This window comes from Cannabis sativa, chromosome 7 (assembly GCF_029168945.1).
Source record: "Cannabis sativa cultivar Pink pepper isolate KNU-18-1 chromosome 7, ASM2916894v1, whole genome shotgun sequence".
In the NCBI taxonomy this organism is placed as follows: domain Eukaryota; kingdom Viridiplantae; phylum Streptophyta; class Magnoliopsida; order Rosales; family Cannabaceae; genus Cannabis; species Cannabis sativa.
In genome coordinates, this window is record NC_083607.1 from 8,592,220 (window position 1) to 8,664,308 (window position 72,089).

At 31.0% G+C, this 72,089-nt stretch overlaps 3 protein-coding genes and 1 long non-coding RNA gene across 4 annotated transcripts; 2 read left to right on the top strand and 2 right to left on the bottom strand.

Annotated features, from left to right (window-relative positions):
- Positions 1-10,979: 10,979 nt before the first annotated feature.
- LOC115696346 (uncharacterized) lies at positions 10,980-11,537 on the top strand. Its single transcript, XM_030623250.1, has one exon. It carries the CDS (start codon positions 10,980-10,982, stop codon positions 11,535-11,537), a length of 558 nt encoding a protein of 185 aa, XP_030479110.1.
- An 18,009-nt stretch (positions 11,538-29,546) lies between these two features.
- LOC115697346 (serine/threonine-protein kinase BSK6) lies at positions 29,547-33,442 on the top strand. The gene is made up of 10 exons (XM_030624310.2): positions 29,547-30,076; positions 30,149-30,372; positions 30,468-30,603; positions 31,034-31,167; positions 31,260-31,365; positions 31,657-31,742; positions 31,845-32,033; positions 32,230-32,394; positions 32,678-32,791; positions 32,914-33,442. The coding sequence occupies exons 1-10, from the start codon at positions 29,995-29,997 to the stop codon at positions 33,154-33,156; spliced, it is 1,479 nt and encodes a 492-aa protein (XP_030480170.1). The 5' UTR covers positions 29,547-29,994; the 3' UTR covers positions 33,157-33,442.
- On the bottom strand, positions 31,924-32,306 carry LOC133029304 (uncharacterized). The gene is made up of 2 exons (XR_009683448.1): positions 32,199-32,306; positions 31,924-32,117 (listed from the first exon to the last, which is right to left on the bottom strand). It is a non-coding gene; the product is annotated as an uncharacterized LOC133029304 (long non-coding RNA).
- Positions 33,443-34,028: 586 nt separating the features above from the next.
- On the bottom strand, positions 34,029-36,251 carry LOC115697347 (uncharacterized). Its single transcript, XM_030624311.2, has 2 exons — positions 35,438-36,251; positions 34,029-34,478 (listed from the first exon to the last, which is right to left on the bottom strand). The coding sequence occupies exons 1-2, from the start codon at positions 35,869-35,871 to the stop codon at positions 34,247-34,249; spliced, it is 666 nt and encodes a 221-aa protein (XP_030480171.1). The 5' UTR covers positions 35,872-36,251; the 3' UTR covers positions 34,029-34,246.
- Between the last annotated feature and the right edge of the window lie 35,838 nt (positions 36,252-72,089).

Here is a 72,089-nt window from a genome sequence, read left to right on the forward strand (position 1 = left end):
GAATCAACTAAACAACAATTGATTAAAAAAATAATTAAAGCAAACATACTAATCAACATCAGATTTGTTTTTACTAAGGAAAACCCAAAAAATTTGGCAATTAATTAAGCGTTTATGGAGATTTGCCTCAATAGTGACCTTCTTGTCGACTTTTCATGGAGATCTCTATTGTTGGTCGTGTTGCCATGGCTGATCGGAAAAAGCTTCTTGCCGGAGTTCATGGTGATCGGTAAAAGCTTTCTTGTCGGCATTCATGGTGATCGGCAAAAATTTCTACATTGTTGGTGGTGTTGTTTGGAGAAGCTACATCGATTATGGAGTAGATCTTGGATTGTTTGGGTGAGCTCATGATGATTTTAGATCTGAAATATTTGAAAAAGTTATTTTAGGAAGGTCATTCTAGAGACCGTATTTTTGAAAAAAAAAACTTTGAGTTTTCCTTTTTTGTTTATTTTTTTATGTGAGAGTAAAAAAGTAAAGTTTTACCAAATTCTTTAAAAATATTTATATAATTTATAAAATCTGATTTTAAATATAAATTTTTTCTATGATTTATTTAAATAGAATTTTTAATTGAAAAAAAAAATAATAATTAAGACCATTTTCTTAGGAAAAATTAAATGTTTCTTTTAGAGTAAGGTATGTTACAAAAATAAATAAAAGATTACATAACATTTATTAGTAGACGGAGAGTGTCTTCCAACTAAATAAGATCTGTATCCACCTTAAGAGTGAACCTAACTAACAAGTGAACCTTGGTATTGGCAGATCTATATTAAAATGTGGAATCTGTGCTCGTGGAAAATTGGATACGAAATCCAAATCTAATAACCATCACAAACTTAAAGCCATAACCTTAGCCTGCATTTCATCATCTTTGTAATAATTATAACGGATTTTGAAAGTGTAGCAACCATGCCACCCGCAAAATTTCGAAGTATAGTGCCAATACCAACCGTTTTCGTAGCTACATTATAAGTTGCATCAGGAGTTTCAGACATCCTGTAGGAGGTTCCAACCATTTTGCTTAACTAGAACTTTGAGTTAAGAATCAACATCTCGAGGCTGCTGTTGTGCCTGTTGCTGCAACAAGGAAGGCTGATGCATGCAGGTGTTGCTGATCAAAAAATTGTTGATGCGACTGAGTTTGGAGCAAATGTAGTTGTTGATCCAAAACTTGCTGGTGTTGTTGTTGCTGCCCAGATCATACTTGAGCGAAATTTGCCAAATAAGAAGCATTAAATGCAATAATACATGTAGCAATTAACTTAGGTGTATGACCATGTATTCAGGTATTTTGTTCATCAGATCAAATGCACCAAAGTATACATAGAAAAGATTGAAATTCTGACTTGTTCAGCTTTTCAAAAGCACGAAAGATAAAATCCTTACATGTAGCTTGAGAAAAATTGTGATATAAACAAATCATCACCACTTAAAATCAAATACATAAAATCGTTATCATCACAACCAATGATTTTCTAAAGTCACCAAGCTGTTCTTTGAGCTCTAATGAATAAAATCCCAAAGAAAAAAATAATTACTTTTTTAATATCCAAAATGGTTTGTAAAACATCGTCCGGTGGTGGGGATTGGTGGTTGAACCTGGAAAGCATTTGAGAGAAGTAAAGGGATGCACCAAAGAAAGAACAAGATAAGAGGGAGAGAGGGAGAGAAGGCTTTAGGTTTTGAGTTTCGGGCTGTTGGAACATAGTCCCTGGGGGCGTAGCAACGATGTCGAGAGACCCTAGTTTCTTGGTTTTTTTTTTTATTTTTTTTATTTTTTTTTATATATATATAGATATATTTATTTATTGTTATTTTCTAATTTTTTTTTGTCGAGAATATCATATTATATTAAAAATGCAATGGAACATATTTTTTTTTGAATGCAAATTGGAATTTTCTTAATTTGTTAAATCAGCCAAAAGATAAGACTGTAATTCAGTAGGAACAATCCCTCTCACTGAGAACTCGATCTGGAAAAGAATTGTGCACAATCATATTAGCAGATCGTTTAACTAAAAACAAATAAACATTGTTTAAAATAGATAGAAGCTTTCGACAGTTCATCACCACTCCCTCAAGAGGCGAAACCATTGCAATGGAACATATTTAAATAAAGGAGGAGGAGTTTCTTCTAATAAAAATCATCTAATCAAAGGGCATGATTAGTCTAACCACTTGAGCCTAGCTTAAGTGGCCATAGCAGGGTGTGTTTGTTAGAGGTCTTGGGTTCGAGTTTCAAGTTATGCATGGTTGTAATATATAAACGCTTAAATAATAAAAAAAAGCATGATTAGTCAATTTATGAGCCAAAAAATTAAAATTGTGACTAACATGAGAAAGAGATACCTTCAAAATTTTAGACAACAAAACTTTAACGTTAGATTATATAACTCCTCACTTATACGATATACATTAGGGTTATTCAACGCTAAAATTTACAATAGAAAATTAGATCAAATAGCTTCAACATGCAAACTAATAGCGCCCAATAAAATCATTCAAAGATTCAAAGCATTGTTGGTTTTTAAGATTCATATCAGAGTCCCAATAAAGTGTAAATTGATTTTGATTTCATGTTTTTTAAAAAATATTTGTCGAATTCGATATAAATCTTAAACTCCAAATCTCAACACAATATTACATAATATAAATCTAACCAGTTAGATTAGAAATTTATCTCTTGTTGCCTATTATGATTTTCTTGTCTCTTTTCATATAATATTTTGATCATCAAATCCAGTAATGGGCTTGATGAAGAATCATACCATGTCTTCCAGACCAACCTTAACACTCACGATAAGAGTGGGCTTATAGATTTAACAGGATAAACAAATTTTCTGATCACAGTGTATTCTCAACTCGTGATACACTGTGATATTGAGATTGGAAAAAACCTCACCCCACTACTCAAGGTTGAGTGGCGTGTAGCAAGGGAAAAAAAGAGGGGGAGAGAGAGATGTGTAAGGTTTGAGAGAGAGAGAGAGAGAGAGAGAGAGAGAGAGAGAGAGAGAGAGAGAGAGAGAGAGAGAGAGAGAGAGAGAGAGAGAGAGAGAGAGAGAAATATATTTTCTTTGATATATATCATATATATACTAGCAAAAACCTACGTGCAAGGCACATATACTAAATTTTATGCTAGTTTTTTCTATGTTAGTTGAAATTGATACAATTAAAAATTAAAGAAAAAAATATTATTAGTTATAAAGTGAGATTATTATTATGTGCATCTAAATATTATAGTTTATAATGTTGTCAATTAAAAGTGAATACCGAATACAATATATTAATGTTTAAGAAAGCTTGATGATTTAAATATGTTCTTAAGTTAATCCAAAAATAAATTAAAAGTTGATGTTCTAATACTTAAAGAAACATTACTTAAATGGGTGTAAGATAAAAAGAAAATTAAAAATCAATCTCTAAATTATTGAGAATTGAAGATAGCATTTGTCTAAAAATTGTAGATAAGAAAACTAATGATAGTCATTGGTGGATTTTAATATTCATTTGCTTCGATAGAGACAATAGTGTAATTTTTGTATTTTGCACTTTTCATTCTAGTCGGGTCCGCATATATCTGGATTGTCTATTTTTCGTTGATAAATTGAATATGGTAGTGTCGGCAAAGCGGCGGTCTGCAAACCGTGATGTATTTTCTTTTAAAATGATTAGACATGGTGTGCATAGCTTATTTAATTAAAAAAAATCAACTTATGAAAGGCATGTAAAACTATTTTATTTTTTAAAATTACACATTTGCAGTATATTTCATTAGTTGGGCAACAGTATACGAAAATATTTTTTACACAATATCTGCGAACATGACACCAGATAGGCTCTTTGTATTGTCATCAAGTTCAACATATGCTATATCACTGTAAAATGCATAATAAGATTGTTAGTATCTTTTTTTTTTATTATTATTTTAACTTAATTTCAATAACATCGTATATTTTTTGTAATATACCGTGGTGTAGAAAATCCTTCCTGACCGCATGTTGACTTGTCACATATAATTTTTTCATTGCGATTGTATAAATCTATTTTTTCTTTTAATGAGTGTTTTTATAGAAAAATGGTAATTCTAGAGGAGAAGAAGAGAAAAATCGTAGATGTACAACAGTAAAAATCCAATCGTTTTTTTTTTTGATTTAATGCGATTTATTTTATTATATATAAATAAAAAGACTCATGAATTTCTCAAAAATTATTTTATTTTTAATATAAATAAAAAGTCATGAATTTCTTATAAACCAATAATTCGGTTATATAGCCACACTTTATAAAGAATAGATATATATATATATATATATTAGTTAGTTATTATATAATAATAAATTAAAATCTTTTTAATCCTATAAAATAAAAAGGATAATATTATTTTAATTTGAAATTCAAAATAAATATTATATAACTGAATAACTGTATTCGGTTATATCCTTTATTATTTTATAGTATATTTTAATTTAAATACATTATCCTATAATATATTTAATTCGAACAAGATTTATTATTTATTTTGTAACAGATAATGATTGACTAATTCTAATTAATTTCTTATTTCATTAGAATTAAAATAAATATTATTTTCACCAAAATAATATGTTTCTCTCTTTAATATTATTTAATAATAATATTTTATTTAACTAATTGATATAGTTTCATCATATTAAACTAAATAGTTAAATACTAGTTTAATTATTCAATTCATAATTGATATAATTATTAAAAACAATAATTTATTCAAAATTACTATTTTTTTTATGAATCAAGAAATTGTATTAGCTCAAAAACATTTATATACATCCTAATAGCACCCCAACTAGGGCCTAAAATAATCATCTATACACTTAATGCAATTTTGTACAATTTAATATTCTTTTAAAACCTTGTGCTTTTCTATTTCATGTTGTGTTACAAAGCATGAAACCAATCTTTATCTTCATCATTGATCTTCTTTGGCTAGAATAATTTGATTCTTTGAACAACACCAGATTTTAGCTCTCTAATCATCTTGACAGGATCCTAGTTGTCCTTTTCTCAAAAACAAGTGTTTCCAATCTTCCACAGGTTATAGTCCAGGCTAGCAATTGCAGCTGCTAGCACTAGCTTCCTGAAATCGTTGAGTTTAACTCTTCCAATCCATCTAAATAGGTTAGGGAGAGATATGGTTGCTGCATTCCAGTCCAGCCATGTTTTGAGCTCCTGCAGACAATACACAAACATTGGACACACAAAGAACAAATGGGCTACTGTTTCATTCTGAGAGTTACAAAGTAGACAATTATGTTCATCTATAATCCCCATCCTTTGTAGCCTGTCTTCAGTTATAAGCTTTTGTTGAACAGCCAGCTAAACCACAAAGTTATGCTTTGGAGTGTTTAGTTTTCCCCAAGCTTGCTTACTCCATTGTACTTTGGTTTGAATTGGACAGAAGAGATTGTATTTATTAGATACACTGTAATTTTGCTACAACATCACTTGTCCATTCATTAATTCCTTGAACTGATCCTTTAGAGATACTAAGCACCTCCAATACCAACTTCCCTGAACTGGTGCTTTGTAACTCCACCAGTCTGCACCTTGGAGATACACACTGTTGATCCATCTTAACCATAAGATGTCTTCTTTGTTTGCCACTGCCCTCACATATTTTCCCATTGCAGCCTTGTTCCATTATGCAACTTTTTTGAACCCTATGCCTCCTATTGTTTTGGATTGGCAAATAGAGTCTTAGGTAACAACACTTGGACCCTAAAATATTGTCTGTCCTTTCTACAAGTAGCTTCTACGAATAGCCTCAATGTCCCTAATAACTTTCTTGGGTAGAATCATTACCTAGCACCAGTATGCATGTATGGCCATCAATATAGAGTTGATTAGAACAACTCTACCTGCAAATGACAGATTTTTGGAGCTCCAAATTTGAATTCTTGCTGTCATTTTCTCAGCCAAAATAGCACACTCATTCCCTGAAATCTTCTTTGCACATATAGGCACCCCCAAATAGGTAAATGGCATATCCTACAGTGTAATTAAAACTAGAGGCATCTAGTTTTCTTTTCACAATCATCCTTCGGCATATTGCTGCAATAAATTGCAGATTTGGATGGGTAAGGTTACAGGCCAGAAGTCAAGGAGAATAACTTGAGGACCTGTAGTAGATAATATACACTTCTGAAATCCCCTTTGCAGAAAAAAGTACATCATCAGCAAAGGCCAAATGATTAAATTTGATATCTACACACCTGTCATGGTAAAGAAAATCCTTCTTGGTTCCAATTTTCCCCATTATTCTTGATAGGTACTCCATACCTAGTACAAAGAGTAGTGGATGCAATGGGAAAATGTAATCCATAAAACATCTCTTCTAAGAAATCCCACTCAATGGTGTTATAAGCTTTTTGCAGATCAAGTTTCATCATGCATCTAGCTTTATTGGATTTCCTTCCATAGTGCCTAAAAAGATCTTTGCATATCATGATGTTGTGCCCTATGAAACTTCCTTTAATAAAACCCCTGGTTCTTGGAAACTAAATCAGGAAGACTGGCTTTGATTCTAGAACACAATAACTTGGTTTCAACATTATAAATGACATTACAACAAGCTATTGGTCTAAAGTCTTTAACAGTATTAGGACACTTAATTTTAGGCACTAGAGTTAAGACAGTGGAGTTGATTTCTTTAAGTATCTTACCTGTTTCCAAAAAGGAAGTAACAACTTTGTATAAATCATCTCCAAAAGATATTTATAAAATAAAAACCAACCAAAAGATATTTTAATTTTAAAAATTACAATTATTAAAAAAAACTACAGAGTATATGATAATTAACTAAAGGGTATCCCTTTAGTTATAATGTTTGGCCTTATTTTTTTGAAACAGTTTTCAGAAAATAAAGTTCCAAAAAACAAGAATTTTGAAAACAACAAAATGTTGTTTTCTGTTTTAAAAACTAATTCACTTTTGGTCAATATTATTTTTAAAAAACACTAACCAAACATAACTTGTGTTTTAAAAACTTCAAAAACTATTTTTTGTTCTCATTTCTAAAAACAATTTTTTGAAAACAAAAAACAAAAAACAATACCAAATATGCTCTAAGTTTTTTTTAAAATGTCCAACAACTAAAAATTAAAATATATGATTAGAAAATAAGTGACATAACTCAAAACTCATTTCGTATATATTAGAGTTATTCAACGTTAAAATTAGCGATAGAGAATTAGATCAAATAGCTTTAACATGCAAATCAATAGCACAAGTCCAATAAAATTATTCAAAAAAACCAAAGTATCCACTTGAGATGCTTAAAAACTATAAATTCAGCAACTGAGAGGTCCAAAAAAGTGTTTCTCTTTGAAATGTCAAGAAAACACATATAACAAAATAAAATCAAAATAAATATAAGTAACTTCTTAACATATATATTAGAAAGAAAATATTTTTAAAAATAAAAACCAACCAAAAGATATTTTGATTTCAAAAATTACAATTATATATATATAGGATTTATCTACTGTACACCTATGTGTTTCTACCTCATCACATGGGGAAGTTTTTTAGGCCAATAAAAATAAAATGATTGAATGGTACATATTATAGTAGTATATCTATATACATGTGATTATTTTTAGTTCTTTTTTTTTTTTTGTTGGAGCGAAGTGATTTTTTTTAGTTTAAATAAAAAAAATTACATTTATTTTACTGGGTCCCAGACGTGAATTGGGGGCTGGCTATTATATGGGGTTTGATTGTTGTTGTTGTGGTTTGTTATTTAAAAAAATAATATATTTTTTAATAAGAAGCTGTGATTTACAATAAAATATTTTTAAATAAAAATATTAATACATAAATTTATATAAATATTAAAGCATATTAATTTGAAAGATAATTATGACAAAATTAATTGTCTAGTTTCATTTGTTACGATTAACTATTTATGTAAATAAATTGGTGAGGAAGGTACTTAAATGATCAATTTTGTTGTAGTTTCCTACTAGTATAAGAAAATTAAAAAAAAGTTCCTAAGTAAATATTTTTTTAGAGCGTTTTCATTTTTACACCTCAAAATAGTTTTTTTCTTATATTTTTACGAAATTCTACATAGAAATCCTTATTGCAACTAGCGGAGCAACCTAAATCGTAACAAAAAAATCGTATAACAACCCACATAGAAACTACCGGAGAAATTACTTTAAAAACTCAAACCGTAAATTGAAAAAAAAAATTAAAAAATAGTATATGGAGTAATTCCCCATATTTTTTTTACAATTAAATACCTATATAAAAATAATTTAAATTAATTTTGAAAAAGAATAAAATTAATTTTAATTAAAAATTAATAAATGCCTAATACTATGACTATTTCTAAATTTATAAAATATTTTTATATAAACCACTAATTACAACAAAATTTACTATTTTTTGGTTTGCCATCAAAGTGTTTACATAAGTAGTTAACTTCAACTAATAAAACTACATGAAGAGTTATTTTTAGTTTTATTTGAATTTAGTTGTGTAGGTGATTATTTATTTATGTTTAAATTATATTTAAAAGTGAAGTGAATACATTATAAATTTGTATTATTTGGAAAGAAAAAAATATACTATATATATCTAATGTAAAAACTCATCAAAATAAATCTTTAAAAGTTATTTTGAACTTTTAGTATTTTAAATTAATTTTATGAAAATATTATTAGGAAGTAAACTTTTTTTTTTTGAAACAAATAACAATTTTATTAAATTTAGCATTCTGAATATAAGATATTCAACATAGTAGTCGTAGCGTTAGATTCATAAATGCTACTATCACAATAGACTCGAGCTAGCCTAGTAACAGTATATGTTAGTCAGTTTGATGACTGTTTTACAAAACGAATTTTAACACTATATTGATAGCAAAGTTGGTAACTAAAATTACTTTCTGAAAATAAATACCTATATAAAAAAAAAATTAAACTAATTTTTTAAAACATAATAATAATTTAAATTAAAATTAATAATTTTTTTTATAAATTATTAATATTATTTTATTTTTTAAAATAAATATATTATTAAATATTATTATAATGCATAAAGTTTTAATTGTATATAAGCAGTCTTATCGTAAGAGTATACACCTTATATTATAATAACCACACGATCTAAAATCAATGGTTAGAAAAAGTACCCTACCGGTAAAAAACTTTTGCTAGGTCCTACCATAGTCTTGCCCCATATATATATATAAACTATAGAGTAGAATAATTAACCAAAAGGCATTCTTTTAGTTAAACTGAAAATACTAGACCTATATAAGAAAAAAAAAAAACTAAAACATAATTTTTTTTAAAAAAAGTTCAACAACTAATTAAATTATATGATAAGAAAGAAATTTAATTGTAATATAATTAGTGGAGAAAATTTATTGAGTATGTAAACATTTAAATTATAAGAATAAAAAATTTATATATGACAAAATTTAATATGATATGATTAGTTTTGATGAAAAATTATAAAACTCAACTCCAAGCAAAGCATATCAATGTGAATCTCTCGTGCCTTTTATGTAATGCAGAGGATATATGAGACTATTATTCATGTGTTAGTGTTGTGTCAATTTGCAGGGTCTTGCTGGCACAGATCAGCTAATAGCACTGAGACATGTCATGATCCTGAGTTTAGGTGCTGGTTTATTAATGCTATTTGAGGAGGTCATGACTTTACTTGTAAAGTCCTTTTTTTTTTTTAAGTTAGTTGACAAAATAATTTTTCCTTTTATGGTAAGATTGTTGTGCATTCATATTCGGATTCTTACCTTATAAATTCGGTTTTTAGTTGCTCTTTTCCTTGTTAGGAAAGTTGCACTTTCAGCTGAACTTTCCTTTGTTGAAAACTTCTTAAAAGAGAAGAAATTCTCTTTTAGAAAGTTGTCTTTTTTAGGGAAACTTTGATTATTTCCTTTTCCTTATTGATTTCGATTGCATCTTGATACAATCAGAATATCTAATCTGTTTTTGGCAGGAATCAAGCATTGATAGAAGATCGGGCCCGTTTTTAGCAAGTTTCCCGTTTCTGGTCAGATCTGCTGCGTTAGCATCCGAATCTGATGTAGCAGATCGTGTTTTTTTTTGGAAAGTTTTTGTACAGCTGTAGATTCGATCTTGTGACTGTCTCTAAGGTTTCTATGTTCTATAAATAGAGCCTAGAGAGCAGTCATTCGAATTAGCTCTTCCATTAATCATTTTTTGCACTTATATTATTTGAGAGAAGAGAGTTTTTCTTTGTTTTGTGAGAGCCTAGTTGTTCATCTAGGTTCTAGTTGTTTATTTCTGTTCTTACTCTGTCCTAGAGGTTGTGAAGAACTACTTGACTGAACAAGAGATTGGTCTTCGGGAGAAGACTTGATAAAGCCTTACTTCGGGAGGAAGTAAGTACTTGGTCTTCGGGAGAAGACTTGTTGAAGCCTTACTTCGGGAGGAAGTAAGCACTCACACTTCAAAGACGAAGGGAGTTCGGGCTTGAAGGTGTTTCAAGAAATTTGATTCATAAAGTGGATTACAAAGGATTGCGGTAATATTTTAGAGGGAGTCTAAACTTGTTTAAGTCAATTGTCTTTGTAATTTTGATACTTTATTAATTGATTTCATTCTCTGGGCGTGGCCCCGTGGACTAGGAGTGTTCGTGAGAACACTGATACCACGTATAAATCTCTTGTGTCAAGTTATTTATTTTTCTGCTAATATTTTATATTCTGCCTGTTTTGTTTTGTTGTAGCAGAATTACTTTCTGCTTCTGCAAACACTTACAGTTTTATATTTTCTTATATATAACTGACATTTTGCAAAAACACGGTTTTTCACTACTGTTTTCGAAGTATTAATGGTAGCTTGACAAATTTAGAATGCAAGAAATGATATGCTTTGGAAGCATAGAACAACTTCATCAGCAAATGTGATTCTCAAAGCAAGATCGAACCTTAATCAATGGTGTTGTGCCAACAAAATCGTATGGATCCTCTTCTTGCTCAAAATGTTCAAGGATTGGAGATAGGGCATTGGATGAAACCTTTGGCTAACATGATTAAGGTAAATGTTGACGGGGCTATATTTGAAGCAGCTGGTTGTTTTGGCTTTGGGTTTATGGTAAGAGATTCTGCTGGACAAATTGTAGAAGTTGTCTCCAAGTGTCGTCCTGGCCATGTTTCATCTGAAATTTTTGAAGCAAGTGGGATTAAAGAGGCCCTAAGTTGTATTAAGAGAAAAGGATGGGAGGTTGTTACGCTCGAAACGGACTGCCTAGTGGCAGTTCAAGCAGTTAAAAGCAATATTCTAATGCCTTCTGCATTCGGGTTGCTGGTGTGGAAGTGCAGAAATCTCCTACTTGAGTTGACTAATGTCAATTTTAATTTTGTCAAACGTTCTGCTAACAAGGTAGCACATTTTCTCCAGTGTAGTGCTTGTTATCTGTTAGATTGTGTTTTTTATTTTAACGACCCCCCGTCAGAGTTGTTAGACGTTGTATTGGCTGAATCTTCATTTTAATAAAATGCCATATTTTCATTAAAAAAAAACTATATATATATATAAGTAACACTTTTCAATTGTATTATTCATTGATGATTTCTAAACACATTTAACTATACATATTAATTTTAAAAATATAAAATCATTAGATTTTAATCCAGTGACAAATAATAAAAGAAAAAATTTAATTTTTATATTTAATTTAGCTACTTAATCAAAAAAAATATTTATTTTCATACTATATTAAAAATAATTTATATACAAAATACTTAAGTAAAACTCAACATTTTTTCATTTTTTTTTTTTTGCCATTTTTTTTCATTCGTTGAAACAACATTAGCTCATATAATGTAAAAATAATTTTTTTTTTTATTTAATAGAAAAATTAAGCATAAAATCTCAAATTTTCTTAATACTACCCATTAAGAGTGCACTCATATATGTTTATATTTATATAATATAGTAATAATTGTTATAAATATTAATAATTATGTGGATGTCCAAATCTTTTATTTATTACCATAAATTGTAATGAACATTCCTCTTTTCCTTAGTTTCCCTTTTTCTTAGTTTCTTAATATCTCACTCTTGTATTTGTATAAATAGGGGTTCACCCCATTGGAATAAACAACTCAGAAATTCTCATTCACTTTCTCTTTCTCTCTTCATCTTCTTCTTCTTTCTTCTCATCTACTTTATATTATTTTATATTATTTTATAACACGTTATCAGCACGAGTCTCTGCCCAAGCTTCAAGCATGAGTCTCTGCCCAAGCTTCAAGCATGAGTCTCTGCCTAAGATCCAATGTAAGTATTTTGTTAAAGTTCTTGAATTGTTTCAAAGTCACGATACACTAAATATATATTTATATATATACTCATCTGACTGAAACAATTTTAATGATCTTTTTTTTTTATTTTATTTTTATCTATATATCTATATATTATATATGTATGTATATGTTTTTATATATTTATTATTAATTTCATATATATATAATGTTCTTATCATTCATAATATTTACAATATATGTGTGCCTATGATATGATAGAGAAAATCTATATAAATTATACATATATCCAAAAGATTATGTATTATCGATAAAATATTGCATATATCCTAAAGATTATGCATCATCGATAAAATATTGCATATATCCTGAAGATTATGCATCATCGATAAAAAATTGTATATATCCTGGAGATTATGCATCCTCGATAAAATATTGCATATATCCTGATGATTATGCGTCCTCAATAAAATCTTGCATATATCCTGAAGATTATGCAAACGTAATATTCATTATATAGTTGATGGATATATAATGAAAGAGATGAATACATATTTATATATATGTTCTTGTATTCTTTGAGAACAATGAAAAGTAATCTAATATCGATATAGATTTTGACAAACATTTCCTGAAGTAAATGTTTTATATTTGTCAAAAAAAAAAAATGATTGTATTTATGCGAATACAACTAAAGAATAATTAAAAATGATTATTATTGATGCAATTTTATAGTGGGTTTTGAATATCCAAAAAGAATGTTAAGAAAATTGCATTGAAACATCAAAGTATAAGAATAACAATGAGCATGACTAATGTTATTTAAATACATGAGGCATGTATTTATTGTTCATCATTCCCTGCAGAGAATGGTACGAATTGAAGTCAATTACTTTTAAAGATTCCTCGTATTAGTCATGTTATTATACATTGTTATTACTTGCAATGTTGGAAATTATTGAATCTGACATATATTAAAGATTAAATTTTGCATACATCTTGGAGACTATGCAAAAATTGCATTCATATATTCTTTGAAATATCGTAAAAGAAATTGTTGAATAATTTCTTATATTTTTAAACAAGTAATAAATTTTTAAGAAATTTATAATAATGTTCTACTTGTTCAACGTCATTCCCCGAAGTGAATGTAATGATTTTAAATAATCAATGACATTATTTACTAATCAAATATTTCCAGAAAAAGTGGAAACAACTAAAAGATGAGATACCACACATAATCAAAGTGCATGAAATTTATATATCATGTGTGGAATTGAATAATAGTGGTCGCGTACCTATAGTACGGACATACTTATAATCAAGATAAAAGTATACTTGATTATTGAATAGAATGTGAATTGTACAAATTTATTGTACATTTAGAATATTTGAATATCATTCCCTAAAGAGAATGAATAGACATGAAATTCTATTTCAAAGAATGTAGATTTCACATATATTGACAATGCCAAAAGCAAATTAATATATACATATTTTATTATTTCTTGAAATCAATAGTTTCAAACTATTGTTAGTACAGGATATGTATATATATATAGTTACTATATAATTCAGTTTGTATATTCCCAGAAGTGAATATATAACTTACTAACATTTGTTAGTGATCCAATATAATCAAAGTGATAAAGAATCACAAAATGATTATTTGAAAAGCTTCCTGAAGAAGTCTTACATACAATTGCTACTTGGAGTAGTAAAATATATTTGTATGTATCTAGATGTATAACTTTTATCTAGTTATAAAAGTGATAAGAAATAACTTATTATATGTACTGGTTGTACATTTAAATATATAATATATCAAGTCATGATAATTAGACTGATGAATAGTCTATTAATAAATTAGATGACTTGTTAAAAAGATACCAGGAAAAATGAATGATATATTATGGTTATATCTATTTGACCATTACAATAACATGATGAAGTTGTCATGTATCTTTTAAATTATACACATCATTGAATTGATGATAGTGATTCCTGAAGAAATATAAAGTTTGATAAACATAATAGTGACTCCTGAAGAGTGTATATGTTAAATGAAACTTTTTATGATTACTTATATGTTGTAGTGATTTTACATTACCTTGTGAAAGTTTCATTGAAATACAAATTATAGTGAACCTGAAGTTCATGAATTGAATTATTTTGACATGATCAATCATATGCAATAAATTGTCAAAGAATTTGACTAAATTTTGTTGAAGAACCAGAAGATTCTTCTCATTGTTAATTTATAAGGCTCAAAAGAAGAATGTGCATATATTTGCACATAGAAAATATTTAAATTATATTTCCTTAACAATCTTGAGCTATTGTTAGATTTTTATTGCATAGTTTCTTATCGATGTGATAAGATTATATAATCATGCATTTACAAAATGTGTAAATTTATGTATTTCTAATTATACACGTATGACTCATTCTTAGAAATGAATTAAGTTCATAAGGATTGAACTTGAAACTAAAGTTTATTGAACCTAAAGTTCAATGTCATATAGTATATATGAGTTTAAACAAATATTGATTCATTGTGATATATTGAAATCCCTACAGGTGTATTAATATTATTAGATATCACAATTTTTAAAAAATCTCTCGATCAGGGGGAGAGAAGCAGTTGGGATCGATGATAATTTTTGAAAAATGATCCTTGCACAAAGTATATAAGAACAATATAGTTCAAAATGATATATACCAACTGCAAATCAATATTATTCAAAGTTGAGATAGAATGAGTTGAAAACGCATGAAGCGTAAATGAACAATGTAGAAATTATTAATAAATGTTCATTTGATTTGCCCTGAAGTTGTTAAATCTAGAGGTACTCATGGAGATACCTTAATGTTATAAAGTATTAAAATGATAACCGTGATGAAAACGGTACTCGAAAAGACTCCCAAGAGAAGTTAGACATAACACATTTCATCATAATTGAATCCCTGAAGTGATTCGTTATAGGTACCTATAAATGATAAACATATTTGAAAAATATGTAATTTAAAGAGATCTCTATAAGTTATGTCAATATGGGAGGAAATTATCATTTATTGAAATTTTTGTCGACAATAAATATTGAATGTTTGCATATGCAATAAACTAACATGAGATAGCAAGGATCATGGTATTAGATTTGTCGAGAATCATCGACTTACATTTTGATTTTTGGCCAAAATATTATGACGCAATCCAGGCAAATTTACTTACATAAAGTGAAGTAAGACCTGTAGGGTGTGCAAATAAATATTTCTAATGAGAAATTTGCATATATGTATTTGTACATAATGAATTATTGTACAAAGTTTGCATAGACATAAGATTGATTGAAGTAAGGCTTAAATATTGAGAAAATATAATCATTATTTGATTATAGCCTGGAATATATTTTATGAGGATTTATAAGCGTCACATAAATGTTGCAACAAAAGATTATTTATTTGGAGCTCCTAATATAGTGAGAATTTGAAATAAGCCTTATCTAAAAATTCTAGAAGAATTTAATACATGTCTTAAGTGATATAAATTCTAAGTCGAGCGCACTATATGACAAAGATCTTTGTATGAAATAAAGACATGTAAGTAAATTATTGTTTGAAAAATACGTATGGTTGTCTATGCAGTATAAATACGTAAATTATACGTTGTGATAGACTCTTGAAGAGTTTTTGATTAATTGAAGAACAAACTTTTATTTCTTTTGTATATCGAGAAATATTAAATGTATAAAGTTTGTTCATTAGTATTGAAGTCCTGAAGTACTTCATATGTATTAAGAATTATAGATATATGATCATTTGATATGAAAATTAAGATCATACAACAAAATGGAACAAATATATGGTATTGGAGTACCATCATTGTCACAAATGAAATTTATATTATCATTAATGTGTTATGTTCATATCTACTTGAAATGTTAAATTTTAGTATGAACAAGATTGTATATATACATGAATGATACAAGTAGTTGGATAAATATTAATGTTCCACGAACCCCTCATCTATAATTTAGAAGTCCATACATACTCTGGAAGAGTTATAGAAAATATATGATCAAAGATTATATATGGTGATATTTTAAAAGTGATAACAATAATCTTATGAGATATATTATCACCAAAAGAATTATGGATCATATGTGCATGAGGGGGAGACATATTCATGTTGCACTCTTTTTCCTTTAGTTCAGGTTTTGTCCCAATGGGTTTTCCTGGCAAGATTTTTAACGAGGCAACTTACAAATAGTTATGAATATGAAATATATATTGTACTCTTTTTCCCTAGCTCAGATTTTGTCCCACTGTATTTTTCTGGCAAGGTTTTTAACGAGGCAACTATAAATCATGTTAACATACTTGCATTTTATGAAGCAAGTAGAGAATGTGTGTGAGTGAGAACATTGACATAGCATATTCGGGAAACATATGGATTGCACTCAATAAAGAAGTATCAACCCAAGCAATTCTCTATGGATAATACTGCTTGCATCGTTCAACTAAAAGGAGGTACATTGAAGGAGATAGAGTTAGAACACATTCCACGAAATTCTTCTTTATACGCTTCAAGAAAATGCATATTGGTGTTCAACATATTCAATCAAGTGTCAATCTTACAAACTTATTCACAAAGTTATTACCAACATCAACATTTGAGAAGACGGCAGACAAGATCGAAATTCGTCGATTAGAAGATCTCCACAAATGCCTAAATGAGGGGGAGTTAGTTTACACTATACTCTTTTTCCTTTGATCAAGTTTTCAGCAAGATTTTTAATAAGGCAGTTATTATGGACATCCAAGGGGGAGTGTTATAAATATTAATAATTATGTGGATGTCCAAATCTTTTATTTATTACCATGAATTGTAATGAACATTCCTCTTTTCCTTAGTTTCCCTTTTTCTTAGTTTCTTAATATCTCACTCTTGTATTTGTATAAATAGGGGTTCACCCCATTGGAATAAACAACTCAGAAATTCTCATTCACTTTCTCTTTCTCTCTTCATCTTCTTCTTCTTTCTTCTCATCTACTTTATATTATTTTATATTATTTTATAACAATAATATATATATATACTAGCTTAATACTAAGTGCAATAGACATATACTTATTTATATTCTTAGTTTAGATTTTAGTTATATATTTTTAGTTGTATAATTCTATTTTTATGATATTATTCAATAAATAATATTATTTTTTTATTAAAAATATTTAATATAAATGATATTTATAAAAAATAAACATAATAATACTGAAAATTTGTTATTTATTATAATTTTATTTTAACCGTTTTAATTTTATAATACTTTACATTTTTATTGAAATATCATATACTTTTTCTATTCTCTCAAAAAAGAAAATGAAAATATATTTTTTTGTAACTTTAAAAGGTAAGGCGTTACAACAATGATTCCTTAAGAAAATTAATATTTTTTTCTATTTTGTTGTTTTAAAAGAAAATGATAGTAGAAAGATTTTTTTTAGATATGTGGATTGAGTAAAAAAAATAATAATAATAGAAATATATATTTTAGATATGTGTAATGGGTTTAAATTTGAAATGCACTGTTAAAAAAAAAAATACTTTGTTATATAGTTACATTTAAGATAAGATAAAAGATAAGAGAAAGATCATATGTGTACTTAGTTTAAATTTAAATTGTAATATTTTAAAAAGAATAATTTACAATTTTGCCTCCTGACTTGACAATATTGATTTTGGGTCCTAAAATATACGGCTTGTTAAGAATCCTCCTTGAACTGTTACATTTACAAAAATTTAGTCCTCTTGTTAGATTCTGTTCTATTATTCCGTTTAAATGATGATGTGTCATTCTCATTTAAAAATTTTGCTCCCTAAACTTTGACAACTATCAAATCGTACCATCTCAAAATAAAAATAAGACAGATTCAACATTTTTTTAATAAAATCTTAAAAAATCTTAATAAAATAAAATTATTTTTTTAAGAACAATTATTTTGAATGAATAAGAAAATTAAAAAAATAAATTAAAATTTTACAACTAATCAAGCAATATAAAAAATTATTGATTTTTTATTAGAAACTTTATTTAGATATTAAAATTTTAATTTATAAATACTAAATTTACAGGAACAAATTTGAGTATATTTTATTTTCATTCAAAAATGTAGATTTGTTTAAGTAAACATAATATTTTTTTAGTTTAATTTATAACTTTTTCTCAAAATAATTTTATATTTTTATTGGAGTTTTTAATTATTTTTCTTTATTTGTTAATATATGAGTTTATAAATATAAATAAGTTTGATTTTTTCTTCAAAATATCTTAGTTTATTTAAATTATTTATTTAATTCTCAGTAATTTTGATTTATTTTTTACGATACGTTTTGATGAATAAAAAAAAGTTTGAAAATATTTTTTAAGTAAAATTAATATTTTTTATTTAATTTAGTATTTTATCCTATTTTTAATAATTTTTATTATTTTTTCTAAATTAATAGAAAATTATAATTGTTTTAAAATAGAATATTATAATTTTTAAAATTATTTTCTTTAATAAAATGAGAAAAAATTTTGTATTGGTCAAAGTTTAGGTGATAAAAATACTAATTTTTAATGGTAAAAGAAACGAAACCTAACAAAATGAACAAAATTATGTAACTGTTATATTTTAGGGAAAATTCTTAACAAGACGTATATTTTTTAGGGTAAAATCAAAGAGTGCTGAAAGTTTAGAGGACAAAAATTCAATTATTCTTTTAAAAAAGAACAATACTTTTTATCATATCGCTTAATATAACATAAAAATTTATGCTCTTTTTTTTAATAAAAATATTTATGCTTCTTGAAGCTCCTTTTAGTGAAAAATATAAAACAGTGACAAAATTATAGTAAATTTAGATTTTTTAAATAATGTTTATTAATTTGTAAAGTTTTATTACAATTTTATCAACTTTTACAAATATGTAAACATTATTATAATTATTATATTTTTATAATTAATTTTTATCACTTTATTTATATTTTTTTTTTAATAAAAAATAGGTTATTTCATAATTTTTTCAATTTGATTCATGAAAAATCTGTGTTTTAACTTTCTAATCTCTTTTAAACGTGGCCAAGACAATGACTACCCCTTCTCATTTTTCTCTCTTCTTAGACCATCTCCAATAAATAGTGTATATTTGGCCCAAAATATACTATAAAGTTATAATCAGCCCAATTTTTGTATTTGTGCTCCAATGCACAAGGTATAAATTAGTTATAAAAGTCAACATTACTATTAATATTCATTGAAAATATACAAATAATTAACTTTATTTATTTTATTTTAATAACTTATAAATACAATAATATACAAAAATATTTTTTTATTAATGAATAGTATTAATGAGTGGCAAATAGATAATTAAAAAATGGATAATTACACTACATACTGAAATTTTCAACTTTTTTACTTTTATACTGTGGGGCGGAATTTTTTTCAAAAATACTGTGTAAGTTTTATACTGTGTATTGTGTTCAGTTTTCACTGTTGTTTTACTGTTGTTTTTTAGTTGTTCCACTGTTCTTTTTAGTTGTTCTGTTTTGTGTTCCACTGTTGTTTTATAAAAACACAGTATTTCTAAAAAGATTTCCGTGTGACAGTATTTTTGTAAAATTCAACTCAAATTTCAATATTTTTGTAAGTTTTTTCCTTAAATAATGTGTCATTTATTGGACTAAGATTTGACACATGCTATCTTTTGTGTCAAATTTGATACACATTTTAGATCACTGTTAGAGTTAACTTTTTGCAAAATGTTCTAAAAAATTGCAATACACCACATTTATAGCTTTCCATTGGAGATGCTCTTAGCTTTTTAATACACTTTATTTTTAGGTAAATATCATGTTGGACTCCGTATTTTGTAAAAGCTACTAATTAGACATTTTATTTTATTAAATGATAAATTAGACCTCGTATTTTTTAAAATGATACAAAATATATAGCACTATCAGCTGATTTTTTATTAAAATAAAATTTAATAATAACCCGATCTAGATATTTTATGACAAGACAATTGGCTACAATTTTTGTATTTTTTCGTGCTAAGAATTATCTTCAAGTTGATTATATAGAAAAAATTATTAAAAATTGAGTCCAGGGTCCCAATTTATACAATTTTAAAAAATGCATGCTTCATTTTGTCATTTGAAAAAATAAAAGATTCAATTAATAACTTTTGTAAAATATATGATCTAAAATGAAATTAGTCATTTGTTTTTTGATATATTTTTTTATAATATAAGTAAAAATATAAGCTTTCAAAAATAAAACAAAATAAAATAAAGCAAAATTATGACATTAATTATGAACTATATAAAAATAAAATCACATTTAAATATACTACATTATAATATATGTTGAGAAATATTGCTATTAGGCACAAAAGATCCTAACACCATTACAAGATGTTGTATAATAAATATTTAATATATTATATAATAGTTTTTAAATAAAATATATAGGAAATTTTGATAGTATACTCTCCTAAAGAAGTTTTATTTCTTATCTTTTTAGAATCGAGAAGCTTTTTTAAAAAAATTTATAATTGTGTACATTGTAGCTATTTAGAATTATATATGAATTTTAATTTTTTTTTACATAAGTTGTAGTACTGAAGAAAATAAATTTCAAACAATTACTTACCACACGTAAAGAAAAATAATTGCATGTACAACAAAATATTTAAATTTTGTTTTCTTTAACTTTCTAAAAATTTACAGTGTCCTAAATAATTATAGAAATCTTTTACTATAGGACCTTCAAAAAAGACCTTATAAGTGAAGGTAATCCACAACGTATAAAAAAGTGACACGTGGTAGTTTTTTTGTGTTTGAGAAGTAAGTGATTATTTTTTAATTCTTAAATACTTTTCGTTTCTTGCCCTTCACTAGAAGATTGGGACGAAGTCTTGATACCCACCTCCTTTCCGTTGTGCCTCATCTCCATGACTGTATATGTATCTTTCCACATTCTATTCCTTATATTTGATTTTAATCTCTTAATTTGTTAGTGCTACAGATGACGATGATTGTGTTTATTTCCTCATCTTTAGTTTATGGAGTTTGATATCATTGGTGTAGGATTTTTATTCCCTGCTGACCCTACACATAGCACAAAACTAATCAAAAGCTAAGGTCAATTAAGACCTTTCTCACCCAGTCAAAGCACCTCTGTTGACTCCCTGATAAAGAACCTAAACGACAGCCTCTAGTTATCAACTACAGGTTGTTTTCAATTTAAATTAGTAACCCTAAAAGCATCAGACATATATATACATCTTTATCTTCGCAAACATATAAACAACAACCCAAATTCAATGTTTAAACCCTAGCTGTGAGCCCTTTCAGCAACAGTCTTCTTCTTCGTTGTTCTTCTCTGAAGAACACGAAGCACAGCTGCAACATAAACCCAGAAACAACGCAGCCCAGATTAAAGCTAAACCCCAAAATCGAGACACTCTTCTTTGTGGTTCTTCTCTGAAGAACACGAAGAACACAACAATGAAACACAGAAAAACGAGAGATGAAAACACCTTAAACCGATTCAATACCCAACCCAGAAATCACATAAACATAATATAGAAATTGCAGAAAAATAAAGGAAGAGAATACACCAGATTTATAGAGGTTCCCCAAAAAACAATTGTTGGGTACATCCTCTTGAGCTCGCCTCAGATAGCTCGATTCCACTATAAAGATCAAAGAGTTACAATTGTTGATTCCAAATTACAGGTACAATCTGGTAATACTTTATGTTTACAAATTTTGTTTCTCTCTTCTCTCACTGTTTTTCTCACTATGTTTAATCTCTAATCATCTATCTTTCTTTGTTTCTCCATGAATCAGTCTCCCTGGTTTGGTGTTGAACATCCGAGCTCTAACCCTAGGGCTCCAAAACTCACTCAAAGTAAGTCTCTTTCAACTCTCCACTTTTCTGGATCTGATCATGTGATTATCCTGGTCTTGATCTGATCTGCTCTCTCTTTTTGTTGCTCTGATCTCTCCATACTGATCTGATGATATTTATATGTGTTATAGTGGAATGCAGTAAAAACATGAGAGTTAGTTACAAAGTGGTTAAATACTTTGTAGCTAACTTAAGTGTTCTGCCTAGGTATATTAGAGGTCGAAGGCCACCCAGGAATTTATTTTTACTGTCTTGTAACTCTCTTTGTAATAAACTAGTTTTTACAGTGTACAGGGAATGAAGGGAGTTTATTTCAACAATTGGTATGCATATTATTATTAGAGTTTTTGGCGGTTAAACCCTTCAAATTATCATTTCACTTGCACTTAACTCTTTCAAGTTAAATTTGGCGATAAAACTTTCCAAACCACTCAACTAATAGCATATTTAAGGTGTCATTCAGTTAACTGTCACCATAAACTGCTTATGTACGTGACATGTTTATATTGGTACACCTAATATTATATTTAAAAATTATTTTTAAATTAAATAAAATTATAAAAATAAAAAATATAATATTTAAAAATAAAAAATATTATAAATTTTGAAATAATTTTTTTTAAATAAAATATTTGATAGTTATGAATTTGTTTGATCAGGTTTTACTATTAAACATATTGACTTACTATGGGGGTTTTAATGGTGAAATTATTCTTACGCTTAATTTTTTTTTTATTTTAATCTATTCAGTACGACCCATAATGCACACTATCACTACTTAAGAAATCTCTTAAAGAAAATTTAGAAGAACATTTTAAGAGAAGAACGATAAAAATTTATTTAGTAGAAAGCTTTTCTAGTGTCCTTACAATGAAAAGGATGAGTCTATATATAGCAATTTACATGAGGTAGGATACAAAATAGGAAACTTTCTAGAAATTTCCTACAAGCAAACAAACATACAAAAAGACAAACTGACAACAAAAGGACAAACCAACAAAATGACAAACAGAGAAAAGGACAGTCTGACAACAAATGGACAAACTGAAAAACATAGAAAATGCCAAATTGACAAACAGACGATTAGAAAAAATTCCTACAAACATCATGACTATCTTACACAAATAAGAGATGTGTAATTTTTTTGTTCTTCTTATTAGCAGTCGATAATTGGCTCGTGATCAGCATTGTAGTTTGAGTCATAATTGGGGTCCTCTTGAAGTGGGTGCCAACCTGATGGTTCATCCTTTTCATAACTTCCAGCTTGTGGACATGCATCATAATCAGAATAAACAATCTCCCATTCCAATCCATTGTACTAAAAGAGATAGGGATCCTGGTTGATTTTTTAGTCCATGTATGGATCTTGCGAATCTTCAAAAATACTTGTCTTACGGAGTGGGACCCCTACAGTGTCTGTTTCTTTAAATAGTGATGAATTTTTCTTCTTTGCTTTAGGGGCTTGGACCTGATTATGACTATTCTCGGAAATTCAGAACTTTTCTAGAGCCCTTGCTATGCGTCGTGAATAATCTGAGGGAAACATTTCCCATGGGGCATCATCTTCTATTCTTGGCCAAATTTCTAGTGGAATAGTCTGATTTTTCTCAAAAATAACTTTTTGGAGATCTCTGTACTCTGCACTTTCTCTAAAAGGTGCTTCCTGCAATCCGTATAGTTCAAAAGTGGGATTGCAAACTATTTTCTTGTTCGCGTCTAATTTTGCATTAAGACTGATAAAGAAGACAATGTAGCAATCCATCATGTTGGCTACATGTGGTCTTGATAGATAAACAAAGACGTGCCTATTGTTGAGAACCTTTTCCCATTCATCCCAAAGTATTTTTTGCCACTCCTCTAGAGGAGCGTACCAAGACAAAATGTCCATTTGGATTTGGTAGGCTGGTTTGTTTTTTCTTGTTCGACGAAAGACTGTATAGCAGTGTGAACATCCATAGTTTGGACTTCGAAAGCCATTGTGCAGAGGCATGTTAGGTACCAAAAAAGATGAGCTATAGATTTTGGAATGAAAAGTGCAGTTCGTAAGGGGACTAGATTGGCAAAAGGATACTTTGGGTGAATTAGAAAATCATGTTGGAAATAGGATCCAAGTTTGGAGAGAATTTGTTCGTGAGTATAAATAGCCCTGTGAGAGGCCCTTTCTTTTGCTTACTTTATGGATTTAGAAAGGATGAGCTTTGCATCTCGGGAAAAAGAGTAGGGAAATGAGCAATTCTTTTGTGATGATGATGATGATGATGTCATTATATATATGTATGGAATGATATGGGAAGAGTTGTGGCTGATTAAGGGGATGGTTTTGAGTGGGTGTGAGGAGACCATATTTATAGCCGTAGGTCTAGATAGGAGGTCGACCAAGGTATTTTCTTTTCTGGGAAGGTGTTTTATTTCAAAAGAGTAATGATCAAACCATGTTGCCAGTCTCAAAAGTTGAGTATTGGTTATCTTGTTCTTTTTCAGGTTTATCATTCATTTTGATGCAGCAAAATTGGTTTCCACTAAGAAATGATGGTCGATGAGGTGTAACTCAAATTTTGTGATTCCCATCTTGATTGCAATCAGCTCTTTGAGTGTTGAATGATAATGGAATTGGGAATCTTTGAAGTGTCCACTCTTATATCCACATATTCGTCTTTTCCCCTGCTCATCTTTCTCTAAAAGGACAGCACCCTAATGTTGGTCACTGGCGTCTGTTTGAAGAACACGTTTTTTCGTTAGAAGGAATCTGTAAAGGTGGTAAATTTTGCATGATTTCCTTCAGCTTTTTGACTGCCACAGTTTGGTCATGTGACCATTCTGGACTATTCTTTTTTAGCATATTCCTGAGTGGCCTTGTTAGTTCAGACAGTCGGGGAACAAAGTCTCGTAAATAATTGATGATGCCTAAGAATTGTTACACCTAAACTTTCGTGAGATTTTCATCTGGGAATTTGAGTAGTTCATGGGCTATATGTGGTTGGGCTTCATATTTTCCTTTGGATAATTTCATCCCAAGGAATTCTATTTGCGTCTGTCAAATAATCATTTTTATTTCAGACAACATGATACCATGGGCTCTAGTTATCAAAGCAAACTGGGCCAATAATGATTGATGGGCTTTCGCATCAGGAGAAAAAAGCAAAATATCGTCAATATAGATGAGAGTCTTTTCTAATATTGGGCCATATATTTTGGTCATAGCATTTTGGAATAGGAAAGGGACATTTTTGAGCCCAAAAGGTAGGACGGTCCACTAGAAATGATGATTTGGAATGCAAAAGGTTGTTTTGGGCCGATCACCTGGTTTGATGCCTAATTGCCAAAATCCTGCTTTTAGGTCAAATTTTGAAAAAATATGGGCTTTGGATAAAATGCAAACAATGAATTCTTATTTGGTATTGGAATTTATCATCTGTTAAGAACTCATTTAGGGGCTTGTAGTTGATGACCAACCTCTGCTTCCCTCGAGCTTGCTCTGATCGATTATTGACATAAAATGCATGACACGCCCATGGAGAGGAAGTTGACTCTATCAAACCCTACTGCTCTAGCTCTTTGCACTCATTGGACGCCATTTTTTGGTGTTCTGGATTCATGCCTGGGTGACTAGCCTTCGTAGGGTTTATATCTTCATTAAGCTTAAAAGGAACGCTTATGAAGAACTGTTGATTTTTCCAAAGAGGATGGTCACATTTCTTCAGGAACTCTGCATGATTATTGGCACATGAGACTTTGATGAGCTCTTTCTTTATCTGATGAAATGGGTCATGGGGCATTAATAAATAGTTTGGTATTGCTTCCCATGGAGCAAAATGTTATATGTAACCAAGTCCACTAGGGAGAATACGCAAACCCTTCTTCTTTGTGTAAAGATCAAATTCAACAATTAAGTATTTTCCTGGTAATTTTTATCTAATGACTCTGTGAGTAACAAAACACCCTGGGAAGAACTGCAACTGAATCGATTGCTGATGAGCTCTGTGCAAAAAATACCTCTATTTGCAGCATGAAAGTATTGTTTCTCTTTCTTCCAATATTCTTTAGGAAGAATATCAGGGTTCATTATCGTGTATGATCCTCCCATGTCAAAAAATCCTACCACTTTTATCGGCTTGGCATAGTTTGTTGAAACTTGCACAGTGAGGACATGGGATGGTTGCATCGTGTGAATAGTGGACATTTGATAGCATTCTGTAATGTCTGAATCACTCCATTATTCGAATGCACAAAGGGATTCTGAGTTGAATTCATCATCTATGGAGAAGATTGACTCTATGTCATTTTCCTTAAGAGACATCCCAATCGTTTGTTGCATATGTGATATAAGATTGACTGTTTTTCCTTTTGGGCACTGTTTTGCATAATGCCCCTTTTTTCCACACACAAAACATCGATCAGATTTTTTATAAAAGTTGCGCTTCTTTCGCAAAATTTTTATTTTACGTCCCTTGTGCTTTGAGAACTTGAATGTCTTGAACTTGTTTTTGTTCTTTGGGGTTTTGCAAGAACATGAAGATTCAGAAGGGCATTTGATGAGTAAATCTCGTCTGCTGCAAACTTTGCCTAGTTTTTTAGATTGCTTTATAAATTCTTGGAGAAATTTCTTCTGGGAGCATATTTTTTCAAGGGCCTTTAAGACTAGTTGGAAAATTTCTCCAATTGCAGCATCTGTTAGGCTTTTTCCTAATTCAGAGAGTAGCCTGAAAGTTTCTTCGCCAAGAGGCTCTGGAATAGAGGAAAGGAAGGCTTGCTTTAGATTTGGATAATCAATTCCACCTATTTGGTAGAATCGTTTAGTCATTCTTTTGTAATGCTTTTCCAAGTCTCTTTTGTCCATTGAACAATAATTGAGCTTGAAAAATTCTGCTCTAAGTCTTTTAGTTACGTGTGAATCTTGGCCACAAAACTCGACATAGAGATGGCTTAGGGCATTTGCAACAGATGGGAGTTGCAAGAAAGTCATCTGTCTGTATTCACCTAAGCTTGTCCACCAATCTTGCAAAGTTCCAGTGAATCTTGAGACAAAATTCAAGAGGATCGTCCCCGTCTGTGCCTGTGGTTTTTGTGTTTCCAGGCTAAGCCAAGCTTGAAATTCTTGAAATCTCTATCGCCATTTAGATGAGGGAATGTCATCAAGAGTAAAAGTTTGAAACTTAGAATATTTACTCTTTTGATGATGATTGGATTCCGTTTTCATTGTAGCTGCTTCTTCTCCTTCTTCACTTTCATCCTCACTTTTGACAATAGGCTCGGTTTGAGAGTATGCTTCTTCTGCAGATTGAGCCATAAAATAAGGGGGTACGTCATCTTCAGAAATATCCAAGTCTTTAGACTTGTCACTAATATCTGAATCTTGAGACTCGTTACTAGTATCTGAATCTTGGGACCAAGTTTCAAAATTCTCTTCTTGGTCAGAGGAAGAAGACTGATTATCAAATTCTTCATCTGGTTGGTGGATCATGGCAGAAATAGGATTATGCACAGTTCGTTGGGCCATGAATTGCTTTGGCTCTTTTTCAGATCAAGAGGATGCTCTTGGAGGAGAATTATCTAGGCTTTCCTTTTTCTTCCCCTTTTTGGTTTTTTATTGTTGTTGATTTTCGTCAAGCATTCGTCTAAGTCGGAGAAGTGAGTCTTCTTGTGAAGAGACTGAGAAAGGTGATGTCGGAGAAGTCTTTGGCATGGTTGAGCACTGCCATGGTACTGATGGTGTATTTGCTCCAAAGAGGGTTAAATTTGCTCCAAAGAGTGTTGATTCAGACCCTGTTGAATATGATTCTCGTTGAAAAAATTGCTTTTTTAGAGATTCATACTGAGTTTTGAGGGCTTTCATTTCAGCTTCTTTAGCCAAGAATAATGACATCGGCATAGAGTTATATTTTATGATGGCCATGAGTTCGTCATGCGTCTGTTGAATCTTGTTTGTCAACTTTTCAATGATCGTATCTTGTGATTGTTGTTTGACGACTGTCTCTGTGCGGGTGATTTTTTTTTTCTACCCGTTTTAAGACATGGTTCTGGGCAATCATATTTTCTGTTTGCCAATTCAATACTTCTTCGGCTGCTGAGACCTTTTGTAAAGTTCCATCAACGTTCCTAGTTGTAGGATTTTGTATTTTTGGATGGTGGGAAGTGGTACCTTGCTCTTCAATTTTTTCGAACCTCTTGAGAGGAGGGCAATGTGTATCATAATCAATGGATGGGCTAGAGGTGATCATGTTTGCGTCAGGATGTTATTGAATTAATGGTTGAACAGCTGGTGCTGTAATTGTTTCTCCATGCTTCTTCATCCATTTTGCTTGTCTTTTGTAACAAGGCAAGACTATCTGTGGCTGTGAATCTTTTGAAGAATCATTTGAATCCCATCCGGTAGGTTCTGGCATAGGCTGATTGTAGTTCTTTGGTGCAGAGTATTTGACTATGTAGTCGAATTTTCCGGATAGTTGGCCTAATAGACCGATGTTTTTGTTGCCTTTTTCCAGCTTTTGCTTGAGTTGCTTTCCTGGAGTAGGACGTCGTTAGGGCTCATCATCTTTTAAACAACTTTTGCAGTTACAGACATCCCAGTATTTATGCCCGTCTGAGGATTCAAAAGCATAAATTGGCTTTCCTTGGGAATCGGAGTACAAGATTTCTGCATCAGTTGGGTGGATGGGTGTGATGACATATTGGGTGCGAAAACAGCTAGATGTTTTTGTTTGGCTTCTGTCAAAAATAATTTCGACAGATCCATCTTCTTTTGTGTGGTAGGAAGGTTCAGTTGTGGTTTGAACCACAGGCTGTGGCTTGTGAAGTTTTTCATAGTTGGTGACCCACGACTTGGGTAAGAGCTTTGTGAGTTCTTCAGTGGTCATTTGCTTTGGGACATGTGTGCAGGTCGATACTTGTTTAGAATCGACGGAGATGAGTAAAGTATCTTGTGTTTGAGAGATGTTAAGATCAAGAGCATGATCCTGAAGCCCCTATACAAAAATTGTCCAATAATTATATTTGAGAAATGTTAAATGGCACTCATGTTGTCTGATAGTCTTGTGAGTTGTAATATTACTATTGGTTTAACATTATATCAGGTCTCACTTGTTTTATTTTAATAATATTATAAAAAAAATCACCAACTAATTATAGAACAATATTTCATTGTAGTACTAAGCACGATAACACCATAAGTGTCGTGAGTGTCACATAGGACATAGCAATACTGATTATATTTAGATGGTATGGTGTAGATGGACCCAAATATATAAGACGTGTATTATACCAATGATAGTAGTGTAGTGTATCTTTAATAAGTTGAGTGTTGAGGAGAGAAGGATGAAATGATGAAAATGCAGAAAGCAAAGCAGTAAAGGGAATGAGATAAAAGGTTATGCCCTTTGCAACAAAAGAAAAGTGAAATGAATGAATGGAAAAACACATCTAACGTGACCGACTCACACTCATTCTTCATTCCTTTTTTCTTAATTAATTTTAAATATTATAATTTTAATAATAATCTATATATTTTTGTATCTATCTAGAGCGAGAATGGTTGAAAACAACCTGAAGTTGATATAGAGAGAGAAAGAGAGAGACCATAGTTTTGTTCGAACAAGAACAGCAAGTAAGAAGAGAATTTGACTCTAGTCTTAATCCGACCGATGCGAACCGTTTGATTCTTTGACTTTTTTCTTCTTTCCTTGCCTTTGACCGATCTCTTTTACTCTTCACTCTCTTCTCCTTCAATGGGAGCTCGTTGCTCTAAATTCTCTCTTTGCTGGTTTCACTCTCACCTCAAACCTTCCGAGCTCGAATCTTCCGACCTCGGTAACGTTCTCTTTTGCTTCGATTTTTTTGTTTTGTTTTACAAGCTTTGTAACTTCGGTTTTATTGTTGCAGAGAATGGAGAAAAGAGTGATCGGAACTTATGGCCGAGTTTCAGCGAGTTCAGCTTGGAGCAACTGAAAGCTGCAACCAATGGGTTTTCGTCTGATAACGTAGTTTCGGAGCATGGAGAGAAAGCTCCGAACATTGTTTACAAAGGAAGCCTTGATAATAACACCCGTTGGATCGCCGTTAAGCGATTCAACAAGTTTGCTTGGCCTGATTCTCGCCAATTTCTCGTCAGTTCACACACACTCTCTCTCTTTCTCTCTTTTTCTCTAATGTTTGGTTTTTTTCTCTTTCTAATGAGTAAGAGTGAAAAATGTGTAAACAGGAAGAAGCTAGGTCGGTGGGGAGTCTCAGAAGTGAGCGATTAGCCAATCTGATTGGGTGTTGCTGTGAAGGAGATGAGAGATTGCTCGTTGCCGAGTTTATGCCTCATGAAACTCTCGCTAAGCATCTTTTTCACTGTGAGTGCCTTTATTTCCATTTATATCAATGTGTGTACATAATACTCCCTTTTGGTTTCCTTTTTATGGGTATTGTGAATTTTTATTTCTTTTAAATAGAGCTAAAATAACTGAAAGTGAAGCTGGGAAGACGTATTTGTTAATGTTTGGATGAAAATATTTCGTTGTTTGACTTGTTCACAATGAAATAAGATTGAATAAGACTTATGTTCCATTCAAGATCTTATCATTAACAGATTTTTCATGGGACTTAAAAGGCAAGTATTGGTATTTAATTGCCTTTATTGCCCAAGTACTTGCTTGTTTATCATTTTGGAAGTGCTATTGATGGAAAGCAATATCCATGTGCTACTCAATTGAATTAAATTCAGCTATGAATGGCATTGTTTTGTAATTAGATAGTTTGTTTCTTAAGATTGAATCGTTGTAGGGGATGCTCAACCAATGAAATGGGCCATGAGATTGAGAGTGGCTTTGTATCTGGCACAAGCTCTGGAGTACTGTAGCAGCAAAGGACGTGCACTGTATCACGATCTCAATGCCTACAGGGTTTTATTTGATCAGGTAACAGTGGCATCTTTAATATAGTGGGTTCTTTCTGTTCACATTTTTTATTTAAAATAATTTACTATAGAGTGGCTGTGGTCAATGATCAGGAGGCCAATCCCAGACTATCCTGCTTTGGCCTTATGAAGAATAGCAGGGATGGCAAGAGCTACAGTACAAACTTGGCCTTCACACCTCCGGAGTACCTGAGAACTGGTATTTGTGTTGGCCTGAATAAGTGGAAATGCTATGATCTTTTAATGTGGATTATCGTTGAACAGGCACCGCTATGATAAATATTTGCAACTTCAGAGCCATTAGCTTCTGACTTTAGTAATGGAAATTCCAAGAGTTATGATGATTGAAAAATTATTCCTGTGATTTTTACCTTAATATCTTTGGGTGACAAGTAAATATATTATATGCATATATATTATGAAGCTGTGAGAATTTAATTTGTTGACACTATGATACATACATGGGACGATTTTAATCATTTGCTTACAGGTAGAGTGACAGCAGAAAGTGTGGTTTACAGCTTTGGGACGTTGTTGCTGGATCTTCTGAGTGGAAAGCATATACCCCCTAGTCATGTGGGCTTACTTGCACTTCGTTTTCAGTTCAGAAGCATATATCTCTTGTTTTAACTGGACAATAAAATTGGGATCAACATTGTTGGTTTATGTTGTTTGCAGGCGCTTGATCTAATTCGTGGCAAGAATTTTCTGATGCTGATGGATTCTGCTCTTGAGGGTAATTTTTCAAATGATGATGGAACTGAACTTGTGCGTTTAGCTTCACGCTGCTTGCAATATGAGGCACGTGAGAGACCAAATGCAAAGTCTCTTGTTACTTCTCTCGTGTCACTTCAGAAAGAAACAGAGGTATGCACTCTGCTTGATCCTTTCATTTTTAGGTTGTGCACCATATCATAAATAAGCCTCGTTCCTCTCCATCCTTTTATGACACTGAAAAAAAAAAACGATGTTATTGTTGGATTGTATCAAGCAGTCTACACCTTAACTGCTAAAAATAAATAATGAATTAACTGCAATTTCTCTTTCAATTGTAATTGAGCAGGTTGCTTCATATGTTTTAATGGGTATTGCCCATGAAACTGCATCCTCAGTGCAGCCATTGTCGTTAACCCCTTTTGGTGAAGCTTGTGTGAGAATGGATCTCACGGCCATACATGAAATTCTGGATAAGAATGGATACAAGGATGATGAGGGGATTGCCAACGAGGTTTGGTTACTTTGTGCCCTTGTTTTGATAATATATTTTCGTTTATAATATTAGAAGTCACCATTTTTTGTATTCACACACATGTGATGAGGCTTGAGTAAGAGAGTTTGCTTCTTTCTATCTTGACATCAATATGAAATTCCCTTTACAGACGTCATAAATGACTAGTTGTGCAACAAGCTCCAGATGGGAAGCTTGCTTTGTTAGAACAGAATTAAGACTCTTTTAGCCATTTCTGTTCTTGCTTGATTCAAATTCATTTTACTCCCTTCTGGCTTTGCAGCTTTCATTTCAAATGTGGACAAATCAAATGCAAGACACCTTGAATTCCAAGAAGCACGGAGACACTGCTTTCCGAGCCAAGGACTTTGCAACCGCCATTGATTCTTACACACAAGTGAGTCCTTTGCTCACACTGAATTTATACATGCTTGTTTGAGAGGTCACAATTCCATTATCGTGTATTTATTGGACTCCGAGTAATTGGTCTAAACTTATTGTCCATTTGTTTTGGTGAAGTTCATCGATAGCGGGACCATGGTATCACCCACTGTGTACGCAAGGCGATGCCTATCTTATCTGATGAGTGAATTGCAGCAAGAGGCGCTAGGGGACGCAATGCAGGCCCAAGTGGTGTCTCCTGAATGGCCTACTGCTCTATATCTTCAAGCGGCTTGTCTCTTCAGCCTTGGCATGGATAATGATGCACAAGAAACACTCAAAGATGGGACAAACTTAGAGTCCAAAAGAAACAAAAATTGAATAAAGTGTATAGTCTCTTCTGTTTATTCACTTCTATATGACTACATACATAGTAATGTTTAGTCTATATGTATCTATTCTTTATTTGTTAGCATTTCCTTTTCCAAAGTTTTCTCCTTTTCTCTTTTTCTTTTTGCTGCCTATATTAAAAGGATTATCTTGGGAGATTAATGTTGGTTTGATAATTTTCGACTCTGAAACCTTTTCCTCGTCTGGGGTTTGTGTATATTTGCAGACAATATTTTCATGAATTAGAAGGATTAAGGTGGTTAAATTTAGAATTTTATTATATTGTTCTTTTTCGATTAATATACTAAAAGTGCATGTTGTAAAAGATTTGGCTCACCAAATCCAAAGTTTATAAGGTTGTTTGGACTTTGGACTAAAATGGTATCACTGTTTTGTATGACAAAAAAAAAAATCTATGCAAACAAAATAGATCAACTATTCAGCTTCACCTAAAGTATATGTAATTTGTCTTATCAAATTATGGGTAAGAGTTGGCCATCGCTAGTGTTATAATAATATCTTTTTTTAATGGTGATAAAATAATTTCTTCCATCACTGTTGAGGATAAGTTTCCATGAATGTTGAAAAAACTACACTGTTGTTGAGCAATTTTTTTTTTTTTTTTTTTTTTTACTTTTTGGCAGGGCACTCATGGTGTCTATTATCCTTGTGAGGTATGAATCTTAAAATATTATATATTCTCGAAGCAAGATGTTACTTGTTATTGCTCACGAATTGATTTAATTTTTAGCTAATTATAAAGAAAGTTATCAATATTCCCATCAAGCCATGATAGTTTTAAACGACATAACATGTTGGAACTAAATTATACGTTAAATAGTATAACATTTTTGATAAACCAGTTGATAAAAAAACAAAGGCTTCATTGAGCTATAACGGTATAAGAAGATAGTAACCTTATAGTTATAGATACAATAAACTCTACAGGTATGGAGTAGCATATAAAGATCTAAGTTGAGAGTAACTCATTAACTAATCATACAATTTTTCTTTTATGCAATTTTGTTTTTGGAATTCTTTTGAGATCTTTAGCCGAGCAGAGCTTCTTTTATTCAGGAATTTATGAAGAAGGCACATTGAAGTGGAACAACCATGATACAACAAATGCAAATACCATACAAGCAAGAAGAAAATTCAAGAAGCGATGGCCATGCCAGAAGCTTCGAGGCTCTGGTCCAGGCATCATTGTTACTGCAGAAGCGTTATTGGATTCGTTGGCAGCCTGTTCGGCTAACTCAATCTCACTCGCTCCAGCAATGTTGCGCGCTAGTGATTGACAAATCTCACATGTCCTGAACCAATGTAGTTGATATCAAAGGCATGAAAAAGACTAGTTTTAAAAACGGCATCTATGTGTATGAGCTTATAATAAGAAAATGAAGATTTCATCAAAAACAAAATATAGTTGACAAGCATTCATTATGTTTTCATATTATAGAGATCTGAAGTCCTGTGAGAACCCTTCCATGTGATGAAAATTCATTAAAAATAAAAAATAAAAAAGCTCCAATTTCCATAGTACAAATCTCCACAAAAAATGGACCAAAATGGGTTCTTCTAGTAGGCTTTTCAGAAGTGCTTGCCACCAACATTGCACATAATATTTTTGAGATTGGATACTAAAATGATATTGGCATGGGAGAACTCCATTCTTATGAGATAAGAATAATAATAATAACAACAACCATAATAATAAAGTCTTAAGCTCAAAAATTGCTCTACAAGATAACATAGTGGAAGACAATGATTTTAAGCGATGGTAACTACTCCAAATCTATAATATGATCTTGTTGGAAAAGCAACACGACACAGCACAACAATTAATCCGTTTAGGCAGTAAGCATAATCATTGAAATAAAAAATAATGAAAATGCACATGGGTGAGGGATTAAAGTAACATAATGCATAATTTTGTGCTAAACATATTAGATTAACAACATTATAGATTTTTTTTTTTTTTTTTTAAAAAAAAAAGGAAGATGTATCTTATAAACAAGACCAACACATCTTTATTCTTCCAATTATATCTTTAACGTAATCTTCTCTACTTTATTGAGCAAAATTGGTCTTCTATTTTTTTTTTTTTTAAACCCTACAATAACTATAAATATAAAGCTAGGTATAGAATGAATGTTCTATCATGCAATTATAATAACAATTTAATAACTTGATAAGAAACCATTTATTAAACTAACATGATCAAATCAACATAAACAATTAATGTTACAAAAATCAGAAAAAAAAAACTTACTTATTTCCCTTAATCTTGAACCAAGCCTCAGCACAGTTCCTGTGAACAGCAGCTAAATCATTTTTACAAGAACAACCCAATTCAATCGGAGCTCCAGATTCATGGCTATTACTCTCCAAACCCAGATGGCAAATTCGACAATCTCTCTCTACTTTACTCAAATGCACTTTAATTTCAACTTCGGATTCCCCAACCAGAACCGAACAATCCGAAACCGAAGAGACTCGCCGAGAATCCGAAACGACACCGTCTTCTACATCAGTACCACTGTCGCATACGAAACCGAAGCTACACTCGTCGTAGGAACCACCCGTGGTGGAATAGAACTGGGAATAGCAAGACCCTTCATCGGCGTCGGAAAAGCATTGGCTGCCGTCATCGCTTCCGGTAACTGAACGGCGGTGGTTTCCTTGTTCTAAATCAACGTGGGACATTTTTTAAGGCTAAATTTCGTAGACCCAGAAGGTGAAAACTATCGAAAAGATTGTAAGAAAGAAAGAGTTGATCGATTAAAGGATTTAAAGAAATGGGTATTGTATTAGGTGACCCTTTTTTTGGCTCAACTGCATTAACGTTCTTCTCTGCTCTCCCACCGAGAAGTTGATTAGTTCGAAGATGAGGTTAGAAACTTGAGATTTGGATTGAAGAAGGAAATAAAAGAAAAAGGAAAATTAAATTATATTTTATATATATTGCATGAGAGAATGAAAAAGAAAAACAGAGAGAGTTGTGTTTGGTATATGTGGGAGTAAACGATGGTATCCGACACAAAGACTCATGCTTTGTCAAATTTAAAAAATAAAAATTCAGTCTTTCAAAGAAGTAAAAACAAAAGGGTGCTTCTAAAAGGATAAAGGATAAATTGATATACTCTTTATTTATTTTGGTATTTTAATTTTTTTTTTATATATATATTGTGTAGTTATTTAAAATATTATATAAAATTTTAAATAATTTATAATATAAAATATAATTTTCTAATAATCTATTTTATATACGTATAAAATAAGTATTTGTGTAATATACTATTTGAACTATGTTTTCATTGTGTTAAATTTTTTCTTTTTTTTTTTTCAAATTTTAGAGAATATCTTAAATAATTATAATCTAAATAACCATATGAAAAACTTTGACTAAAAAATTATTTCCAATACCAAAAAATATATTAGTACATTCCTTTTAAAGGGTGAATAGTAGACTTCTCCGAAATAAAAAAAAAATAAGTTTTTTATATATAATAAAGGAAAATTTTACAATACACTGCTTGAAGAAGTTGCACTGATGCATCCTTATCTGTTTCGTTATCTAGAAAAAAAAAATTAGACGAATTTTTTTATGGCCGTATATGTTGTAATTATTTATAAAATTTTGAGGAATTTAAAAAATTTAACACTCCGAAATAGAATTCAAAGAGTGCACATAACTTTGGACTAAAAAATTCTTCAATATGTCGAAACAGTTAAAATTACACCAATACACTTGATTTAGTGGAGTTTATTGTAAAATTATTCTATAATAAATTTAAATATTTAAAAAAAAATGTTTTTTTAACATGCGATTAATGAAAAAGAAATTAAATGAAAAAAAAAGAACATTTCAAAAAACAAAATAATGAAAAAGAAATTAATTTAAAATGAATGAAGAAAGATTAATTTAAGGCCTTTTGCTACTCTATTGTTCTATTGTGAGTGCTGATTAGTTGAAAGAAAGATCTCTGTTCATTATCAGTTCCCAAATCTTTTTATTTAGTTACCATAGAAAGAGAGTTAAATTTATTAAAAAATGATTTATTTTATAAAAAAAAAAATAAATAAATTAAGATATTAGGAAGAAGACAACAAAGTTTTTGTTTTTTGTTAAATGACTAATTAGTCCTTATGATTGCTGAGAAAAACGGCAAATATTTTGCCTTAAACGTTAGGGGTAATTATGGCAACATATATTATATCTTTGGATGATAATAATTGTTTTTGTCTTTTGGTTCTTTCAGTTAACCGATACTATAATCAGAACTGAAGAGCTGTTATACTCTGCTTCTCACTCTACGTGTGTCATATTAGTCCTTGAATTCAGGTATTTGTTTTTATTTATTTATTTTTAATTTATATTTTTGAATTATAAAATTTTGTTCAGTCATGGGATAGTTGACTGAATGTAGGGACCACTGATAGCTTATGTGATATTTCATATTGTAATGTGCCTTTGCGTTGCGTGTTGTGCACAAAAGTTCCAATGATAAAGGATATTTGCCACAAATGTTTTTAACATTTATAATTGCTAGACTTGACTTTAATTAAAAAAAAAAAGGCTAATGATATTTTTATCTCTCAAATTTTAATATGTATCAAATCATGTTTTTTAAATTTTTTTTGCCGTTAAAAATTTCCCATAAACTATTAAAATTGTTAGATTTAAAAACTTTTGTTTAATTTCATTCAATTTTACTATTTCAGTAATTGTTTATGTACTAAATCATACTCCCCATACTTTGATATCTACCAAATCATGTCCTTCGAATTTTAATACATAAGAAATCATGCCCCTTAAACTTTTATTCATGTTAGACTTTTTTTTTACTTAAATTAGACAAAAATTCTTAAATCCAACAATCTCAATAGTTTATGGGATATTTTTAACGACCTTAAAAGTTCATGAGGTATGATTTGGTAAATATCAAAGTTCGGGGGATAAAATTCCTAATTAGCCCATATTAGCAGTAAAAATACTTTATTTTATAATTTTGTCAAGTGTGAATTCAAAAACATGTAACGACATATTATTTAACTACGTATGAAATAAAATAAAAAAATATGTCACCATGTGTTTCTCAGTTGACACTTAACGGACTTAATTGACACTTAACATCTAAAAAAAGATACGACTGCAAGTAAGAATAAAATAAAATACTTTTGATGCTACTTTTTTTTATTAAAGTTTTTGACTGAAGGCCTTCCTCTCTTAGGGCTAGTTTGACACAGTTGTGTTGTGAGAAAAAGCATCTGTAGCTGTACTATGAGAAAAAGCAGTTGTAGTTGTGCTGTGAAAAAAAATTGCTAAGTGTTTGGTAAATATATTTTTAAAACAGCTGTGAGTTAGAAAAGTTAGAAAAGTTCTATATAAGTGTTTGTAAGCTAAATGATTGAATAATTGTTAAATATACAATTACTAAAATAGGTATGATATTTGTTATCTAATTTATTTAAATAAATTCATACATATTATTATATTTATAATTATTTTTTTATTTTATTACAAATTAGTATAATTATTTTCTTATAATATTTTTTTTTAAATATATATAATAAAATAATTAGTTAGACTTTTACTAATAATAATAATAAAAAAAAATCTACATAAATATTGTCTATTAAATATTTTTAAATTATTATAAATTTTTATCATAACAAATAATTCAAATTTAATGAATTTAATATGATAGAAGACAATATAACTTAAATAAAATAAAAAGAAAAATACACGAATATATTTTAATTATGTCCTACTAAACTTGTAGCAATCAAATCTCTAATATTGTCCATTTCATTTAAATTTAAAGCTCTAGTTGTCTCATCTTCATCTTCAATATTAGTTTGATCACTTGCACAATAATTTGGATTGTCTCTAATTTTCTCAAAATGTCGATCACGTTTTGCATGCCTTCGACTGTAATTATGCAAGGTCATTGATGCAATCACTATTTTTACTTGCTTCTAGTATGGATAACTAGGCATATCTCTTAATATTTTCCATCTTTTCTTCCATACTCCAAAAGTTCTTGCAATAACACTTCGAAGAGAAGAATGTGCCTGGTTGAATACTGTTGGAAATATTTTACCAGGATCTAAATTTACTAGCAAGTATGTTTCATTAACATCCTAATATGAATTTCTAAAACAATGAAATAAACACATAAAAGTTATCAAAAACCTTGATTCCTTTCTGTAGCAGAGCATTATCAAGATCTGAACCTGGATCTCTTTCTCTCCTTCCTTGAGCCCGATTCTCCTTCTTGTTGATTGGATTCTTCACAGTCTTACACACTATGATTGAGATACCACTTGATGTGTGTGGGCACTCACTCTATCACTCAAGGCTGAAAAAATTGAAGAAGAGAAGTGGTTTCGGCCTAAAGAGAAAGAAGGCTCAGGAAAATTTCTGAAAGTTAAATTTCATCAATCTGTTAATGTGAGCCATCACTATCTATTTATAGGTAACAACCTAGGTTTAGGTTAGAATTATTTGGCATTAAAAAAATGAAAAAATAAATGATAAAATATGCACATAGTGGTCGGCCATGATAGGATAATGGGCCCCACTTTACAATTTTGCCATTTTATCATTTTCTCATCTTATTTTCTCAAAAACGCCAACTTTCCAATTTAACCACTTAAATGCCAACTCTAATTATTTAATAACTAAAAATTAATTATTAAATAATATTGTCATTTAATATATTTATTAATTAGACTTATCAACGTCTATTAATTAATAAATAAAACCTAGAATCTCTTTTCTTCACAATTTAGCCATTGCTTAGTGAAAATTCATAAAATAGACATAGTCTAATTTTAGAATTATAATTGATTAATTAAAATCAATTAACTGAGTCTTACAAGAAGTATGGTCTCAACTAGTATGGGGACCATGGGCCTATATAACCGAGCATCTAATAAGCAGATCCAGAATTTACTAAGTAAATTCACTGTCTTATTAATTCCTTGTTGCATCCACGCATAGAACTTGGAATTGCACTCTCAGTCATATAGAACGTTATATATGTTCCACGATATAGATACGTTATTAATTATCCATTGTTATTGTCCCAATAATCAATGATCCTCTATTATTGATCTACATTGCATAGGGATAAAATTACCATTACACCCTTTAAATGTATTTTATCCTTAAAACACTTGCCACCTATAAATGATATTATAGTGAACTAATATAGTCACTAAAATGAGCGCTCTATCATTTATCTCTATTTTGCAAGCTCGAAGGAAATCATCGTTTCACTTCTAAATACCTGTAGAAGCTATAGATTGCATATTTATGATTAGCGCTCCCACTCAATTGCACTACCATGTTCCCAAAATGTACGTATCACCCTGACCCAAAAGTAGGCTTAACTAACAAATCAAAGAACACGAATAACACTCTTGGGATTGAACCTAATCATATCAGGATTAAGATCATTTGATCTAGGATCAAAAGGTGATATTGAATTGAATGGATATTACGGTAAATTCTAATATATTTAATCAAAGTTCAATATCGGTCCCTTCCGATGTATACTCCATACATCCGATACTGGTAAACTTTGCCAATGCCCTGGAAAGGACATAACACTTATCCAAGGTGTAAGCATACCTATCGCTGATTATCATGCCAGTTTAAATCCAGTGAACTGACAAATCAGGGAATTAAACTTTCGAACATATTAACAAGATTATATTCCACTGTGCTGACAACACTATAATCATGAACAAATACATATGTTCTGGACTTAATAGAATTTATACATTAAATATAATCATGAAATAAATCATGTGAACTATGCAACATAAAATGTGATTTCTGATCTTTATTAGTAAATCTGATTAAATTGAAATGAGTTTTATTTAAGACACAAAATCCAACAAATACCTCTTAATAACCAGTAGATTTGCTACCTCGTTGAAATTGTGGAAGATGGTATCTTTGGCCTTTATATGGTCCTAAAAAACTTGTAATTTGTGGGTATCCCGCATCCACTAAATAATATTTTCCTATCAAATAAAATATAAAAACATAATTAAAAAATTATAAAGACTTTAATAATTTATAAATGTGTTTAGATGGCCTTGGGGTGGTTTTGGAAAATTTAAAGTTGAATCACATAAAGCTGAATAGAAAATTCTTGTATTATGAGCAGAACATTCCCACCCAGCATATGCATATATAAATTGCATATCAAAATTACATATTGCCATAATATACTGAGTTGGTACCCCTTTTCTACCAACAAATGGTACTTGATCTTCAGGTGGAATTACGACATTTACATGTACACCGTCTATTGCACCCAGGGACGGACCCATTAACATTGATGTGAGGGCTATAGCCCCCACTAACAAAAATATTGTCTTTTAAAAAATTAAATGTGGATTTTTTTAATTTAATAATTATAGACCAAAATAGTAGAAAAGCTCCCACAAAATTAGATAAATTTACTAAGAGTAATTATAATGTAGTTATAAATATTTTTTTTTTATAATAAATAAGCTCCCATAAAGTAAAAATCCTGGGTCCGTCACTGATTGCACCAATACAGTTCTAGAAAAAGAATACCAGATTATAAAATTATACTCTAGCTTGAGAAAAAATTAATAAAAAAATATATAATTTTAAAGTATGACTTACCTTAAAATGAGGCATATATCTAGAATTTTTCAATATCTCTTCAGGAACATCTTTAAATTTTGGGTCTGGTGGTTTTAATAAATCTATACACATATGACATACAGCATCTAAAACCTTGTTGAAATATCGACTAACTGTCTCGCCTGAGTGTTGGAATCGCTCTTGTGTTAATCGGTTTCCAGCGTCGTGACCTAATGTAAATAAAAACATGCCTAATATTTTAAGAGTACACATCCTTTTTGAACCCTCAAATCCATAATTAGTTGCATAATTTAATAAAAACATATTTCTCCATCCTAAATATTCTATAACATCTACTTTCATTACTTTGTAATATTTCCATGAACCACATATGACCAGTTTGAGAAGAATTCATACAAGGAGTCTTTTCAATGTATGTTGTATAATAATGTTGAACAAGGTATGTAGCTACATACACCGATTGTAACTCAATCTCGTCATCGGTGTCTGCCATTATTTTAATTTAAAATAAACCTGTAAATATTAAAATATATATATAAAAAATATTTATCAAATAGCCATAGAGTCTTCATAGCAAATACAAGTAAAAAAAATAATAAAGCATATTTATTTTAAATAGTGATAACACCAAGTCTTGATAGCAAATACAATTAAAAAAATAACATAACAAACATATATTAAAGTCATAACACAAAGTTTAGAAAATAAATACTACTATTCTGAGCGATTTAAGCATTATAAGTATTCCAAAGTATACTAATTCTTGAGCCAAGTAAACATCAACTCAAGTTCTTCCAATGAAGCAAACATCTCTCTCTTCTCTTTCATGATAAACATGCGAGTTACAAATAAATACAAGTTGCTCTCTTTTTCGATTTCAGGCAAAGAATTTAGCATTTTCATAACTTCGGCATTACTATTCTCCTTTTTAGCTATTTTAATATTTCTACTTCTTGTCTCCACGGCATCAGCAAGGCGACCAATTTTTTCAAATATCATTACAGGCCCTGTCTTTTTCATTTTCCCTTTTTCATTTTTCACCTTTTTATTTTGTTTCTCAAGTGGCTCGGTTGATCTCTTGCTAATTTTCTCGTTAGAAAATCTATCAATAATAAGCGTCTCTAGATCATCATAACTACTCTCAAGCTGTTCATGTAAGGTTTCAGTATCATTAAAAGGCTTTTTAGACTCAGATGGAATTATTCCAGATGAAGGTGTCCAAGCATGCTCTCCTGTAGCAACACTGTTCATAAAAATCTTATCTAATTTTTCCTCTTCAATTCCCCGAATGCAAAACTTTGCTGCATCATGATGAGTCTACAAAAAGAATTTCGTTAATTAAATGTACTATTCATAAAAAAGTCTTTAGTTTTATATAAATATTTAACAAGATTATAATGTACCTGTAATTTACTATTCCACCAATCTTCAGTTGCATCAATTGTATTCTTTTGCATACTCCATCCTAAACCAGTTTCTTTTTCTTTAAGTTGCTTCCAAAGCTTCCATTTATTTTTCAATCCATCACACTTATTTTTCAGCTGGGGTCTAGTGTAATCTCTTTCAGTTGTTTTTTTCATATTTGTAATAAAGTTTTGATATCCAATTTTATCTAAATAAGTAGTAAGATGATGCCCATCATCAACCTCTTTGATACAGAATTCCAAGAAAAAATTCACACTCTCAAAATTCCATATTGCTTTACCTCATGGTACTGCTACATCACTTTTAGTACAAATATTTTTTTTTTCTTAATCCATCTAATTAAATTAAAATAATAAGTTTTATAAAAAAAAAGTATAATAATGAGTTATAAAGCTAAACACTAATCCAACACGAAAAATACATAATAACTATGATGCAAGCATCATCATCATCTTATTCTACTTAGGTACCTAAAAATTTTATCATAAGTAAGGAACAATTCACTCTTAACAACACATGACACTTCCAAATGCTGCATTACCTTCTTGAAAAAAAAAACCATACTATGTCCGAGAAATGGAGCAGTGATAGAGGCCATTTTAGCCCTTAACTGGACGAGATCTTCTTAGCAGCAGATTGCATTAAGATGCAACAACCATAATGCATTGATGACTAATTACTAATGACTCAAGCAACCACAGGGATGAGAAGAGACAATTGGCTAATACTTTGGGATTTACATCGTATATCAAACCCGCTTTGGAGTACATATCCACCAAAGGACTGCCAACAAATAAGTATAACTCGAACCCATATTTCACTATTTGCCCATGAACCTACCTAGCCAAGTCAACACAACTCTTACTTTTTTTTTTGTTTGATAAGACAACACAACCCTTACTTGATGCAACCATAAGAATCGTTGAGAAGGTAATACGATTCAAACTGCCAGTTCGATCACATAACATCAAAGTATAAAATTTTATAGACTCAGCCAATGAACCAAATGATGCATACCCTGAAATAAGTGCATTCCAGGAGACTCCATCACGAGCTGGCATGCGATTAAACATCTTTCGCATCTCAGGAAGATGACCTGTTTAATTTGGAATATGCAGAAAGGATGGTATTCCACAAGAAAGGGTTAACCTATGAACACAACCCCTAAGCCTAACCTATGAACAAACACAATTTAATAACTACTCGACTATATACTATCTCTCTTTTGCAAATCAAAAGAAAATAAAAAAAAAATTAAAGAAGACTCCTGTGATCAACATAAGTGGAAAACAAAAAGAAAATCAAAAAAATATTTTCATGGCATTCAAAAGAAGAGTTAAGAGATAAACCTTAATTGTGCAGGAACTATTGACGAAGGTGTTGGCGAACGGCGGCGTGGATGATCAGTGATGGAGAAGACTCCTGCTATCGAAGGTGAGGAGCCGTACTACGATGTCTCTACCTCTGGGTTGATTTTTACGAATGAGAAAAAACCCTAAGTAAAAGGATAATTTTTTAATTTGAATGAGGGTAATTGGGTTAACTAAAAAATTTATTAAACTCAAATTTCAGCTTCCCGTAAAAGCTAAACTCTAGAAGTTGGTGTGGGCCAACTTTAGCTAAGAGCTATAATTTTAACTTAAATTTTTAAAAAAGCTATTTTTTTTTATTTTGCCAAACACTTTTTAAGCAAGAGCTTTCTTAAAAAGCACTTTCAACTTTTCTAAAAGCTACCCCAAACGGGGCCTTAGTCTCTTCTCTTCGGCTCCTCCTCTCCTCTTTTTTTGAATCACAAAACAATCTTATCTAAACAAAGTCTACTTAGCCAGCTACCCACTGTGTGATGTCCCCACATACAAACTTCAGTGATAATAGTGCACATCTGGCTGCTTCTCGGTTATTCTAGGTCGAGAATTTTAATCTGCTGGCTCAAGTCCTCCAAAGATTACTAGCTACAATTAGTTCTCTTGTTTTTTTTAATCGAAATCTAAGTTTTTCAGTTTGAAACTTAAAGCTTTTTTCCTTATTCGTTATTTATATGTTTGTTATAATTGAACAAAATTAACATGGACCTTTATATGTCACTCTACAGGTGGTGTGAGTTAAGGTCTAAAATTAATTTCTCAATTTTATCATAAATAAAATTTATTATTTATTCTATCAATAAATAATAATTAATTAATTCTCATTAATCTCTTATTTCACAAGGATTAAAATAAATATTATTTTCTCTAAAATAATATATTTCTCTCTTTAATATTATTTAAAATTAATATTATATTTGACTAATTAATATAATTTTATCCAATAAAATTAAATAATTAAATACTATTAATTATATAATTCATAATTGTCATAATTATTCAAAATAAAAATTTCATAAATTACTATTTTTTTCTCTTAAGAATTTATTTCTCATAGAAATCTATTCTCACTCAAATTTACTCATTAAATAAAATATTCCCATGTACAGTGTTGTATAGAGGTGACTCGGGGACCATAGATCTATATTTTGAAGCTCCAATAAACACTTGTGTCACTACAATAAAAGATAGTATTATGGGCGATAATTTTAGGGGTGACAAATAATTACCTCTAATAACCCATTATTAGGGACGATATTCATTAGTCGCCCCTAAATTATTGTTCTTTTAATTCAATTTAAAAATTTAAAAGGGGCAATATTTAATATTTTTAGGGGCGACTTATCACCCCTAATAATTGGACAATAAATATTTTATGTAAAATAATTATATAAAAAGAATTTGTGGAAATAATTATTATTAGGGGTGCCTTTTTAAATTTTTAGGGACGACTTTTGTCGCTCTTAAAATTATTTTTAATTTATTATTAGTATTATTTTAGTAACATTTTTATTTTCTTAATAATTAATCTTTATGTTTTTTTTATTAAATATTTTTTTTTCACATTTTATAAATAATGATAATTTTTTTTAAAAGAAATAGTGATGAAATTTTAAATACTAAAAGTCTAAAACCCATTTCAGGATTTCTAAAAAAAAACCATATTGAGGAAAAAATAAATGACAAAAACTCGAAACACATGTGAGTGTTCATTCCCATTTCGTATTCCCTCTCATATTTCCACTCAGTTTCGATGGAGCTCCTCAACCTCTAAAATCCAAAACGCCTACGCTCTTCTTCTCCCTCGTGCCCATTTCTTACCGTCGACGACATTTGTAGTGTGTGATTGGCGAAGGCAAAGATCGATTGAAGGAGATATAGTGAAACACCCTAACTAGCATAGGCGTGTTAACGTGATTTTAAACATACTGTGCAGCTCGTTGCTAATCAACGAGGTTATTGAAAATCGTGATTAATTAAAATTTTCTTATTTAATTAAAAACTTAAAGTATTACCTATATAATATTTTGGGATCCCGTTTACAAAATACTTTACAAAAGTTTGCTATACATATAATCAGAAGTTTTTCGCCCAGCGACTAAACAACAAAAGCCCTGATGTCCCGAGGATCGTACGTTCCAGGTCTAACCGTCCCGACATGTACAATCTTCATCTGCTCGTCCTCACGATTCCTCAGCTTTAGCCTTGCCCCTACCTACACATGGAAATAGCACTGTGAGTCGACAGACTCAGTAAGAAAAGCATAACATAAACATACAACTAACCCGGGCTATAACCTGGCGCCCATACACCCGATCATAACTCTAATCCCCGTGTCCCACACGGTACTGAGTCTAGAACGTTCATACGACAATACTATCGACCATAATGTCAGCCTATACTCAATATGCTAGTCATACTCTAGCCATATTGATGTGACAACATCGATCAGTATTTCACCCAACATACATTTATCAATAATCAGTACAACTCTATGTATACTAATACTGCTATCAATGTAATCTATCAGGCAATAACACATGTACGCTAAACATGTAATAACATATGCATGATATTATACTAATCTTACCTCAATTCTGAATTCAGGTATGCCGGTCAACCTGAGTGGAACAACAGCTCAACGAATTATAGGCTCCTAAATCACATCGATATCAACACACACATGAGTGACTCGCTAAATCACAACCGGGACTAAGGTTTAAAACCAAAACCCTATCTACTGCAACTTAATATAATAATATCCCCAAACTAGCAGGGAAATCAAATAATTAGAAACCTGAAATTGACACGAAATGACAAGCTAAAAAACCGGTTTTCTCCCCTGCTGCAAAATCTGGGTAATCGGTTTTACAAGCAGTGTTAGCCGGTTTTACACAAAAAACCTACAAAAATCAAACCCTAACCAAATCGTTTCCAAACTCAACCAAACTTTCTAGACCTGCATATTATACCCCAATAAACATTTTCCAAGCAACAAAACAACAATTAAAGCTCAGATTTGAATTTCACCATTAAAGCTCCAAGTTTGAGTTCTAAAACTCAAAACTTGGTTAAACCTACATACAATCCCTAATTCATGCTCAAAACAACATTTCTAAACATATTTTAACCTCTGAAAACTATATCAAACCTAAACAGCAGCTACAACAACAAAACCACAAAAACATGCATAATCCATTTCTAAAAAAATTTCAAGAAACTTAAAAGAGAGAAGACAAGAGTTTACCAAGCACGCAAGAACACTTAAATCAGCTGAAAATAACTTGAATGGATGACAAAATTCAGCAAGCCCTAGCTGCCTCAAGGGTAGAACAAGAGAGAGAGAGAGAGAGAGAGAGAGAGAGAGAGAGAGAGAGAGAGAGAGTGAAAAAGCTTTTCTCTTGAATTTTCTTATTTTTTTGGAAAATAGGTGAAATGAAGTGAATAAGTGATTTTATTAAATCCTTTCAGCCAAAATTTAAAAATTAAATTCAGATTATTAACTTAATTAAAAAATCACTAAAGACAAAATACATATGGGGAAAAATGACCTTTTTGCCCTCCCACTTTAAAATGACATAAAAGGGTACTAAGTGGTATTTTGGAAAATTCTAAAATCTCGACTATTCCCGACATTTTCAATGTCTAAACTATTGTCCCGATATACTAAAAATACTAAGATGTGATTCTAATAGCCATACACCGCGTTCCAATGTTGCGGGGAACAAAACATGCAAAACTTATGAAATTTCTATATGTGACATAAAAATGTATTCTGAATTTAAATAAATCATCATAAATAATTAATTTACTATTAATAATTAATTTCCATAATATAGGCCTAATTATCTGCTAATTTCCAAATTAAAGCTAAGCGGTCTTTACATATAGAGTAAATCAGCAAGGTAAATCCCGTTCACATCCCTTTTATTTTGAATTTTGATATATGTCAGCTGCAGCTCAAATTGCTTGAACTCTAAGCTCACATCACCACAATACTACCTTATTGCTTCTCCCTTTCTCGGTCGCTTCGTCTGTTCTTCATTTGTAAAGCGATGGTACCATCTCATATATCTTAATTTGAAATGAGATGAATTGAAATATTGTGGTAATGTATTTGTCTAATTGAATATTATCTGATTTTGTAGATCTGATTCATACTTTTACAGAATCGGCAAGGCAAGACTCGTCTGGCAAAGTACTACGTTCCCCTCGAAGTGTCTGAGAAACACAAGGTTGAACATGAGGTTTGTGATGCTTGTTCACACATGATTCCTGTTTCAAATAACACTATGTATCTCAAGGATTTTGAGTTCAATTTTTGTTTGCTTATGGATTCGTCATGGAAAAATTAGGCGCGACAGAGGTCTTTCCCTTTGTTGATAGTGATTTGAGGAGGATGGCTGCGCGAGTCATTGAGAAAGCTAACGAAGTTTACGTCAGTAAATCGGTATGAATTCATTTTGTGATTAAAAGATGATTAATAGTAGGTCGTAATGGTGAATTGGTAATTAGACCAGATTGAGATTAACTTGGTCGCTTTTGTGATTGATTTTAAAATCATTTGTAATTGGTATTATTTTAATGGAAATTTATAATTGGAATTTGATAAATTTATTTTATGCCATGATGATTAGCTCAGTTTTGATTTCTGTCATACAAATTATGAAGTAATCATGGATATAATTGATATATGCTGCCTAAAATTAGTTCACACTTTCTACAACCAGATTATTTGATAAAAGATTTGAGAAACATAACGAAATAGGGACTTATATAGAAAATGTAATGTGCTTTGTTTAAGAATATGTACTCCAACAAATTCCACCTCTTTATCTCAGCCTCATGTACTAGAAGTTGTCCTTACACTATTAGTATTTTCATGTCCTTATTACCAAAATTTTTAATAAGCATCAAGGTTAATTTGACACTCGATGGTTATTTGAAGGAAACATGCAAATGCAATAATGAAACCAAAATGTAATTTATATCTTGATTTAAGATTCTTTGTCTTGTCCTCTCCTGTCTTTATCATTTTTTTTTGTGGGCTAAGTAAGTAATGGAATCATTCCTACCAACAGTAGTAAGTGTTCGTGTGAATACAATGAAAAAACGTAGCCTTGTATTTTGTTGTCTAATTTAAAAATTAACAGATAATTAGAGATTATTATGAAACTTGCATAATATTTATGATTTATCATTTTATAGAGATTTATTTGAATTCAGAATGCATTATATATGCCATATATAAAATTTTATGTTTTTGCATATTTTGTGCCCGGCAACATTAGAATGCGGCGTTTGGCCATTAGAATCACATTTTAATTTTTTAGTGGTAGTGGGGCAATATAGTTAGACATTGAGAATGTCGAGAATTATTTGAGGTAGTAAATATTCAAAATACCCCTAGGTGACTTAGAGACTTTTTAGCATAAATGAGGGTAGAATGGTCTTTTGACCATTAAATTCCTTGTCCTTTAGTGGACTTTAGTTGGATATTATATTCTAACTTTTATCCTTTAATTAATTAGATAAACATTGGCTTTATTTTATTTTAACCAAAATTAAAAAAAAAAAGCTATGAAATTCAACTTCTCACTTCATTGTCTCTCTCTCTTTCTCTCGAACCCTTAGAGGATCAGCAACATTTGGGGATTTTTCAGCTACAATTCAGTAGAGTATAGCAAGCTTTTTGTGATTCAACTCTAAGTAAGATACTCTAGCCTTTCTTTTAGTAATTTCTTAAGCTTTAAGTTTGAGATTGCATGATTTGTAAGGTAGGGTTCTGTAGCTTATAGGGTTGTATAATTTTATGTTCTGGGGTTAGATTAAGGTTGTTTATGTTGATTTGAGCTGGTTTTAGGGTTGTTTGTGTTGTTTGAGCAAGGTTTGAATTTATGAACTCAAACTTTGCTCTCCAATGGTGATTCTTGATTCTGTGTATGTTGTGGTGTTTTATTGTCTTGGATATGTTCATTGTGGTCTAAATAACATGTTTGGAAGGTTTGGTTAAGTTTGGGGTTGAATTAAGAGAGTAGTGAAATTTTGGAATTTTCCTGCACTAAACTGGTTGACCGATTCACGGGGACCTGTAAGAACCGAAATTCTGGCTGGTCCCCAGGAAACCCCACAGAACCAGAATTTCGGTTGGGGAACCGGTCTACTGGTTGGGGCAATTTTGGGAACCTTAGTTTTTCCTGTTTTTGCGATATTTAGGATATTTCTATGTTATTCCCCGATAAGGAAACTTCTAGTTTCAAGGTTAAGTCCCCGAAAAGTGATTTAGCGTGTCACTTATCAGTTTTTCAAATAATGTGATTTAGGGGCCTGTAATTCGTCGAGCAGCTGTTCCACTCAGGTTGGCCGGCACACATGAATTCGGAAACGAGGTAAGATTAGTATAATGGTTGCATATGTTTATACATGTTTAGCGTACATGTTAGTTTTCGTCAGAATATACAAATCTATAGCCATCAGATTAGCATATCAGGGCATCGGTGAGGTGTACATAGAGTTGCACCGAGATGCTAACAAATATATACTAGGCTATCAGATAGTATGAGTTATCTGCTACCACATCAGTACGACTAGAGTACTGAGTATAGGATGGATTCCCAGTTATTCATACTTTGTCAAGAACGTTCCTGACTCAGTTAGAGTTATGGTTGGGTGTATGGGCGCCTGATTATAATCCAGGTTATTGCTATGTTATTATTTATGCTTTTCTTACAGGGTCTGTCGACTCACAGATATTGTTTGCATGTGTAAGTAAGGACAAGGCTAAGGTTGAGCAGCCGTGAGAGCAAGCAGATGGAGATTGTACATGTTGGGGGGGTTAGACCTGGAGCGTACGATCTTTGGGACAGCAGGACCGATTTTGTATAGTCGCTAGGCAACAAACTTTTGTAACTTGCACTATGTAATGTTTTGTAAATATTTTGTAAAATGGGATCCAGTTAATACAAGTATGTTATTTTGGTATGTATAGTTAGTTAAATAAAGTTTTAATTATTCACGATTTTCAATAAACTTGTTGATTAGCAACGAGCTGCACAGTTAAGTTAAAAATCACGTTAACATGCCTAAACTAGTAGGGTGTTACAACTTGATTATTATCAATCTCATTAATAGAATAATATGGTTTATTAATTCTATCATTACTCCACTATAAATACGAATTGCACTCTTTGACAATATAGATTATATTTACAGAATTCTTAAGTAGGTCTTTTATCCTCACAAAAGAAAATTAAAAGGGGACTTATCGTATGGATGGATTATAGATTAAATATTACTTATAAGCAATACCAATCAAAGATATCAAAATGCTATCTTCACAATTATCTACATGAATATAAGCACTTCGCCCTCCAATTATTAGTTTATAATTAGAGTTTGTCAAAATTATTGTTTTACTTTTCTAATTATCTCTTGTCTCCTTATGTACCATTAATTTAATGTGAACAGTTAATCTATAACTTATTATAGATTCGGATCCAACTGTTAGCACTCCCATAATTAACATTATAAGGGAACTAATATTCGATCCCTTAGGAAAGCTTGGATTCCACTATTGTATAACATGTTCCTAGCCACTCATGTTATTAAGTTCCTAAAACAGAAGTTGTAAGAATCATCTACTCTAAGAACTCAATGAATACAAATAGGAGTATACTCAGGATTCAGGTTGATCTATTAATGATCATCGTTGTGATATGAATAATTCTTTCATGGTAAACGACACGTTATAATGAAAGATGTTTATTACATATCGATCTAGTCATGTATAATTGAATTATACACAACACCTTTGCTACATGTCTATCCACATATGTGATATGAATCAAAATCACGCACACTAGAAGTATAGTGTATAGTAAACCGTACTTAGCAGTTAAAAATTCCCATTACTTTAATAAACTACTGACTTGTTTTATTCACATCGTATAATCTTATTTCTTATGTACGTCCTTACAAGATTATACATTCTCTCTATGGATAAGGAATGTTTAGACATTTAATAATTATAGTATTATAATTAATGTATCATTTATCTTATAATTATATTTCATATATTTTCTAATATATTGTTCATTAATTATTTGTCTTTAAGGCATATTATATACTATTTCGCATTTAACAAATGTTACAGCTTATGTACTAACAAAATACGTTACCAATTCTCTATATATATTTCTAACAAAATATGTACACAAACAATCGTGGGCGTCAATTGCCCCCTTGCTCTTTCATAAGTCAGCCTATGAAGTTAACTACTAATAATATCATGGACAATGTTACACTTTGAATATATTTATTTAATCATACCATGAACTGATAAAAAATACTACCTTACCGTATAATAAAACTATCATTCTTAATACTATAATTGTTAATTTGAATTAGGGAATGTGAAATACAATTATATATGCATTATGAAAATTCCAAATGAGTTCCTTATGAAGTTCCTCGTGGCATAAAGAATTAGAAATATGTAAATTTTTGTTGTTACACTAATATTAAATAGATTTTTTCTTTCATCAAGTTGTGAAAATGAAACTATGTCTTTAGTGGATTATTTTATTACGGATTATTTTATTACGGATTATATTATGCTTTGCGTACCAAGTGGGAAACAAACCCAATTGTTGGGGTGATGCAATTATTTTTGTTTTATTCTCAATCAATCTTTATTTTATAGTAAATATGTTTAGAACTTTGCTATGCATTCAATTTAAGGTCCAAACACAAAAAAGTGGTGTATCCATGTGGTCAATAATATAGTGACTTATAACTCAATTTACCCAATAAAAGTAATAGTAATCACACTCTCGCATCACTTGGTCATCCTCATGCAAAAATAAGAATATCTAGGTATGCAATGCAAAAATTATAAGTAAAGCGGTTTTCATTTTTCACAATAATTATAATGGAAAATTCTACAATAGAAATATTTCATTTGTCCCAATAGAATAATAATATTTATTAACTATTGATTATGTTGACTTTTTTTTTTTTTAACCTATTTTGTACAAATAAATAGCATCCTCATAAGAGAGGACCTATAAAAATTGTGAAGTAATATGCATGCAATTATATACATCTAATCAATCCTTCTATATCTTATAAATTCGAAAACCAATCATTGTCTTCCTTATTGATCTTTTCGGCCAAAACACCATTACTCTTGTCTTGACTGTCTCCTTCGTTTTCTGCATAATCTTTTGCGATCTAACTATTTTCTTATTTCATATGTGATCATTTCTTGCCCTCCAAATGTTGTAAATCAAACATGCTACCGTGGTTGAATACACTTTTTTCTTGAACTTGGACAACTTGGCTCTTCCAATCCATCTCACCAGCTGCTTCAAGGTTGTGCAATGAGCTCTCCATTGGAGCCACCTTTTAGTCTCCAGTAAACACTCAGCAGAAACAGAGCACTCAAAGAACAGATGCTCGTTCGTTTCCTGCTGTAATTTACAGAGTACACACGTATCTTCCTGCACTATGTTGCATAATTTCAGCCTTGCTTTTGTTCTCAATCGATTCTGAATTGCCAACCAGAATATAAAGCTATGTTTAGGCATATTAATCCTTCCCCATACCTCCTTATCCCAATTTACCTTTTGTTGTATTGGACAAAGAAGTTTTATACTCATCTGCAATGGCATACTTTGTCATAGCAAAGGCCTGAACATCCATTTTGCTTTTAATTTGATCATTGGCAGCCACTACCTGCTTCCAGTACCAGCTGCCATTTTGTGGGAGTTTATATTCCCACCAATCACTGCTTAAGATAAACATTGTGCACCCATCGTACCCACAAATTATCCTCTTTATTTGCTATTGCCCACACATATTTGAAGAGAGCAGCATGATTCCATTCAAGTATCTTTTTAAAACCAACTCCCCCTTCCTTTTTTGACAAACACACAAAATCCCATGCTATAGGACCAGCCCCTTGCATCATACTTTGACCGTTCCATAGGAAGACTCTACATATTGCTTCCAACTCAGTAATTACTTTCTTTGGCAGCTTCATGATTTGACTCCAGTAGGTGTGTATAGAAAGCAACACTGAGTTGATTAGAACAGATCTCCCTGCAAAAGAGATGTTTCTTGAACTCCATATCTTGATTCGTGCTGCCATTTTTTCAGCTACTAGCACACATTCCTTTCTCGAGATCCTCTTGGCACAAATTGGTATGCCAAGATATTTGAATGGAAGATGTTGTCTGCTATAACCAGTTGCATCCATGATTCTCTGAACTTCAACTTCATGCATACCACTACAATAAATTACAGACTTTGTTGGATTTGGTTGAAGCCCTGATGTGATAGAAAAAAGCTTTAAGCCTTGCTTCATGAGGTATACACTCTTAAAGTCACCATGACAAAAGAGTAATACATCATTCGCAAAACTCAAGTGATTGAGTTGTAAGCTTTCACATCTGTCATGAAATTTAAAGTCTTGTTTTTGCCCAATCTTGTTCATGATCCTTGAGAGATACTCCATTCCAAGAACAAAAAGGAGGGGAGATAGTGGATTTCCCTGCCTTAGTCCTCTCTTGGATTCAAAAAACTCATGCATTGTTCCATTGAACATCAATGAAAACCTAGGTGTCCTAACACAATTCATAATAAGCTTTATGAATTTAGAAGGAAACTTAAAGGCCATCAACATCTCCTCTAAGAAATCCCAATCAATGGTGTCATAAGCCTTTTGCAAATCCAACTTAATCATGCAACTAGGCTTTGTGACTCTCCTTCCATAGTACCTAATTAGGTCTTGATAGATCATGATGTTATGTGCTATGAATCTTCCCTTGACAAAACCTCCTTGATTCTGAGCCACTAATTTGGGAAGCACATGTTTCAATCTTGAACACATCAACTTAGTTGCAATTTTATAGATCACATTACAACAAGCTATAGGTCTAAATTCACTTACTGTGTTTGGACATTTGACTTTTGGAATGAGAGTGAGCTCTGTGGAATTTATCTCCTTTAATATCTATCCCGAATGCAAGAAATTTTAAACAGCATCACACACATCCCCTTGAATTAGCTGTCCTGAAAAAAAAAAAACTCGAGTAACCATCTGGTCCAAGCACTTTAATTCCATGTATTGCAAATACTGCAGCCTTTATTTCCTCACAGGTGTAGCTCTATGTAAGCCAAGTAGCATGTTGATTTGAAATAATAGCCCTAGCTAAACTAGATTTGACAATACAGCTCTTCTTCCCTGCATTTTGGTGGCAAGTAGACTCTGATAATAAGTCACAAAAGCATCCGATATTTTTGAATCTTCTTCTAATCTCTCTCCCTCTTGGTTCTGTATTGACAATATCTTGTTTTGTCTCCTTCTGGCCTTGATACTCGCATGGAATAAAGTTTTGTTTTCATCCCCATTTTTAATCTATGTAATCTTAGCTTTTTGTTGCAGGTACGATTGATAATTTTTCAGTAATGTTGCATACCTCTTCCTGGCCTCTAATTCTTCATTCTGCAATGAATGATTTAAGGGCTCCTGCTGCAATTTCTCCTGACTGTCTGCAAGAACATCTTTAGCTTGTTGTGTAGACATCTGAATGTCTTAAAAGGCCTACTTATTCAGCTCCTTTAGCACACCCTTTAATCTTCTAAGCTTTGTCACCACTTGAAACATCTTGTTTCCCTGTGTTTGTTCCAGCCAAGTTTCTCTAACTCGAGTTGCATACTCTGGATGTGTATTCCACATTCTAAAATATCTAAATAGTTTTTTACCACTAGGTACTGTTGTATGAAAGGTTAACATAAGTGGTGTATGATCCATCAGCCCTTCATTCATGAAATTAACCTCATCATTAGTGAAATTATCCATCCAAACCTGATTTGCCATTACCCCATCAATCTTCGAAAAAATTCTTTCTTCTCCTTGTTGCTTGGTGCTCCAAGTGAAGAAGTTGCCACAAGCTTTGATATCTTCTAATTGGCAATTGGCAATACATTCAATGAAATTCTGTGAAGGATGGTATTTGACTCTATTACCAACTCTTTCTTCTTTGGCCAAAATATCATTAAAATCCCCCATGACTAGCCAAGCTTCTTGTCTTGCTACCTGATGCGAATCTCTCCATAATTCTTTCCTCCCCTCTTCATCGTTGTAAGCATATACAATGATGGAATAGCATGTACATTATATAAATTGGAAAAGTATTTTATTAATTTTGTCTTTTTTAAAAAATGGAAGAGATATTAGACTCCTTAGGAAGCACATATTGAGCATGTGGCACTCAACTAACACCTCTTTATTAAAAAAAAACAAATAGTAATTTACAAAAAAAAAAAAAAATGATAACTCTAATAATGCAATTTCTTTGTGTATTTCTTTATAAATAATTTTTCTATAAGAAAAATACATAATTATTTCTTAAAAGAGTTATTCTACATATTATTTTTTTTCTAGTGTTGTATTTTTTTTTTAAATACATTTATGTATTTATAATGAATAAAAATTCATAGAAAGAAAAATATTTATATACTAATCAAATTTATATATTAAATCATTAATTTTTTTTCCAATTTTATAGACAAATACTCTTTTGATTATTTCAATAAAAATTATATATGTTATAATATTTTATTAATTATTATTTATTTAAAAAAACGTAAACATATTAGTAATAATTTTGTATTAATATAATATAATTTTTAATAAAAAAAAAATAGAGTAATGCCAAAAGCGTTATTGATGTAGTATTTTTCTAGGTATCATATTGCTATTGACACAATTAACTATCATGTCTCATATAATTTGATTAATAACTTTTAGAGAGTATCACTAACCAATGATAGGGTTTACATATCTCGATAGTGGATAAGCACCACTAATGCCTAATAACAATGCTCTATGACAAAATGTAATAAGTCAAAGTCGGATTTGAGGTCAACTATGGGTCGGTGTTTGGCACCGAGTCTTTAGTCTGGGCTAGGTACCGAGGTCCGGTTGCTGCATTCAGACTAGAGGTGTAAGGTTGGGGTCAAGGTTAGGGTGGGGATCCAGGTGGGCTCGGGTTCAGGTCCAGATTCAAGTTCGGTGGTTGGAGTCTAAGTTGGCGTTGAGGCCTGGGGCCGAGAGCCTGAGTCGAAGTCAAAGACGGATTCGAGGTCTGAGTCAGGGTTGGCATATGAGGTCCGAAGATGAGATTGAGATCAAAATTTTTAAATTTTTATTCTCATTTTAAAAATTAAAAAATTGTTCAAAGTATAAATTTCTCTCCTAATATATATATACTTAAATAATCATAACTCAAAGTATTTTATTTTTTCAATAAATTATAATAATTATAACCGCACCAGGACCAGTTACATTATCTAGTTTGATAAAATAGAAGAAAATTTATTATTATATTCTTCATTTAGTCATATGTTGCATCAAGCATAGTATGGTATAATCTATTCTAACCCAATATTATTATTTTTTAAAGAATTTATTATTGATTAACAAAATATACTTTTCAAGTTATACATTATTTAGAGAAAAGATATTTATACTTTTATTTAGTTTTCTACTACACCAAACATATTATAGTGCTCATATAATTATTCAGTTAAATCTAATCCAAAAAAAAAAAAATAATAATCCAATCCAATCAAGTTTTTTAAGCTAGCTCTTGCTCTTACTTAAAAGCTATAAATATATTAAAGGAAATTTGCATAAATAAAAACATAACAAATACGTAACTGAAAAGCACATCCAATCCAACTGGGGTCGGAAGGAGGTGATCCATATTCCATATAAGTACTGTTATATGTAATACACAGTACATGGTATATATAATATAGGGATATGATTTTATCCCGTGATATACTTTTACGAAATATATTCCGTGGTACATTAGATGGGTCTCATGGTACATTAAATGAGTGTCAGGGTACGTTTCTACTTTTTAACCCTAATTATCCCTAGATCAATCTCAGCCGTCAGATCAAATAACTCCTTCATCTGACGGCTGTCGTACATCACGGATTACAATCCGTGAAAGTACAATAACGGAACAAAATCATATCCCATATAATATAATATATATAAAGGGAGAGAGGGAATACATGTTTACAATGGAATCTTATTCTTGTTTTGCTTTATTTCTTTACTGTTTTAAAGTATTTTCTTCTTCTGTGGGGTCATATCTCAAATACCATTTATGTTTTATGTCTTTTATTAACTTAAAAGAGATAAATAATGGCAAATGCAATCCAACAACTCCATGCAAAAAAAAAAAATGTAAAACAGGTCACAGAAGCCGTTTGTAATCACTTTCACACCTCAAAGTTGTGGGACCAAAGCACTTTTTCTACTCATTTATATTCTCATCTCTGATATTGTTTTAGAAAATATAATATATAGAAAAATATACATATGCCATGTGGACTGTGGAGTGGTGGGCCTGTAAATGGACTAGCTGCATCTGCTACACCTCAACTGAATCTGAATCCTCCCATATTCTTTTTTTATTTTTTTATTTTAAGGGAAAATTCTTCCATACTCATTTTTTTAAAATTCCAATTTGGGTTCTTTACTTGTCATCTAGTTGTGATTTAATTTGTCCATTCTGATATATTCATTTTTATGAAAATAAAAAGGTAATATTAATAGAAGAAAAATAGTAGATCACAACATATCAACTACAGAGCACAGCAAACTGGTATGGAGGAAATCTCAACACTACTCTACTTCAATGTCCATCTACCAATGTTATGGCCATACAATTAAGATCCTATCTTAATAAAACTGAAACCCATAAGGTGATTGGAATTGTGTTTAAGGTCAACAACAGAATTATAAAGTTCCCAACTAGCACAACTTCCTAACAGTACTACAAACACTTTCAACAATTATGGTCTGGCTGAATAGCAGAATTCACTGCCAGAAACCAAGCTTCAACCTCTCCTATGAGAAGGTTATTAAATGTCACGACCCAAACTATTTCTGCCACAAGATTCCTAACAATAGGAGCCACCATCATAAAATTCATACCAACTGCCACATGGAATTTGATTTTAATCCAGTCTATTAGAGAAGGAAGCCAACCCACAACATGAGAAACATAAGGCTATGGCAGCAGAGACTTAGCATACTTTGCAAAACAAGAATAAATAAAGTTAATATGATGGAATACTGTGGACAATATTTTATTAGGGAAATTTAGATTTTTATGTTTAAAATGACACAACTCATTCAAAAAGTCCCCATGATTCACATGTGTCCAAAATATGTTATTGTTACTCATTCTTTCTAAATTGACTCTCATTATTCACTTCCTTTCTTTTTGAGAAAAGGCGTTTATATCATAGATTCAAATAAGTTAGACCTCTCGGTCGTTACACAAAATATTGTTAGGTAAAACCGAAATCGGGATAGACCCAAATACCTGATGAGCAAACGCCCATCTAGCCACATTATGAGCGGCAAAATTACAAGTTCTATTAATATAAGCAAAATTACAACTAATAAAGAAGTGAGAAGACTTAGTACAAAATGAGATGTAGTTTTCAAGCGCCCAGCAAGAATCCTTCCCATTGAGAGCATTGATAACCACACTCGAGTCATTCTCCACAATCACAAACTTAGATCCAATATCTAAGGCTACCGATACCGCCAAGCAACATGCCGCAGCTTCTCCACAGAGAACATTCGAGAAATCTTCCCGAACCGTCTGAACTCTATTGACTCTGCCAAAATGATCCCTTGCAACAACAACAATACACATACTACTAGCTCCCACCTTGACATCACAATTCAGCTTAATCCAATCCGGAGGAGGAGGGGACCAAGCTTCCTTTAGATCTGGAGTGGGACTAGGAAGCAAAGTAACATGTAAATCTGCATAAGAAGTACAAATATTATCAATACATTTTTTTAAATCAGGAGAACAGTTATTATGAACCTTCTCATTGCGCACCCTCCAAATAGTATCCACAACAATCGAGGCATATAAGAAAACATCATCAACTCGAACCCCTCTATTGTTGAGATCTCAGATAAACTTGACCCAATCCCACACTCGAATACCAGTGTCACACACTGGAAAGATGCCCCAAGGAGAGGAGCGCCAAAAATGAAAGGCCACATCACAGGACAGGAAAAGATGTTCAAAGGATTCCTCCCCCAATCCACATAAGGGACAACTAGAGTCCTCAATTTGGAATCTTCTTCCGATCACCGCTCTAACAGGGAGGGCACTAGAAAGGATACACCACCACAGAACATTCACTTCCTTTCACTTTGATTTTTTTTTTTCTCTGTGTAACACTCTACTAGATAAGGCATGCCACCGAATTTTTTAAAATACTGTGTTAACCTTTATCAATCAACGTGTAATGACCACTTAATTTTAATATGAGAATTAGTAAATAATGAGAGTTTAATTTAGAATTTAGACTTTTAATTGTTATTTTGCAAATGTGGAGATATATTTGAATTCTAGGTGTACTAATTATGTTATATGTGAAATTTCGTGTTTTTCATATTTTATGCATGGTAACAGTAGAATGTGACGTATGGCCAATAAAGTTATTTTATTTTGATTTAGTGTTTTAGAAATAGCAGGTGGGTTTAGTTAGACATTTATAATATCGAGAAGATTAAAAGTTTTAAGTTTGACCAAAATACCTTTAGATTTCAAGGTTACTTCATAATTAAACAATAGCTAAATTGGTAATTTTACCCTAATTTTTGTTTTTAATGGATAGTAGATTTACTAGTAAAATCCCTAAAATTTTATGCTATTCTAGTAAGCTAAATTAATACATTACTATGCCTTAAGCTTATCATTTACTCAAATAAATAAAGAATCAGAAACTTCATGCTCTTTTCTCTCTCTTTCTATGGTCGGCTACATCAAAAGTTAAGGAATCTAGATTTTTCTTTTGCCAATTCAGAAGGTTTTAGCTAGGAAACTCTTAGATTTTGTTAGATTGAAGCTAAAGGTAAGCTCTCTCTCTCTCTCTCTCTCTCTCTCTCTCTCTCTCTCTCTCTCTCTCTCTCTCTCTCTCTCTCTCTCTCTCTCTCTCTCTCTCTCTCTCTCTCTCTCTCTCTCTCTCTCTCTCTCTCTCTCTCTCTCTCTCCGTGTCTTCTTTGAATTTCTTAGTGTTGGAATTTAGGTTTCCATGCATTTTTTGAACTAGGTTGCTGTAGAAGTTGTTTGAGTTTGGTTTTGTTTTCTGGTGTTAATTTGATGATGTCTAAGTTGGTTTAAGCTTGATTGGTTATTGTTGTGTTTGAATAAAGTTTGAGCTTTTCAAAAGTTTGAGCGAGCTCAAACTTTGCTCTTCTATGGTGATTTCACTTTCAGAGGGTATTGCTTAGTTTGATTGCATGAATTATGTTTGGTGTGCCCGTATTAGGTGGTCTAGAAGGTTTGAATCAATTTGGGGTTGAATTGAATCAGGTGTGAAGTTTTTAGGGTTTTCTACACTGAACCGTCGACCGGTTCAGTTTTACCCTGTAGAACCGGTCTATCGATTCCCCCCACGCAGAATCCATAGAAACTGATTTTCCAGTTGGGATCTAGTTTACCGGTTGTGGCAATTTTAAACACCCTAGATTTTCATGTTTTAACGATATTTAGGGTATTGCCATGTTAACCATTGATTGGGAAACTTTAATTTATGATTTTTAGTCCTCGAAAAGTGATTTAGCGTGTCACTTATTAGTTTTATAAATATTGTGACTTAGGGGCCAATAAACCGTCAAGCAGTAGTTCCACCGACACACCTGAGTTCGGGATCGAAGTAAGATTAATATAATAATATGCATATGTGATTACATGTTTAGCATTCATATTTATGAATGCCTATTAGATAACATACTGAGATAGAGGTATTAGTATACATAGAGTTATATTGGATACCGATGATTGTATGTTTGGCTTAAATACTGATTGAGGCTATCACATCAGTACGACTAGAGTACCGAGTATAGGTTGATATTATGGTCAATAGTACTGTCGTATGAACGTTCTAGACTCACTACGTGTGGGACACGGGATAGGATTACGATTGGGTGTATGGGCACCTAATTATAATTCAATTTATGTTTATGATATGATTATACTTTTCTTACTGAGTCTGTCGACTCACAGTTATTGTTTATATATGTAGGTAAGGGCAAGGCTAAGGCTGAGCAGTGCGTGCGTGCGATGCGAGCACATGAAGATTGTACATGTCGGGACGGTTAGACTTGAAGCGTACGATCTTCGAGACAACAGACTATATTTTCAATAATCGCTTAGCGAGAAATTTTGTAACTAATATATTGCAATACAATTGTAAATATTTTAAATACGTGATCCTGATTATGTAAAGATTATTTATTTTCATTTAAAGGTTAATTGAGTAAAGTTTTAATTAATCACGTTTTTCTAACAAACCCAATAATTAGCACCCAATAATTAGCAACGGACTGCACAATTATGGAGTCCCACATAATTTATAAAATATTGTTGACCATAGTTACCTAATAACAATGCAAATAAATTTCATAAATAACACTTTCTTACCTTTGGTGTTAACTTAGCAATCATATTTGGGACATGAAATTAGAAGGCGAGGGAAATTGTAACGGAAGTTGGCTTACTAAGTTTACATTACTCACTCTAATAGTACTCTTCATAGTGAGACACTTCTCTCCTCTCCTCTACTCTACTCTACTTCATAGTTAGGTTTGTGTTGATTTAACTTTTTATCAAGAAAATGTGGTATTTGTTTAATTTATAAAGAATTTCTTCTTCTTGAACCTCTGTAAAATTTATCATTTCTTTTATTCTTTTTAAATTATTGACTACTGAATCTAGCTCCTACAATTTAAATCTTAACATACATACGAATGTTTTGTGATTTTTGATTAATTTATTGGTTAATTCCAAGATAAAATTCCATTTGTCTCTTTCAATTCATTATTTTGGTTCTACAAAAATCTTGATTATTCTTTCAATTCAACACGTTGATCAGGATGTTTATTTTTGTAAATTTCCATTTACAAGTTAATATAACATATAGCTATACACTTGTATAGAAGTCTCATTTAATGTAAATTTCAATGCAAGTTTTGCAATCTTTTTTCCTTCTTGCTCAATGTGGTATTATTTCTTAAACCCCCAACCAAGAATCGAACAGTTAGTTAGATGCTTATTAACTAACTTAATTGTTAAATATAACAACAAGTATCTTTGGGTCCTTTGGTTTATATAAAGTGGACTACTCATTTCATTTTACAAGAGAGACACAACACAGTAGAGAGAGAAGTTAGAGCGAGAAATTGAGAGAGATATCTGAGAGAGAGAGCTGGGATTGGAAAATTGTATTAAGCAACAATGTCGATTATGTTGACTCGGGTTAGTGAATTAATGAGTGTTGAGGGATTACACCATGGATGACTTACTGTGATTATTTCCTTCTAGCTCCTGAGATTGATATCTCTAATTCTCATTATCAATAAATATTGGTGACAGTGTTTTCAAACTGGAGTATGACCAAGTTCACATTGAACTTAGGATCATGACTAGTATAATTCTTATCTGTTGTTGTGTCTGGAAGCTATCTAGATTTATCTATGTTTATCTTTCTGGTTTAATATGTGTTTGCTGATTTTTAGTTCTTGATTTGTTTGTTTTGATGTAACTTTTATTTGTTTAAGTGTGATCTTGAACATGGAATTACAGAGGTTAATTCCTATGTATCAGAGCTGAATTTCCTATAAATTAGAGCTAAATTTCCTACACTCAATATTTATTCTTTCATGTATGTACCCTTTGGGATGATTTTTTATTTTAGTTTTTGTTCTTTGACAAAACCCTTTATCATGATCCTTAGGTGTGTGTAGATTCTGCTCTATAGTAGGCAAGATAAAATCTAATAGGTATCGTTTTGTGAAAAATCACCACTACAACATACTGTATTTGATTTCTTTAGCCTCATTTTCGCTTATTATAAGTCTTAAATTAGTGGTTTATAAATACAATTCTTTGTTTCTTCTTCTGTATGTCTCACCAATGTAAAAATTGCTTTTCATAAGCACCAATTAAGTATCCCTTTATCACTCTCAGCCTTGTATCTTACCTTGTCTTGTGTTGGACCCTTTCTACAACATCATGCATTTTGAGTCTCAGAGTACCAAACCAATTCCAGTCACTATATATTTCTTCCAACAAGTCCCTATTTGGCATCTTATGGAATAGCAAACAGAGCCTTAAGTCCAATGTTTTCGATGTTATCATTACTTATTTCCTTTCTCAGACTTGGACTGAGATTTTCATCTTCATCCTCTTCTATTTCCATGTTTCCTCTGGTTTATTTTTTTTGAGCTTCCTCTAACATTGAAAAAAAAAACTCTTCCCATTTCTCAATCGATGCTACTGTAAAAATAGTTGTGTTGCAGTGAGATAGTTGTGTTTGCAATCTTCTTAATTATGTCTGAATGACTTATTTTAATATGGTCTAAAGTGGATTGATATAAGTTTTGTTATTGTAGATTTTGGTTAATCAATCTAGATGGAGCACCCCACACCAGAAACACCTCTACTGTCTTCATCACCTCCTCAGCCTAAATCTAAAGCTGAGGTAACTTATTTTCTCTTTTTCACACTAATATAATAGTTATAATAGATATAAATTGTAATACATAAATATTATTTTTTGTGGAAGTTGATCCTCTAAACCAACATATAAACCTACTCACCTACACCAACTAACTTAACTAACTTTCTGTTATGTTAGTTAGTTGGTACCGGTTTTGTACCTTGTTTTATGGTGTGAGTTACCACTATATATAGGCTACTCTTTTCACTTTTGAGAGATAGAATAAGAGAGTGAATTCAGAGAGAGATTGCATAGTGTTCTAAGCTGTGAAACCATGTTCTTGAAGGGGTCAAGAACAAAGTGTGTACTCGGGTAGGATTAGAGAAACTGTGACTGTTTCTCCGGGGGGGGTTTTCTGAGTGTTGTAGAGCTGATATAATATTGCTCTTGAATTGGTGTTTGTATTGCTTCTCTCTTATTCCACATGTTAATGAAGAATTGGTGATGATTTCTCAGCTGGAGTATGGCCAGGGATCAAATTGATCTCTAGGACCGGAACCAGGATAAAATCGCGTGTTGTTCTTCTTGTTTAATTTCTGGTTTGGTTCATTGTATTGCTAACTGGTTTGTGTGTGTTATTGTTGTTCTAGTTGTTGATTAATTGCAGGTTTTAGGATTGATTTCTTGGTGTTATCGTTGCTGAAATTACAACATTTTTGCCAGGTGAATGAGATGAGGATGACATATTTGAAAGTAAAGAATGAGTTAGAGGTAGTAAACTCACAATTTACATTAGAACAACAGACGTTTTGGGGAGGCTGGAAAGTTGTAGTGGTCTTAGGGTGTTATCTGGTGCTTGCTTATATTTTACATCAGCTTCATAAAGCTTGTAAAGCATTTGATGATGTGGTCAAGAAGGTGAGACTTCACATTTCTGTTGACAATAATGATTTCAAGTCTCAAATCTCAGCCTACCTATGTTTTATGATCATCAACTACTGCTACTTCTTGTTCTTCAAGTAACACAGCAGGAACTTCATTTATTACTGGTTTTTCAATTTACATTTGAAACTTTACATTTCCCACAGTCAACCCTTTACATTTTACATTTGACACAGTCAACTCTTGATTGCTTTTCTTCTGATTTTGTAGACATTTACATCGTTTTTTTTTTATGTGAGATGAGTAAGTAAATGATAGATATTTGTTTCATTATTACAAAATTGTATGTATGTATTGAAATTAATGCACATAAGTAGCAAAATGCCATATAAATGTGATGGGCTAATTTTGTTAGTTACGTGTTGTCAAGTAAAAGACATTGATTTTCAATTACAAAAATTAGAAAAATTAGAAAAATAGAAATTAGCAAAATATTGATGTTACATCACAAACCAAATTTTGAGAAGTCAATATTAGAACCTTGAACCGCTTGACAAAGTTGGAGGCAGTCAAAGAGGGCATAAATCTTATGGCTAATTAGGATTTTTTTTTTCTGAACTTTGGCATGTATCAAATTATGTCTCTTGAACTTTTTTTGCCATTAAAAATTCTCCCTGAACTATTAAGATTGTTAAATTTAAAGACTTTTGTCTAATTTCATTTAATTTTACCGTTTCAGTGATTGTTTATGTACTAAATCATACTCTCCCAGACTTTGATATCTACCAAATCATGCCCCTCAAACTTTGATATGTACTAAATCATGCCTCTGAACTTTCCTCTATGTTAGAATTTTTTTTAACTAAAATTAAACAAAAATCCTTAAATCTAACAATCTTAATAGTTCATGGAGAATTTTTAACGGCCAAAAAAGTTCAAGAGGCATGATTTGGTACATATCAAAGTTCGGGGGAAAAAAATTCTAATTAGCCAAATCTTATTGTACCCGAGTCTAGAACATAGTAACCTTGAATAATAGCCATGACTATTATAAATATAATAATTGAAAAAGAAAAAATAGCAATGAAAAAACTCCACATCAAAAGAAAAAGGAATACTATAATTTTTAGTAATGTAATATAATTAAAAAAAAATCCGTTTCAAAAGAAAAAATATAATTAAAAACAGAAATAACTCATATTAAAGAGAAATAATTTAACATCAAAAAAATATAAATCATTTCACCTCAAAATGGAAACTATAATTCGTGAAATAAACAACTAACCAACCATATCGAAACAACTTTATTGAAATGGAAACTATTAACCAACTAAACAGAAACTATGGTCATTCAAATGGAAACAATTTAACCTCAAAATAAAAATTGTAGTTTGTAAAATACAAACAACTAATATTTAACGGCATATATATATATAAAATGAAAACAAATATCATAAAAAATAGAAACAATTTAGCTTCAAAATAGAAACTATAGTTTGCGAAATGGAAACCATTCACCATTCAAATAGACACAGTTTAACCTCCAATGGAAACCATTGTTTAGGAAATTGAAACAACTAACTAACATCGAAATGGAAACTAATATATGTTAAATTGAAACAAATATCGTAAAAGTAGAGATTATTATGCTAGAATTATTATAATGGACTAATACAATCATAGGTTTAATTCTATCATTAACTATGTGTCTAATATTGCTAATAACCATAATAGAATGGTTAACAACTTAATTATGTGTTAGAGGCACATGAGAGCTCCTTAATACTATAGTTGGCCCATCAAATTATAGTTTACCATTATTGAACTACTTAAGCCCAATTAGTATATAATCCCTTAGGGTTTTAAAGGTATGAGATATATATATATATATGTCTTATGTGAAGATGTGGTTTTGTGGGTTAATGGTAATGAGTGAAAGAGGAGTTAGCTCCACAAAGTGCTCTCTAGATTTTGCTTAAGGATTTTGGTGGTGATTCTCTTTGAAGACATTGAGGGCTCGTTTGGTACGCCGTATTGTAATGTATTATATCGTATTGTATTGTATTGTATTAGTATTATTTAATACAATACAATGTTTGGTATTGACTTGTATTAATTGATTGTGTAAAGTTATAATATATTTTTAATACACTCAATCCCAACACCAACTACGGGTCCGGGTCCGGATCCGGGGTCCGGGGCGGGGACCGGGTCCGAGATCTGGGTTCGGATTCGAGTCCGGGTCTGGGGTCTGGGTCCGAGTCCGGGATTCGGGGTCCGGGTCGGGGTCCGGGTTTGGGTCGGGGTCCAGGTCGGGGTCCGGGTCGGGGTCTGGGGTCCGGGGTCCGAGTCCAGGGTCCGGGCCGAGGTCCGGGTCTGGGTCGAAGATTGGTGTTGACCTCAAATTCTTTGTAAATATTATAATACAAGCTAATACGGACCATTTATTATGTATTAAATAATAAAACATACATTGTATTAAAAAATTTGGTCGTAATAATTAATACAATACATTGCTTAATCCAAACATAGTGTTATTTATTATTTAATACAATACGACCCTTATACGGCGTACCAAACGAGCCTGAAGGATAATGACTCTCATGGATAGTATGAAAAGTATGTGTATTTTGTCTTTGATGCTCTACATAAATACTAGATTTTGGATTTAATGATTATGGATTATTGTTGGTTGATGCGTTTGAATGCTCATAATCTGTAATTATTTTTACATATTAACCAATAAAATGGAAACTATTTAACTGAATTCTAAATAAATATCATAATTAATTATTTATTTGAATTTTAAATTTAATTAATAACTATCTTAATTATTTAATAATAAAGAATAAAATAATTTTATTACTTTTTAATAATTAAGTCAAAAATATCAAAGTTTTGTGAGATATTTAGTTTTTAAAATTTATTTTTGAATTAAATAAATAAAATTGATTTTAGGTTTGAAATTCAAACTCAAACCTAAAATCAAATTAAGACAAAAGTTTTCTTGACCCAAAATAAATAATAAATAATATTATTTTAAGACAAGACTAAAATGATAATTATATTATCTTAAACAAAAGGGTTTATTTAAGAATAAATTAATTAGAATTATTTTAATTAATTAAAAGGGTTTAAGAGGTAGATTAAATTAAAAGTTAATTTAAGAATAATTAATTAAAATTAGTTTAATTAATTTTGAGGCTTATAACGATCCTACAAAATTATAAAAATTCCCTTTCTACAATGGAGATTAGTTTTGTAATTTATTTTCTAATTTCAAAGATTGTAAAATTAGAAATACATAATTATTACCCAGTTCATCATTATTATTTATCTATTGCTTTTAAATAAATATTCATTAATAGTTGATTAATAATATACTCATGCATTAGTGAATAACATGTCATACATAGAAATTCTACACAATTATATTATCATCCATCTCTTAGTAGAAACATGATATCTTAAAATTGTTCTATGTGTTTATTGTTTTTAAATCCCAAAGTATGTAAACTGGCTAAGATAAATTTAGAATTAACTTGATAATTCAAAATTGACCTATTAATTTAAAACTAATTTTAAATTATGAATTAAAGAGTTAATTCAGATTTAATGATTATGACAGGAAATTTATTTATAATTTGAGACTTTAATTATAAATAAATTAATCGTAATTATTAAAGTGGTTAATATAAATTAATTCTGAGAATTAATAAAATAAACACATTAACCTAAAATAGTGAGCAGGAGAAGGAGTACATGTCAATGTAACCTATGACCTCCATTATTGGTCAACACTGAGGGAGTATAGACGAGCCTCGAGACAGCTTAGATTTCGTCCCCATAAGAAATGTATTTGTCTATAATATTTCTCAAGATTGATCTCTTGACTTAGATAAGAGGAAGTGATATATTTTAGTGTGATACCGACTCTTAAGGCGGCACACTAAGTTAAGTCATGAAATTTGAAATAACGGGTTACACTCACAAAGTGCAACTAAACTTCACAGTGGTTAGTTGGTAAACTTGGTCAAAAAGCTGTACTTTATATTTTGAAAAACAAATATGAGATATTTAGGTTACAAATGGCAATTGTCTCATAGGACAGTTTTCGTGTTTTGTTGACAGTTCAATAAAATTTTCATCAGAATCATCAACATCAATGTACTTTACTCCCATTACTAGAGCTTTGGAACTTTGGGCAATGAGTTTCTTCATAGTAGGTTTTTAATAGCAGGAGAGGAAGAAAATGAGTAATAGTCATTATATAGAAATTTATAGAATGAAACAAAAAATTGTAAAAATCGTGGGGATGCAATTGAGATGATGGAGAAGAGGAGGTTCAATTCGCCAGAAGATAAATCGTGGGAAGAAGAAAATAGTTTTTTGGGGAGGAAATTGATTTTTGATTGTGGTTTCATAATGCAAAACTGAAAATGGAAAAATAAAATAAAAAAATATGGAGAAGAAACGGAAAATAGATGAGTGTATGTGTGATTAGAATGTATTTTGGTAATAAAAAAATAATAAAAAGTATAAAATATTATAAAATAATATAGTAGATGAGAAGAAAGAAGAAGAAGATGAAGAGAGAAAGAGAAAGTGAATGAGAATTTCTGAGTTGTTTATTCCAATGGGGTGAACCCCTATTTATATAAATACAAGAGTGAGATATTAAGAAACTAAGAAAAAGGGAAACTAAGGAAAAGAAGAATGTTGATTACAATTCATGGTAATAAATAAAAGATTTGGACATCCACATAACTATTAATATTTATAACACTCCCCCTTGGATGTCCATAATAACTGCCTTATTAAAAATCTTGCTGAAAACTTGATCAAAGGAAAAAGAGTATAGTGTAAACTAACTCCCCCTCATTTAGGCATTTGTGGAGATCTTCTAATCGACGAATTTCGATCTTGTCTGCCGTCTTCTCAAATATTGATGTTGGTAATAACTTTGTGAATAAGTTTGTAAGATTGACACTTGATTGAATATGTTGAACACCAATATGCATTTTCTTGAAGCGTATAAAAAAGAATTTCGTGAAATGTGTTCTAACTCTATCTCCTTCAATGTACCTCCTTTTAGTTGAACGATGCAAGCAGTATTATCCATAGAGAATTGCTTGGGTTAATACTTCTTTATTGAGTGCAATCCATATGTTTCCCGAATATGCTATGTCAATGATCTCACTCACACACATTCTCTACTTGCTTCATAAAATGCAAGTATGTTAACATGATTTATAGTTGCCTCGTTAAAAACCTTGCCAGAAAAACCCAGTGGGACAAAATCTGAGCTAGGGAAAAGAGTACAATATATATTTCATATTCATAATTATTTGCAAGTTGCCTCGTTAAAAACCTTGTCAGGAAAACCCATTGGGACAAAACCTGAACTAAGAGAAAAAGAGTGCAACATGAATATGTCTCCCCCTCATGCACATATGATCCATAATTCTTTTGGTGATAATATATCTCATAAGATTATTGTTATCACTTTTAAAATATCACCATATATAATCTTTGATCATATATTTTCTATAACTCTTCCAGAGTATGTATGGACTTCTAAATTATAGATGAGGGTTTCGTGGAACATTAGTCTTTATCCAACTAATTGTATCATTCATGTGTGTACACAACTTTGTTCATACGAAAATTTAAAATTTCAAGTAGATATGAACATAACACATTAATGGTACTATAAATTTTAATTTGTGACAATGATGGTACTCCAAGACCATATATTTGTTCCGTCTTGTTGTATGATCTTAATTTCCATATCAAATGATCATATATTTATAATTCTTGATACATATGAAGTACTTCAGGACTTCAATACTAATGAACAAACTTTATACACACTACTACAAACAAAAGCTTTTAATCCCAGTTTTTAAGGCCTTTTATCCCGGTTTTCGCTTAAATAAAAACCGGGATATATGCCAGGGGGATAAAAAGTTTTTAAAAAACTGGGATAAAAGGGGGACTTTTTATGAAATAACCGGGATTAAAAGTAAAAAATAAAA

Excerpts from the sequence above, each read along its gene's own strand:
- LOC115696346 (XM_030623250.1), top strand. The coding sequence starts at position 10,980 with ATGGTGTTGTGCCAACAAAATCGTATGGATCCTCTTCTTGCTCAAAAT.
- LOC115697347 (XM_030624311.2), bottom strand. The coding sequence starts at position 35,871 with ATGTCCCACGTTGATTTAGAACAAGGAAACCACCGCCGTTCAGTTACC. Across the intron at positions 34,479-35,437 it reads TTCAAGATTAAGGGAAATAA|GACATGTGAGATTTGTCAAT; the intron begins GTAAGTTTTTTT and ends ACATTGGTTCAG.
- LOC115697346 (XM_030624310.2), top strand. The coding sequence starts at position 29,995 with ATGGGAGCTCGTTGCTCTAAATTCTCTCTTTGCTGGTTTCACTCTCAC. Across the intron at positions 31,743-31,844 it reads AGCATATACCCCCTAGTCAT|GCGCTTGATCTAATTCGTGG; the intron begins GTGGGCTTACTT and ends TGTTGTTTGCAG. Across the intron at positions 32,034-32,229 it reads CACTTCAGAAAGAAACAGAG|GTTGCTTCATATGTTTTAAT; the intron begins GTATGCACTCTG and ends GTAATTGAGCAG.